The 72,089-nt window shown below is 45.2% G+C and overlaps 2 protein-coding genes and 1 long non-coding RNA gene across 3 annotated transcripts in view; 1 reads left to right on the plus strand and 2 right to left on the minus strand.

Annotated features, from left to right (window-relative positions):
* The first annotated feature begins 8,366 nt into the window (after window positions 1–8,366).
* LOC136752616 (uncharacterized) lies at window positions 8,367–16,221 on the plus strand. Its single transcript, XR_010817323.1, has 8 exons — window positions 8,367–8,460; window positions 9,500–9,636; window positions 10,939–11,073; window positions 11,757–11,778; window positions 12,784–12,843; window positions 13,877–13,944; window positions 14,339–14,393; window positions 15,223–16,221. It is a non-coding gene; the product is annotated as an uncharacterized LOC136752616 (long non-coding RNA).
* An 832-nt stretch (window positions 16,222–17,053) lies between these two features.
* On the minus strand, window positions 17,054–21,523 carry LOC136752615 (gap junction alpha-3 protein-like). The gene is made up of 2 exons (XM_066708098.1): window positions 21,373–21,523; window positions 17,054–18,217 (listed from the first exon to the last, which is right to left on the minus strand). The coding sequence occupies exon 2, from the start codon at window positions 18,192–18,194 to the stop codon at window positions 17,133–17,135; it is 1,062 nt and encodes a 353-aa protein (XP_066564195.1). The 5' UTR covers window positions 18,195–18,217; window positions 21,373–21,523; the 3' UTR covers window positions 17,054–17,132.
* Window positions 21,524–69,395: 47,872 nt separating this feature from the next.
* LOC136753801 (adhesion G protein-coupled receptor L1) overlaps window positions 69,396–72,089 on the minus strand; it is a 77,085-nt gene continuing 74,391 nt past the window's right edge. Inside the window, exons 19-20 of the mRNA XM_066710192.1 lie at window positions 70,807–70,824; window positions 69,396–70,318 (exon numbers count right to left, since the gene is read on the minus strand). Coding sequence (XP_066566289.1) covers window positions 69,396–70,318; window positions 70,807–70,824 — 941 coding nt within the window. The remainder of the gene's footprint in view (window positions 70,319–70,806; window positions 70,825–72,089) is intronic.

Genomic DNA, 72,089 nt, shown 5'->3' on the forward strand with positions numbered 1-72,089 from the left:
CCAGGATGCCTCGAGAAGGGGCAGACTATTTCAGTTCATTCCTAAACATCCTCACAGTAAATTAACACAACAAGCGTGTAAACATGACTAACACCTGTACCAAATGGGTCCTTAATTGTGGCCAGGTCATGCGAAAATAAAGTATAATTGAGATTGCGGTCTGTTACCCATGAATGCGGAGGGCTTTAAAATGAGGGTTTTAAAGCAGCCTTGTCACTGAAACAGGTCAAAGACTTGAGGTGTGTTAATGTCACACATAGACTGACTGAATTATCTGATCTGTTCTCTCTTTGCGGAGAGAAGATATTAGGATTTCTTTTCCTGATAACATCATGGGATCTGATCTGTATAACATGTCTGATTAGGAACGGTGTCTGCAGATTAGTTCTAATAACAGTAATATTTATTTCTGTATGAGAAGAGAGGCGCCTGTATATTTTCATTTCATTGAAGACAATTGAATGGTTATGCCGTCTGTCTTTAATTAAGTAACAGTATTTGTTTAGTGAAGGATTAGCTCTCCCTGTGTGCAGGAATCTGTTTCTCTTTTAGGGCAACTATTGAAAAGAAAAAAAATACAATACTGAGCTACAATGTTTATGAGGACTGTCAAATAGTAAGAGAAAAAAGCTTTCAATAAATTCCTCTGTGAGAATATGAATCATTTTGCAGTGTGCTCCCAAAATAGATTGTTTTGCCCGTATCTCTTTAGAAATCGTGTGTGTGTGTGTGTGTGTGGTGTGTGTGAGTTAGGGGGGGGCGCTCATAGTTTAAATTCCATAAAATGCATTGAAATCCCTAACCCCAGCGTCGCGTCAAGTCGGCGTTGGTGAAATTCAATAACCGGGTACAGACAGGCTGGAGCAAACCGCACGCATGGTCTGCTTACATGAACCCTTGCTCTGGGAATTGGGCTGGGGGGCTGACACTGATGTGCAGAGAGAGGCTTGGCTCTGTGCCCCTCCTTGGTGGTTACGGAGCAGTCAGGTACACACATGCCAACCCTGGCTCCATTTCAGCAAAAAAAAATCCCCTGCCCCAGAGCTGAAGGGCTCCTGTTAGGTCTTGTTGCCGCTGCTGATGTGCCCGGATGCACACCATGGTGTTTCTCAAGGCCTGCACACTTACGTAAGATAAGAGTCCCCCCCCTAGTGAGAGTGGATCTGAGAGAAATTTTTGGGGGACTAAACTTGTAAATACCATTGCTTAACATGTGTGTCCAGGTGGGGCTTGGATGGTTTTGCCTTGTTCTCAAGGTTTTTTTTTAAAGGTTGTGTAGGAAATGGCGATCCTCTCATTGTCCAACCCTGGGTGTTTCCAGCCCTGACACTAGTCTTCATGGCCCTCTCAGATACTTCATCAAAGCATTTAGTCTACGATTAAGTAGGTGACCAATTAACAAAGGGTTTTCTTAAAACAGACACTGGTGTCTCAGAAGTGTTGACATGGAAGTAACGTTGCTCTCTGTTGCTCAGAGTGTCATGCCGTGAAGATGGACTCGTAATGTGAGCCCTTGCTTTTTATTAAAAAAGAATTGTGCAGCCTTGTTTAATAAGGTATTTTCGGATCGCACTGAGATATGGTGTTTTTGGGTAGTTTAATTTATTCCAAAAGCACCAGGCAGGAGGCGGTGGAGGAGGAAGAAGAATAGAGGGTGTGGGGAAATGGGGAGTGAGGGGCATCGTGACCAGTTGGCAAGTAGAGCAGCAGCAGAGAGCACGTCGGGGGGGGGGGGGGTTATGGGGGGGGAGATAAGATACCAGTGATAGGAAAGAATGGCAGCAGAGCAGCAGAAAGAGTGCTTATCGAGAGCGCCTCCAATTAGCTGCGGTGTGGAAAAGGTATTTTATCTGAGCACGCGTCTGAAGGCAAGCCTGTGGTGCAGTTCTGAGAAAAGACGAGCGCGAGTGGCTGCTGTAGATAAGCCTCAGGCGGCGGCGGCGGTGCCTGTGACCCCTGCGCTGATTGCGCCCGGCTGTCGGACGCCGAGTCCCCTCCTGGCTGGTGTGTTTGACATCTGCTCCTGTCCCGCAAATCCCTGCTTGCCTTTCAGATCGCAGACATCATTCCGCACTTTTCCCCACAAGTGGGGTCCCTGCGTCACGGTCACGGTCTATTGGTATTCGTACATGTCTGCCATGTCACAGGTGACTAACACAGGCATCCCAGGGAGGTCAAAGTTGAAAAGCTGTGTGCTGTAAAGGTTAGATCCAGGGGGGATCCTGTCTCCTGGTTATCATCCCACCTGAGCTGTTGATCTCCGAGGCCAATGAAACCCTCTTATCTGAGCCATTTGCTTTGTATGTCCTTTATTAAAACCCATTTTACATCTTAATAAGGTGGCATCAGAACAACACACAGCTAGGTTTCAGAGCTCCTCTTATTTCAGTTAGCCATTTAAATGCCTAGGTGTGTGGAATCCAACCATTCTGAGCCCAAAAATAATTAACAGTGCTTATTAAGAGAGTGTTTGATTCAATATAATCACCCCCTGAGCCGGTGCCTCATTAACTGGTAACCCGTACAGAGCTGTTCAGACAGGTTCCTGAGCACAACAGTTCATTAAACAAAGTGAGTTCAGACAGAATAGGTTTTCTGTTTTTCTCAAAAATCTCATCAACACCACACCTGCTGTGTAGTAGATCTGAATCCAAGGACTGAGGGCAGAAAAATTAAGGACTAGATAGTTATAGAAAGTTAAGCATTGGAATGTTGGAACACAGAGCAGAAGACACTGTGGCCTCCTAGGGCTGAGAACCGAGGCGATCATTGCACACTCCACTTATTAAGACCCAAACTATCTGCTCAGGATTTATAATGCTTTCACAGACCTACAAGGCTAGTTCTACCACTGCTTCACTTCAGTTTTGGAGGTGCTTTGCTTTTGTCCCCTTTGTATTGCATAGTTAGCAATGGCGTTCTCTTGCTGTGGTTCCCCTGTGCTGTCGGAGAACACTCATTCCGGGGTGGGGGGCCAGCGAGCCCATGGAAACCAAACCAAGGCCAAAGGGCCTTTCTTCACCTCACTCGAGCAACATCTCTCAAGTTGAATTCAGACTCAGCCCTCCGCTCTGGCGGTGAGCCCGGTCCTCTGTGGCCCCGCTCCCCAGCGCTCTCAGCACCTCTGGTATAAATAGCCACGCATGGAAACTCCACCCTTGCTTTGTGTGCAGAGGTGCTCACTCCTATAACAAGCACAATGGCAGGTGTTGATTCAAAGAGAGAGATGTATTTTTAAACCATCCTGGTGACAACACCCGTGGCGTGGGTAACAGCAAGAATAAATCGCAGCGGGAGGTGATTGGTCAGCATCTTGGAGTCCTGAGACTTGGTGAGGGATATGGAATGTGTGGTGATGTTGGTTCTTCGCCAACCTGTGCGTGACCAGCTCATACTGGATTGTGCCGTGCGGAAAGAACTGGTGGACTGGTGTCTCCTGTAAAAGGATGTATTGGAGGATGCTTTTGGGGCATTGGCATCACACCCTTCGAGGAACACTGTCATATATGCAAATCCATTTGATTATAACAGTAGTCCATGCATCTTCAAGTCTCACTCTTCCCTGTTATCGAATCCAGTGGTCTGGATTCTAGCATTCTCTTGTGTGGTATGTGGTCATGATCTGATCTTAACCTCGGCTGCTCCTGTGTAGGTCTGCGGTCCTGCTTGTACCTGCCTGATTGGTTTAGTCTGTGGCTGCACCTGTGCCCTTCTGTCAGTGCCCTCCCCATGTTTTGAATGCCCACCGTGTTGACCCCTCAACGCCAGTGCAGAAGGGAGGATTGGTTGGGGTCCTCATGCTCCCACCGTCCAGAAAGGGGTTGTCTTCAGTCAGCAGGTGCTTGAGAGTTAGCCCTTCTCCTGGCCTGGCTTACTGCTCACGGCTCTCCAAAGAGAAGGAGGAATGTGCGAGAAGTGCTTATGTAAAGAGCTTTGTTGGGGCCTCTTAGGGCACAAATGTTGCAATCAAAGGAGGGCAAAATTGCCAAGCTCTCTGGAAACTACTTACACATTCCTTTAACATGTATTAACAAAATATTAGGTTATGTATCACTTTCTGATTTGTCTCCTTTACATGCAAATATCTTGTCTTCAGGGTATTGATGCAATATTGTTATATATATAAAATATATTTTGCTGCAGTGTTGGGATCTTCTGGCAATAACTTCTGACTTTGTACTTGATTGAATTGGCTGTTGTATTTAAAAAAAAAGCTAATGATGAGAAGGGTTACATCTTGCTGATATGGTTCCAGGTGCCGAACAGATCCCAGAATTTCATCCAGCTGCTTCCTGAAGGAGCGCTAAGTGAAATGACCTGCTACTTTTCTTTCACATCTTGTGGGTGTGGGTGATGGGGAGTGGTCAAACCGCCTGGTTGGGCTCGGCTGTAGCTTCAATGCCCTAAAACCAACAGTCACTTTTGCAGCACTTTTATTTGACTGAAAATCTCTGTCTTGTTTTTCACATAGATTTAGAAGAACAATAGGGTTGGTGTCAATATTAAAAACACAAAAATTTTTGAGCAACGGTATATGTTATTTTTCCTTTCTCTTATCTTCCCAAACAATTAGACGGCATTACTCTAATAATTATGATAGTCTGCCTTTTTATTATTATGTATCAGTCACAATTCCTCTTCATAATGAGAATTTCTCCCCTCTCTCGGGAGTTCATTTTCACTTGGGGGGCTCCATGCCAGCAATTGTTGTCTTTCAGATGGGACCGTGTTCCCTCTGTTTGAATTCCTTGTCAAATGAGGTCTTCATAGCCATGCAAAAATCAGCCCACTGCTAAACACAAATGTAGGTAGGTCTGAGAGATGCGTCCCACCTTTGTTGAGAGGCCGGTCTGGCCTCCCCACACAGAGCGGGTTACTGCTGCAACGCTGCCCTCTGCTGCTGGAGACTGCACTAGCTGAAAGGCCTCTCATGCATCCTTCACTGGAAAGTGGGCAATTGAATACAGTAGAATCCCTCAATCACACATCAGACCGCCACCAGCCTCCCAACGTTGGTCCCAGGAGGCGGAGAGTACCGCAGCTATCCACGGATGCTCCTGTCTCGCTGATTCATTGCTTCAGTTGCTCATGATCTCCGCTGTGCTGGAGGACACATGCCGTCATCCTGCCATGACAGGTGAGCGCAGGGAGATTGCACCCGTCACTGCAGCAAGCGTGGCCGTGGCATTCGGCTCACGTCCCTGTCTCCGGGCTCAGTGCAGCTCTCCTGACAAAACTATCCTCCCGCCGTGGTGGCGTGCACGCGGCGACAGCCACATTAGATCAGGACTGTGCACATGAAAGAAAAGCTGCTCCCAGATCCTTCCTGAGGGTGAAAAATGAAATCTGTGCCGCAGCTTTCCTCTTGGAGAACGTGTGTCGTGCGCGAGCGAGACAATGGCATCCTCTCAATTTTCTGGATATTTAGCACAAGGTTGCAGCCCCTTGTCTGCTGGTGACAAGCACTGCCGCGCTCCCAGCATTGGCTGTGTATAAATAGCACGCTCAGTTCATGCATAATTCTGCTCAAGTTTAAACTGTTGTTTTATTCAGCAGCTTGTGATTTGCAAAGTGATTTTTATTTTTATATTGCATGATGAGGCGAAGCAAATTAATATTAATTGGCAATATGCAGATGTCACCCCATTATACACTGAAATTGCCCCGTAGTTGTTGTTTTTTTTCTTTTTGCGGGGGGGGGGGGTTGTTTTTACCACATTTGTTATTGCTCATTTCAAATGGTCATGTTTGATCAAGCTGGCCTCTGAATCAATAAGGACAATTCATGACAAAACCTGATAGAATTAGCCTAGTGATTTTTAATTTCCAAAAAGCAGGAGGCTGAAATAAAAATATAACTTTGTAGAAAAGATATATGTGTTAAGTAGATATTAAAAGAACAAATAAGTATGTGTATTTATTTATAATTGTGTATGAATCGGTGTATTCTTCCACGTATGCATCTCGTTCTTGCGCTCTCTCTCTCCCCCTATATACAGTGAGGGAAAAAAGTATTTGATCCCCTGCTGATTTTGTAAGTTTGCCCACTGACAAAGAAATGATCAGTCTATAATTTTAATGGTAGGTGTATTTTAACAGTGAGATACAGAATAACAACAAAAAAATCCAGAAAAACGCATTTCAAAAAAGTTATAAATTGATTTGCATGTTAATGAGGGAAATAAGTATTTGACCCCTTCGACTTAGTACTTGGTGGCAAAACCCTTGTTGGCAATCACAGAGGTCAGACGTTTCTTGTAGTTGGCCACCAGGTTTGCACACATCTCAGGAGGGATTTTGTCCCACTCCTCTTTGCAGATCCTCTCCAAGTCATTAAGGTTTCGAGGCTGACGTTTGGCAACTCGAACCTTCAGCTCCCTCCACAGATTTTCTCTGGGATTAAGGTCTGGAGACTGGCTAGGCCACTCCAGGACCTTAATGTGCTTCTTCTTGAGCCACTCCTTTGTTGCCTTGGCTGTGTGTTTTGGGTCATTGTCATGCTGGAATACCATCCACGACCCATTTTCAATGCCCTGGCTGAGGGAAGGAGGTTCTCACTCAAGATTTGATGGTACATGGCCCCGTCCATCATCCCTTTGATGCGGTGCAGTTGTCCTGTCCCCTTAGCAGAAAAACACCCCAAAGCATAATGTTTCCACCTCCATGTTTGATGGTGGGGATGGTGTTCTTGGGGTCATTCCTCCTCCTCCAAACACGGCGAGTTGAGTTGATGCCAAAGAGCTCGATTTTGGTCTCATCTGACCACAACACTTTCACCCAGTTCTCCTCTGAATCATTCAGATGTTCATTGGCAAACTTCAGACGGGCCTGTACATGTGCTTTCTTGAGCAGGGGGACCTTGCGGGCGCTGCAGGATTTCAGTCCTTCGCGGCGTATTGTGTTACCAATTGTTTTCTTGGTGACTATGGTCCCAGCTGCCTTGAGATCGTTAACAAGATCCTCCCGTGTAGTTCTGGGCTGATTCCTCACCGTTCTCATGATCATTGAAACTCCACGAGGTGAGATCTTGCATGGAGCCCCAGACCGAGGGAGACTGACAGTTATTTTGTGTTTCTTCCATTTGCGAATAATCGCACCAGCTGTTGTCACCTTCTCACCAAGCTGCTTGGCGATGGTCTTGTAACCCATTCCAGCCTTGTGTAGGTCTACAATCTTGTCCCTGACATCCTTGGACAGCTCTTTGGTCTTGGCCATGGTGGAGAGTTTGGAATCTGATTGATTGATTGCTTCTATGGACAGGTGTCTTTTATACAGGTAACGAGCTGAGATTAGGAGCACTCCCTTTAAGAGAGTGTTCCTAATCTCAGCTTGTTACCTGTATAAAAGACACCTGGGAGCCAGAAATGTTGCTGATTGATAGGGGATCAAATACTTATTTCCCTCATTAACATGCAAATCAATGTATAACTTTTTTGAAATGCGTTTTTTTTTTGTAGTTATTCTGTCTCTTACTGTTAAAATACACCTACCATTCAAATTATAGACTGATCATTTCTTTGTCAGTGGGCAAACGTACAAAATCAGCAGGGGATCAAATACTTTTTTCCCTCACTGTATATATATATATATATATATATATATATATATATATATCCTGTCAATTAATAATTAATCAATCCATTCACTATGTTTGTTTTTAAGCAGTGGGGTTAACAGTTTCAATCAGTACTCACAGGTGCAATTACAGGTGCAGATTATTTATTAATGTTGTCCCACCATTTCTGTCGAACAATAAATATTCAATAGGCCATCTCTCATATGCTTACCGTAAAGACGCAGTTCATATAATTCCATTCTTCACTTGTTAATGCAGTTGAACTGGACCTCCTTGCTATCGCTGGCAGTTGGGAGAGATGGCCTTTACTCTGGGCAGGAAGGGTTTTTATCTGTAAGGGACCCCTGCCCCTGGTGCCCCCTTTACAACTGGTACTTCTGGATGTTTTGTGGTTTTCCACCTGCACAGAATCATTGTCATTCACAGAAGATATTTTGGCAAGCAAGCTGGGCTCTCTGGGCTCTGGGATGATATCTGTAATGTATTCATATTGAAGCAAAAAGATAATTGTACCTTTATGGATAGATATTTGTAACACATTGTGTTTGGGATCGTGACTTGGGTGCCTTGTGATGTGTGATGAAAACATCTGCAGGATATAGAGTGTGATGTTCACTCTAGTATTGTTGTTTTCAGCCGGTCACAAGGGCTACGTTACCTAAAGGTTCTTGGTCTGAAGACTCCCCTCAGATTGAACCCTTGTAACCACAGTCAGATGCAGATTATTTAAATCCCACACCCGGATTGGTTGAGAGCTCTGTGACGCTGTGTGGTGCTGTGTGTGCCTAAGAGTAGGAAGTGAGCAAATAAAATGGAGGCTGCAAAGCTTATTGCTAGCTGTATAAAATGTTATTTATTTATAATGATGTTAATGGATCTGTACGGTAAGACACTTAAGCTTTACTATTACTGCCTTTTACAACCTTAAACTACTTTCACTTTCTCTTCAGGCTTTGTTTGAACTTCAACACACATCTTTAATAAAGACAGTGGGGAGACCGGCATTACAAAACAAACATGCTCACACATGCCCACAGACTGTGGGAAAGATGTTTCTATTAAACTTTAAACTTTCTCTTCCTTCAAGTGCTTTTCTGTGATTTTGGCAAGCAAAAGGTTCCTATATAGCTTCAGATATAGCGTTTTCTTATCAACCATTCAGGCCTGGGGGATTTCCACTGATTTCCAGGAAAGAATGGGTTTAATCATTAGGTTGTGCCCATAAGTTGTATGTACACTTCCAAAATGGTGTCTGGGGTATAATTACAGATCTTAACGGCAAATTCACGAACCCACAATCGTCTGTTGAGGGTTTGATTTCCCATTTGTTCTTATGATTACTGTTATTACAAATAATCGTTTAGAAATCTGGTCATGTTATCGTATGGCTGAATCTCGTATGTCGATGTGACACAATCTCAGGCTGGAGGATTGTGTAAGGGGGACACGGGTCTATCCTTCAGGTTACCGTGATTAAATTCCTCATCAGAATCTTAAATAAAGCGACATCATGATATGTCAGACAAATTCCTAATTCCCCCAGCAGACGTGATTTAGCCTTTGTGTTCGACACATTTCCGATGGCACTGTTATAACATATGACATAACACTTCCTGTGTTGGGCAATGATGCCATTTGATGCTCATGCACAGGAATCAGACTTCCGGTGGGCAATTTTCAGCTTTCTCCTTCACAGAAGCACAGGCTCCCCTAGCCGCTCGACACTCTTCCTCACACAACTGTCACCCTACACAGCTGTCATAGCTCAAGCCTAGGACTCGATGTTTGTCGACACCTTGTTAAACCCCCCATAATGTTCATCTCCTAACCGAGAGGCTTTGTATTTACATTAGTATCTTCCAGTCTGAACACTGGGATTCACTGGAAAAACTTTGAAACTTGATCTGTCTTCTTACTTATCAGGTTGTAGCACTGTGGAAATCTCAACCGTTAAAGTAAATTGCACAGATGTGAAAGAAAATGAAAACTTTAAATATTCCGTGAAGGGATATGTGAAGTTAACTGAAGCAAGTATTACTGAAGAGAACTGGTATGAGGGGGTAAGTTTCTAAATCACTTGCCTGTCTTACATTTCTGTGTCCAAAATCCAGATTATGGTATAACTGATTGCACATCAATGCCCAGAATACCCATTCATAATTCGACTGATTGATAGTTTGATTGGTATCAGTCATGTGCTAGCCTAATGATGGCTAATCTAGACCACTGCCCTCATATTATGATGTTTGAATCACCATTTATTTTTCTTGAATGTTATATTGGCAAAAGTAGTTAGATATGTATTCAAAGCATAAGCACAAATAAAAATGGAAAATTGGAAATACATTTCAATGAAGGTTTGACCACAGATTTGAAGGACAGACTTCCTCCCATCATTGGACCAACATACACCGATCAGCCATAACATTATGACCACCTGCCTAATATTGTGTAGGTCCCCCTTTCGCCACCAAAACAGCCCTGACCCGTCGAGGCATGGACTCCACTAGACCTCTGAAGGTGTGCTGTGGTATCTGGCACCAAGACGTTAGCTGCAGATCCTTTAAGTCCTGTAAGTTGCGAGGTGGGGCCTCTATGGATCGGACTTGTTTGTCCAGCACATCCCACAGATGCTCGATTGGATTGAGATCTGGGGAATTTGGAGGGCAAGTAAACACGTTGAACTCATGATTCATCAGACCAGGCCACCTTCTTCAATTGCTCCGTGGTCCAGTTCTGATGCTCAGTTGCCCATTGTGTGTTCTGACACCTTTCTATCAGAACCAGTATTCAATTTTTTAGTAATCTGAGCTACAGTAGCTCATCTGTTGGATCTGACCACACGGGCCAGCCTTCGCTCCCCACGTGCATCAATGAGCCTTGGCCGCCCATGACCCTGTCGCTGGTTCACCGCTTTTCCTTCCTTGGACCACTTTTGATAGGTACTGACCACTGCAGACCGGGAACACCCCACAAGAGCTGCAGGTTTGGAGATGCTCTGACCCAGTCGTCTAGCCATCACAATTTGGCCCTTGTCAAAGTCGCTCAGATCCTTACGCTTGCCCATTTTTCCTGCTTCTAACACATCAACTTTGAGGACAAAACGTTCACTTGCTGCCTAATATATCCCACCCACTGACAGGTGCCATGATAACGAGATTATCACTGTTATTCACTTCACCTGTCAGTGGTCATAATGTTATGGCTGATCGGTGTATATAAAGTTTATAGTTATTAAGCAGTATTGTTTGTGAACTTCTTTCTGCATTGAAATTCACTTCAAGCAGTTTTGAATCTTTGTCACAGTGTTATTTGTAGAAATGTACTGTAGGAATTCACTCTGATTTCCTTTGCTTTCCCAGGATATCTCAATTGCTTATTATTATTACAATCCTATAGTAAAACAGTTCAGTAATGACACTGTAAAGGATATCGGCCCTGGCTATATCATTCTTCGCAACTGTCAGAATGTCAATTACACCATTTTTAATGGAAAGGTGAGTTCTATCATGAGGTCGACTTTGCAGTTGACCTGGATTGTGTTTTCATGAGCTTAATATCTGTCCTGTCTATCCTGATCAATACACAGGCCTCTTCAGATGAAGGCTGGTAATACCGATCTGTGTTCTGGTTTAGACAGTGTGTGTATGAACACAATTCATTAGCAAGCGGACTCTACAGACTGCTCAAGTGGCATTGTCGTGTCTCTCCCGATAGGTTCCTATGTCCTCACCCACACCCTGTTAGTGCCTCAGTCCAGCCCACTTATTGTGCTTTATTGCCCTGGGTAGTTTGCTTTGTGCTATAGTATAGGGCCCTCGGGTCAGTCATTTCACAGCTCTTAGGTGCTTTGATGGTTCTTCTGACCTCAGCCCTGCCCTAATGTGCTCACACTCAGTCTAGTTCTGCCGTGGCATTGCCCTACAGCCCCAGGGCGGTGGCTAGCCTACTGACCTGCTCTCTTGTATCTGGGAGACCCTAATGAGACCCTAGTAAGATCTGATAGCCCTGGTGCCCTTATTATTGCTCTAATGTGACTTCTGTGCTGTGCAGTATTGTGGTGAAGACCTGGGTCCTGCCCTCCCACCACTTTTCCTGCCGTAAGTGATGTACGCTGCTCCTAACAATACGTGTGCCTCTCTCCACACTGTTTTATTAACCCCTGTCTCCCTTGTTGCAGGAGCACAGAATTTACTTCATAGGTAAGATACTGCCAACAGTTCTGCAATCTTTCTATGTCCCGCACTGAGACAAGGTAGACGGCAGGGAGGGAAGGGTGACATTAGTGCACACAGCAAAAAAAAAAAAAAAAAGCTAAGAGAATCAATCATCAGTAAATATTTGGATGTGCCATCGCTCTCCCCGGTGCAGAACCATATGGAAGCTATAAGCCCGAGGGTAGCTTTAGGTCTTTCTCCTGTAAGCGGGTAAGCTGTGGGCTCTGAGAGATCCTGTGACGGAGATTGCTGAGATTTAGCTCAGGAATGTCTCATGATCATCTGTTTATTTTGCTGGAACAAATTGGGACTTCATTCCCTCAAACTCATAGGTGGGCTTGAAGAGTCTGAGGCTCAGGCACTGGTTTTCCATCAGATAATCAGGCACTCAGCACCCCGCGCCAAAATAAAAAGTATTTCTCCCACACACACTTACCCAAAAGCATTCAAAGATAAACAGTATTAATATGGTGGCACTGCAGTGGAATACAAAGCATTAAGAGGCTGTTTGGGGCTTTTTTGTCAATCTAGTGATTCATTACTGTGCAAGTCTGTTTATTGATCTGTAGCTCATACATATTTAGCTAAATTAATTGGTCCGATGGTGCGTTGGATTTTAAGCATATTTGCCATCAAAAGAAATATGACACACTTGAAGAATGTGGGGCTGTCTGAATCCACATAAAGGATGTGCCATTGAATCTGTTATCAGTAACGTCGATTCAGAAAAATAATATTCACAACAGATTCATCACACACAGCGTGAGGTGTTTTTCTGTTTAGTGACAGCGGTAGTTGTATGCAAAGCTTACGCAAATAGACTCGTCCATAAGGGATCCATACATCTCATGGGAAACATCAGAGGGGGACTAGCACTCAGTGTCAGCTAGGGAGATTTGTTTCCAGTGCTGATGGGCAGGGAACAATCATAGTAACACACTCAGATAAGCATTGGTCCTTAACTGCTGAAATGTATCTCTTTTAATGCAGCTTTTGACCCAGGAAATCAGGATGAGAGTCAGATATCACATACATACTGGATAATTGTTGGTGAGTGAGCCATTTATGATGCATGTCTTTATTTGTGTTTATTTACTGCAGTACTGCAATGTCAATCACAGTCATTAGGAACGTGGGGTCACTGTAGAAAACCACCCTGCTGGATGAGAATCGGACATGGTGCTCAGGGGAGGGCCTTCCTGCCGGGATGCAGAGATACTGGGGAACGCAACCTCGTTCTCTCTCACAGCACACCTGACAGAGCCAATTATGTGACAATGCCAAGCCCGACACAGAGCAGACATGAGCACAGCAGTGCACGGCAGCGTGGCACGCTGAGCTGAGCTGTGGCTGATAGGTACAGTGCTGACAGACCAGCTGTGAGATAACTGGCCTCTCTCATATATACACAAATTCCTATGTATGTACATAGTAAAGATTTAATAAACATATTTTAATCTTTAAATAAACATTTATCCTAAAGTCATAAATAACTTGTAAAGATCCAATTTGTGCATTACACAAGATCTGGATGTAGAAATGTTGATGCCATTGTCTTTCATTGAAGTCACTGGTATAAAGGCTTTGGCGAGATACATATTTTCGATGAAAGACCTCATTTTGGAAACTCCAATTGATGTGAAATAATCTCCCTAACAACCCAGCTGATTAGTAGCGTCGGTTTGAAATCAACACAGCTGTCACTTCACTCGAAAATACAGTAGTTATCTTCGCTGCATCTTTTGGCTTGAAAGTGGGCAGGAAAATGACAGGAGCGGGTCCCGCTGTGCCACATTTGATTCTGAAACGTCTCCCCGGGCACTCTGTATTCGGCGCCAACTGATCTGTTCTGCGGACCGGGGCGATAGGTGAGGGCCCCCTCCGGCCTGCTGAGCACAAGCTGTCACTTCCATTGGACACATCTGGGTGGCCAATCTGGGCACAGTGGATGAGCCGTTACCGTTAATATATTAGTCCAAGGGCGGGGGTTAGAGGTCTGTTTTTAAGGTTCGTAAGATATATTTACACTCAAATGCACTGAAATCTTTCACTCTATTTTTATTGTATTTATTTGTCTTTACAGTCTTAATCGCTCTCTGGATCGCCGGGTGCTTTATTTGGATATGTCGACGCAGATCTGTAAAGCTTGAGGTGGTGTTATAGTTATTCCATCACTGACTCGGTTGAATTTTTGTTTCGTTATTATTTATTGCCAGTTCAGTCTTTTAAATAGTTCTGCTGTGTAGTTACACTGATGGCTGTCAGAAATTGTAGGGTACAAAACAAAACACACACCAAAAAACATTTAAATAAATGCACTAGAAGTAGATGTCTACAAACTATCTTCAACTATAATTGGTATAATACAGACTGAAGTTCTGAATGCATCACACACACACACACTAATACTGACTAAAGAGCATGTAGTGCAAGTTAACCTTAGGAATATTGACAACCTTTTATAAAGAATTATTGATGTTTGAACACCATTTGAATTAAAAAGTTTAAGGCAGGACAGTAATGCACAATAAAAATGTGATTGCAGACCACGGATACAACTGATGAAGCCTCAATGGATCTGCAGGGACGCTGAGACCAAGGTGAGTATCTGCTGTTATTTCTGGTTTAGCCAGCACCCTGGAAAAAGAACTAGATCCACCTGGATTCTCTTATTTTTCAATACAAACAAAACTACAGGACGAGTGTTACCAAAGCACTCTACACAGACTCCATGTGACACTTCAATTGGACAGGGGGGGGGGATTGCAGTAGAAGGTTGTTGAAGGACATACACAGTGTCTCTGTGCAGATAATGCAACAGGTTCTTCACTTCATACGTGTGCCCCGTGCGGACACTTTCCACAATTTAAAACACTGTGATCAAGACACACACATATTAATTTTCCAGGTTTTGGTTTTCCATCAGATAAACTGCATTCATTGTTACTACCTGTCTGCTATTGACCTTTGACCCCTCGGCACTCAGCACTGATGGTCTATTAGCACCTTGCTGCTTTTGCCTGACTACCCCTTTATAGTGTTCTTTATCTGAGCTCAGTTCACTTCACTTAGACCTATATTTACATATTGCATTTTCTGGCTAATGTGTTGTGCAGTGAAATATGGATATTTTGGACCACTGTTGTGTTGCATATCCTCTCCAAAAAGAGCAAAATGGAAGTAGATACATATATTTGTTTCGCATTTTCCTTAGTACAAGCATTGCTGCAGGCTAGGAAGATAAACTCTCACACACGTCTCCTTCCTGTATTTATTTTGGTGCAGACAAACACTGCTACAGGTTTCAAAGTGGATACAAAATAGAAAAGCAAATTCAGATCTATAAAGTGTTCAGTTATAGTTGCACAGCAGCACAGGGAACGCTCCTGTGATGTGAACAATAACTGTAACTTTCTTCCCCTTTCACAGCATTTAACGAAAATGAGATCTCATCTGGGGAACACTTGTTTGATGATGCGTGGAGCTACAAACAAACCAAGAAACAACACGCTTTTTGTTTCTTGTATTATTATTATTATTATTATTATTATTATTATTATTATTATTATTATTATTATTATTATTATTTTATATAAAATACCACCAACAGTTTTAAGATTAATTATACTGTTGACCAAACTGGTTGAAATGCAAACATCACACTGGTTGGTAAAAGCCTTTCATTTGCTAGGAACATACTGCTAGTATGTCACTATGTCTCAGGGAACAGAAAATGTATTTTGAACACCAAAGCACATTCCTGTTGTATAAAATAGAATATATATGTATATAAAAAGATTTAAACAAGTGTAAACATCTTGCCGAGACCTTCATCCAGCAGTGCATGATATATATTTATATATTTTTTAAATAATGATGATGGTGGGGGTTGGTGTTTCCAGGAGGCCGCTCACACATTGAATACATATTATTTTAAAAAGATTATATTCATAAAGGAATACAAATGTATTCAGTATCTTCAGATAGTGTTCCATAGAAAAGCAGCATTCTGTAGCCAGGTGTCAGCACTCCTGCACTCGCTGCCAATCACAGTAGCCAGCAATAAACACTGCCAGGTCTGGACACATCTGAGGGGGGCACCAAAACCACACTTTGACCCACCTTCCAATCAGGCTTGGATGTGTAACTGGTATGAAGTGACTTCTTACTATAAATTAAACCACGTTCAGGTAAAGATGTGTACTTTGCGATTGGTGGGTCAGTCAGGGTGGTGATTTGGTCTCAGCCCATTGTTTTCTTGTGAAAGGGAAACGGGGCTGTCAGTGAGGGATAGCGTGTCTAAAATGCAGTTTGTGTTTGAAATAAAACCTTTTGTAATGTACTTGTAAAAAAACGTAGAAAGTCTTTGCACTGAAGTTCTGAAAAAATAAAACCGGTTGCAGAAATAAAGTCAAGGTAATTATTTAATTATAGAGTTTTCTTTTATTTGTATTTTACAACAGATTACTTTTTATTGCTTTGATCATATACACTGTATCAGCCTGTAGACAAACTCTAAAACACTGTTTTGTCCGTGGTGCTAGTTAGGGGGGCCACGGGGAGGGGCCACAGGGGGGGCCAAGCTTGCTGTCACGGGAGCACTGGCCCCCCCCGCACCCCCAATGTTCCCAACCCTGGTCCTGGGGACCCCCTACCCTGATGGTTTGTGTTCCAACTGAGCTCTCAATTACTTAATTGGACCTTAATTGAAGTAACAATCTGCTTAGATTTGACTTGTGTAATAAAAGAGTTGGTTCTTGAATAAGTTATTTATACATTTCAGTAGGGGTTTTAAGTTAAGCATAGGATTTTTTTTAAAAGGCTTTGATTTAGGAAATTATTAGTTCAATTAAGTAATTGAGAGCTCGGTTGGAACAAAAACCAGCAGGGTAGGGGCTTCTCCAGGACCAGGACTGGGAACCACTGGTCTAGCGCTGGTGAAGACTGTCAGGGGAATGTGATCAAAATGAAACAAACTGAGAAAACCTGCTAATCATGTTTACCAGATTTATCCTGTATTTCACACCTAAAAATAGTGTTCAGGTGTAAAAGCACTGCAGTAGATTCTAGGATGGCAACAGGACTGCCACTGAATTATAGTGTGATCCACTTCAGATTTCATAATAAACAGTAATAATCACTACTAATACAAGTACCAATCAGAAAACTCATATTTTAGATTATCTGTCAATGCAAAGTAACATCTTGTGCTCAAGCTGCTGGGACAGAGAAGCAGCTCAGCTGGCTGTGCGATGGGAGTGTGATGTCCATCCCCAGTACAGCAGCCTGTCTGCGCTGACCATTGAGCCCGTCACCGGCGGGTCCGGCCCGCTGCCCTCTCACACGAGGACCCTCTCGCGGCTGCCAGCACGGCTGCTTCTCAAGTGCCGGCCTTTGCCCAGCCGGGGTGAGTCCGCCTGGTCCGGCAGCACGGGGGCCAGCAGGTGCCCAGTGTGGTGAGCCCCGGCCGTGCTCCTCTCCGTTCTGCCCTGCTCCGTGGCCAGATTGACCCAGTTCTGCTCGCTGGCCAGCTTGTTGGTGAAGTGCTTGAGTTTGGGCGAGGGCTGGCAGCTGGAGGGTGAACTGGGTGCCACTGGCGCTTTCCAGCCAGCCAGGGTGACGTACCCCAGCTTGGGTGTGGCGGGCTGGTCCTGGGCGCTGGCCGCCTGGGACCTGAAGGTGCTGGTCAAGCCCTCTTTGAACTTCCTCCAGCCCAGGTGGTACATCTCGATGAGGTTCAGCAGCAAGGAGACGCAGGCCACCGTCAGCATGAAGACGATGAAGATGTTCTTCTCCGTGGGCCGGGACACGAAGCAGTCCACCACGTTGGGGCAGGGCCAGCGGCTGCACTTGTACATGCCCGTCAGGAAGATGCCGTAAATGAAGTACTGGCCCAGGATGAAGCCCACCTCAAAGACGGTCCTAAGCAGGATGCTGCACACGTAGGTCTGCAGCAGGGAGCCGCGCAGCCGGAAGCGGGAGACCTGCTCCTCCCGGGGCGGGGGGTCACAGTCCTTGCTGGCGATCAAGGAATCGTTCTCCCCCGGCTCAAGGGCCCCAAGCCCGGCGCGCTCCGCCTCCCTCCTCTTCTGCTCGGCGCGCACATGGTGCAGCGCGTGTCCCATGTAGACCAGCGAGGGTGTGGACACGAAGACGATCTGCAGCACCCAGTAGCGCACGTGGGAGATGGGGAAGACGCGGTCATAGCAGAGGTTCTGGCAGCCAGGCTGCTGCGTGTTGCAGGTGAAGCCCGACTGCTCGTCGCCCCACACGCTCTCCACCGCCGCGCCCAGCACCAGCATGCGGAAGATGAAGAGCACGGTGAGCCACACCTTGCCCACTACCGTGGAGTGCTCGTGCACCTGCTCCAGCACCTTCAGCAGGAAGGTCCAGTCCCCCATCTCCCGCGGGCCGCCACTCCGACCTGCACACACAGAGCGCCTCGGCTTGAGTCACAGTCTGTAGTTTATCTGTGGCCTGAGACATTGCTAGTCAAGTCAGATGAGCAGATGTACAGTGTCTATACACAATCAAGGCACTGGAAAGAGTATCTACACAACAAAAACTGCAACTAATGCAAAAAAGGATCGATGTGTCCACTAGAAACACACTGGTTTGAAATTAATAAGATCTACAGCACATAAGGTAAATGGTTAGTACTGAAATGTTACCAGTATTGCTGTGATCAGGAACAGAAAGCAGGTGTTATTTATAATCCAGTAAGTTTAACTTAAGAAAACCTTGAGTCTCAATGCAAACCTTAGTCTGATTATTGCTGTTTTTGTATTAGAAAGCTACAGCCTATTCTTCTGTATTCAGGGAGAGTGCTACTAGGTAGACTGTGGAGGGGTGGTGTAGGGTTTCAGATAGAGGGTCTGTAGTCATTGCCAGAAATAGATGACAATAGCCTTCTCTGGTCAACTCCTGAAAGCTGCAAGACAAAGGCATCTAAAAATGCAGTCTGAGGGAAGAGCTTCCAGGAACTACATTCCTGACAATCATAAAACACCTCATCCTGTGATTTCAGGGTTTAATTTTGAGGGGCAGACAAATCTGACTTCCCTTCCCTTTGTAAAGATACGCTTTGGTACAAGATCCTTCTCCAGTGTGACCTTGTTCATTTACACAGATAACAGAAACAATATAACAGGCATTGAGCTGTCAAACCTGTGAAAAGCACAGCTTGGCATTTATTCAAACACGCACATGAAAACCAGTACAAGTTTTGAAAGGACCAACAGACAAAAAGACTTATTCTCTGAAAAATCACACCCTTCCAGAGCCATTCATCAGTTTTCTTATTTCTTACAATTTGTTTCTTCATTGCTCGATGCCAGCAGGGAACAACTGTTTCACCACAGAAGGAATAAATCCTTTTGCAGCACTTCTTTTGTTGGCCTGTCTATCAATCTGTCGGTGACATGCGCTGGGTTTTTCAACACAATTCCTTTGAAGCTGTCAGGACATACCCACCGAGAAGCAGGACAATAAAATAGAGATCAGTGACAACAAAAACTAAAAACAAATAAGACAGACAGATAAATAAATCAATCAATCCAATCAATCAATCAAACCTGAAGCAGATGTGGGTGAAAGAAGGGACACATGGAACTATCCTTGTCATTTTAAAGAAAGTCCCCTGAATGTGAGTTCTTCCTTGTCCATGTATTGTTTCTTGCTCTTGCTCTTAGAAGTGTCTGAAGGCGTGGTGATGGTTGGATTAGTCTATACTTGGTGTTTCTCTCTCTAATTGCAACTGCTGTATATTTTGCAGACAAGCATCCTCTCCAGCAGAGACAACCCCCTGGGTCTCGGACAGCCGCTCAATTGTCTGGGTGTCGATCCACCTGAACTCGAGTGCGCAAGACTCCTGAACCCTTAATTACACCATCATGTTAATTAGATATTGTTTCACCATTGACAGTCTCAAGCAGACCCTGCTTTAGTCGTACCCTCGCAGATAAAGTTTTTTCCCTTTCCTTCTTTCTTTTACAAACAACACTTCCCTGTTTCAATAGCTCTTAATAGAATTCCAATTAGCGATGTAAAGAGACGGAGTAAATACACTATGGGCACAAGTTGTGGTTTAATCCATGTTATTTTAGGTGGGGAGGGTGGTCCGAGAAATTCTAAACGAAGCCCGTGAAACCAGCTGTACAGCACTCTTATAAATCAACATTCCTGGAGCTGCGTGGGCCGAAGCGCCTGTATTCTGGACACCTGGTCAATGAGACAATACACTGAAATAAGAGTTCAGAAAGCCAGTGAGGGGATCAGGGTTGATGCCAATTTCTAAACCCCTCCACGTTTCTGAGAGTTGAATATATATATATATAATGTGTGTGTAAATAAATATTCAAACCAATAGTGAAGGTTTTGACTACTCTAAGCACTAAAGGATCTTGTTGTAATAAAAACCAGAAGACAAAGGGTCCTAACCAGACCTGAGAAACAGCCCCAATGTGTCTCTCCATACAGGACTAGGAGTGAGTTTCACTGGGCCACACTGTGAAACAGGCAGGCAGATTTATTTGGACATGGGCTCTTTCCCACCAACAATAACTGTGTTCCCTCAAGACACAGAATCCCAGCCGAGAGAAAAGCACTTAACGAGACACAGCCAACAGTAAAACCCCCACACTCTCTGACTACCACTCACTGAACACATAGTCATGGCTTAGGTTATGAACTCTAGTTTTACTCAATGTAGGGATGGTCACCCAGTCAGAGATTAACAGGGTCATAAAATCTGTGAAATCAGCAGAGTCTCTCAGCCCCTGGGTCGGGTCACACACAAACACGTTTGTACCAATAAACGTCTTCAAAAAATTGCTTTGAAACAGTAAAACATTACCTGCACACACACACAAATATGTATTCATTTCAGCCCAATTGATTCCCTTCCGTTTGACCCTCTGTTGCCATGGAGCTACAGCCGTTTATTTGATTGTGAAATGTATTACTAGCTTTAGTTATTGTTAATTTGTGCATCTATTCACCCACTCTGTTTAACTATAAACAAGATAAATAAAATGCATGAAATCTCTGCACTGGCACCCGCCTGGGTTTACAGACAACTGTGGAAGGATGGTTATTAAACTATAAAACAGACGACACGCAAGACGCCTGCTTTTATTGTGTCTTCCTGTCTACATATATATCAATATCTCTCCATGTGAGTGGCTATATATCTGTCAGGGTTACTCTCACAGTCTGTCATGATGTGTTCATATAAACCGTTCGAGATCACCCAGTCGAAATCTGTGCTAGACGTGATCTTGCTACTTTGGGTAAATCTATGCTGTTTTCCGATTATAAATGATAATTCCAATTATAAACTACATACCATGAGAACTGCAATGGTTAGTAACCCAGCGGATGTATTTCAACATGAGAAGAGAGCAGGAAAAAAGGATACAGGCTTTGATAGACGGCTTTGTTCTCCGCACAGATCTCACAGTGGTACCCTTCCTTCAAATCTAGCTGACAACTTACGTATCAACCTTTCACAGGCCTTTCCAACAGGTATAGCTATGAACATGAGCACTTCAATGAAAAGGTTGTTCAATTTGGACTTACCTTCAAAAATAAAAAATGCCAAACGATACAAATAAAAAGTGAAGGAAAAAAACTGAAGCTTGGCTGTTCTAGAACGCAGATGACCAGAGCTGAGAGATAGAGAGAGAGAAGAAGAGAGACAGCAAGAGCGACCAAGGGGAATAAACGTCTAACAAAACCTCGGCCACTCACACTTGACGCATTGCTGACAGGGGGACGTGCACAGTGGCATTCTGGGCGCTGTGTTCAGAGACATCCCTCACCTCAAATACCTTCCATTGTTCATCTGCCTATTTTGGACTCCACATCCACTCCCCTTCGGACTCCAGAGAGAGGCAGCTGCTGAGCTTCTGGATCAACAAAGCGTTTCTCATTGTCAGACGCCCCCCTCCCCCTGCGCTGGGCGAATGACTGACGGGGCCAGATCTCCGGCAGCCCAGTCTAGCCCAGCGCCGAGCTCTGAGGGGCCAGATTATTAATAGAGCAGCAGATCCAGGCTTACATAACCCCTGTGACCCTGTGGCCCGCACCAAAGCCGACAGAACAATCCCGCCCGGGATCACTGGCATGCCGAGGCGCTAGAGGAAATGACTCGCAGGGTTTGGGAGTCGAATGCAACGCCATCCCCATAGTGAACACAAATAAGGCTCTGCAGAATCACACACTGAAGGGCCTGAGTTCAAAGGACCCAGGTTGTGGCTTTACAGGGCCACACAGGATACAACAATCTGGATGGGCAGCTCACAAGGTGCACTGTGGGTAGCCAAGAGCCACTATAACACAGCTCAGGTGAAGATGCTTCTGCATATCCCTGGGTAGGATGCTCTGAACCTTTTCCTGCTGCCAGTTGTACTAATTTTATTTGGCGTTTTATGTCTATTTATTTTACAGGAATGGTCCTAATGGAGGGGAGTGTTGTAGGTTACTGCTTCGGATGTTTTGTGACAGCTGACAGATCTGACAAGGCCGGCAAGGACACAAGGTCTGATTAAGCCCCACCCCTCTGTGGATCAGCCACCACAGCCCGCCCCTTTTCGCATTTCCTCTCTCACCGGCAAGATCAAAGAGCACAACCACACAGCAGTTTATGTGTATTATTATTATTATTATTATTATTATTTTCTTTCTGAAGTCTGATTATAGCACAGTGTTTCTAATCTCAATTCAGTTATGAGGATTTCCAAGAAGAGGGAGAGATATCCCAGTCCAAACAAAGCTTTAAACTAAGATGTTTTTTGAGTTCTTCACCATAAGAAAACCAAAAAACAGACAAACATTAAACAGGAGTGATATGCATAGATATCCTCCCTGAGTCAGAAAATAGAGAATTGGACAGATACACAAAAACAGGCTACGTGCTTCACGCCAACCAGGGTTGTCTTCACGCCCCACACACAACTCCAGACCCGGTACTCACCCATTGTATTATCCCACTGCTGTCACACCCCCCCCCCGTAGGCATCTCCAGTGTGGGGGCCATGGGAACTTCTCTGAGAGAGAGCCAGGACACTCATAAAGGGAAGAGACAAGCTGCAGGGGGAGACTGGCTCTGGACCAAACCCTCTCTCTCTCTGCCCACATTTCCTGGTAGAAGGCAAGGATACAGTTAGCCAAAGAGACACCAAACTAACTTATCTGCACAAACTCACAGGGCCCCAGAACAGAGCGTACATATTGAAGGTACATACTACCTCCTAAGAGGTGACATCGACACAAACAAGAACATTTTATGAGACGCTCTCTCTCTGACCATCTGTTTATACATCTTTAATTACTGTTCAGAACTGAAATTGTACATATGTTACTGAAATTATACATGTATTTCAACCTGGCTTAAATTCGACAGGCCGCGAAATGAGGAACACGTGAAGTCAGCAAGCCGAGAGAAATAAAACAACATTCATCCGTCTCTCATTTGAATAAAGTATCAAATCAATCCCACCAACTCTAGTACAATAAACCCATCAAATCAAGACCAAAATAGTAATAATCAATAGTTGTAATAGTGGCAGCAGTAGTAGTCACAGAGTATTTTATGGTTGAACTAGTGTTCACTAGTGTTAGAAATAAACTACACTCCCTCCCCACACTGCCCCCCTGGAGAGAAATGGATTGACATGCTTACTGTGCACAACACTATGACTGGTATATGTTTCACTAATATTTCATGTTATGGATGGCAAGCATTTCTTGATGTAGCCCATTATTTGTTGGTGACATTTTTTAAGCTGAATATGAATTGGCAAAATCTATGACAAAATCACTCATGAAGTTAAAGAGCATTAGAACGTGCAGATATATTGCCAATTAGGTAGAGAGAGAGCGTTCCAGAGAGTTGGAGAGGACAGTCCTGCGATTTCCAGAGACAGACCAGGTTGTAAATAGTGTGATCTTATACACGGCTGTCAAGATGTTTCAGGGCCTAGCCGTAAAAAATGACATCTCCACAGTGAGAGCAAATTACAATTTATAGACAAATTACACAATTCAACTCACTGCAGCCGACCTCCAGCCCCTGCAGGTGGTTAAGCTGATACTACAACCTCATCACAGACGGACGGGATTTGACACAATTTGGTCAAGAGTCTTGAGCAGTGCCGTGGGAGGCCAACACCGGGGCTTCTTTAAAAGTAGCAAAACTAGAAGGGGGTTTTGGCAGGAAACAAAAGTCTGAAAATGAAAAGCGGTTTCATAACAAGCTGCCTTTCAAACTCCCAACGCCACCAAAACCGCAGAGCTACAAGACAGGCTGGAGGGGCGCCAGTAGGCCTTTGCTAAGACTGTAAGTGGAAATGTGTTTCTGTACATGCTGGGCTACACCATGAGGCGGGACTCCAAACAAAACTAACGAGGAGATCTGGAGTCTGAACGTAGGAGCTGTAACCAGATCAAACTCTCCACGCTGCCAAAAATGTATTTTTGTACTGAACAAGTTGATGCGGACTTATGATTGCCATGGTTTCTGTTTAAGACTAGTGATTTACATAAAACAGACAATCCTGTTCTCTAACCAGCTTTTGTATGAGTCCATTAGGACATTGTGGGTTTCTTCCCTTCAAGAGAATTATGGACCTCCTGGGACAATCCTTTGGTCACCTGAAGGTAAATAAGTGAATGACTACTGGAGGTGGGCGAGGTCTACATGCAAGATGACAGAACAAACAAATAACGACCTGAAATACATTACCAACATTAAGGGAGTTATAATTGAGAGTTTGGGAATGGATTGCCACTGATCTGGCCCCCCACCGACCGCCAGCCCACCTAATGCGGGTAACGCATTCATGCCCCCCAGTCGGCCGCGCAGCATCCTCGGTCTCCACCGCCGGCAGCAGGCCCTAGTTAACTATAATTACTAGTAAGCATTACTGAAACGCACAAGCTCATCCCTTTTTTCAATTTCATTTCCTTATACACAGGATATGAAAAAAACAACAGAATAAATACATAAATAAAGGTTTAATACGGACTGAGATGGCATTAATGTGGCGTCCCATGGCATTCATATTACAAAAATAATCAGCAACTGAAATGGAGAAAATGCTAATTAACGTGGGGGATTGAAAATGCAGCTATAACTTATGAAATATAATGTGTGTGTGTGCGTGTTTGTTTATTAAAACTGAACCGGTGTGCCAGACGGAGTGGGGTAAAAAAACTCCACCAAGGCCATGGGGAGACTGTCAAAATCTGCGGTCAACAGACTGACGGCAAAAACGCTGCACAGGCCGCAGGGAACCGGGTGTCTTACAGCAGGACAGATGTCCCCGAGTGTGTCACGCTCCTTCGGTTCCCCGTCACTCAGGTAGCGTTACGAAGTGACAGCGCAGTCGCCCGCCGTGGCTCCGAGCAAACCCCTGGACTCCTGACGATGGCGATGCTGACAACTGCAGGAGAAAACAAGCGAGCGACATGAATCACACACCTTTAGTGGCTGTAAAGTACTACAATGACAAACATGTGTCACATAATCAGGGGGGCACAGAAACCTGCATATTAAAAACGTGAGGGGAAGACATTGCCCTGCGGTGTAGCATTTTACTCAAAACAAAGAGCCCGAGACACAAAGCAAACACTTGCATCAAAGAAAAAAAGAAAAGGAATATATAGTTTCTGCCGTTTTTTATTTTATTTTTGTACGTATTTCTAATATTCCTTCCTCTTTTTGGTTATTGCATTCATCTCCACTTACTGTCTCCTATATTTCAGCTGTTTTATCCTGTGCCATTGGAAGCTTTGTGGAAATACTCCACACTTGCAGGTTTTCACACCTGTAGGATCCAGTTTTGTGGCTGATTAGATTAGATTGTATCCTGTATCAGTTTTTCAGTTCGCAATTGTATCACCCCCCCACCCCCACCCACTCATTTCTCATTCTCTCCATCCATTGCTCTCGATTACCCTACTGCAGCCTTCTGCGCTCATTCAGACATTAATGCATTCCAGCCTCACAAATATTCATGTATTCAATTTTCACAAAACATTTGTTAAATAAATAAACATAAGTGAACAGCGAGCTTCTCTGCCCCGAAACATAATGATCCGTACACATCATTAAACTGCAACACAGCGCATTATTAATAGCATCCCCCTCAACCACTTACTTTAATATTTGGGAATGAGCCCGTCACCCCTGGCTTGAGGCATGCACAGCTAAAGATATCATTTTAATTAATGTCCTGAAAACTTTTACAGAATGTGTTTTTTTTTTTGTTTAGGCGAGGACTGGGATAAATATCACAGAAACAGTGGGAAAATAGATTAGCACCATATCTGCCCTCAAACGTTTAACAGGGCAATAATAATAACAACTATTATTAGTAGTGCTAGTAAAGCAGGGACTAGTAGCTGTAGTTGAGGTAACAGTCATAACGATCCCCCCGGTCCCTCCACCGTTTAAAAGGCGGTGTAAATCCATATTGAGGAAATAAGCCGAGCCCATGCAATGCAGTGGAAACAATGTGTTGCATGTGAAAGACTACATCCAGGGGACGCCTCCCTTGGAAGAGTTGCCGGTCCACAGGCGGTGTGGAGGCGGGCTCGTGACCCAAGTCGCTGTTCCGACGTGCCAAACCGGAGAGGCGAGAGAGAGCTAGCGCTGCCCTGACACCCCGCAGCATCCAGCATCCCGACAGTTCGGCAGTGAGCAAATTCACCATCTCACACACACACACACACACACAATCTCATCCTGAAAGGCCTACTGGAGTTTTCTACAGCTTTGTCATCATACTATCCTGGCCCTCCCATGTTAATAGCTACATATAATCACGACACTGTTGACATGCCGGTTAATCCTTTGCAGTTCCACTTCCACATCCCCGGTACCAGCCATTGTGTTGGTCTTCACAGCGGAGGGGTGGTACATGTCCTATCATGGACTGTTTGCATGATTTGAAAGTTCACACGTGTTCAGGGCAATGCTGTCACGGCAGATTTTTACCTACATTGTGACGGAGGTAGGAGGCAAAATGCTCCTCTGATGATGATTGCAGATGATGGCTGAACATTGTGGCGAAAGGAGCCGCTGTAGAATACACTGTATGCACTTTTGTCGGAAAATCACCTCCAAGCACTGTGCAGAAGCAACACAAACAAACACACAGAGATGGTGAAAACAGGCCCAGGGTCTGTCTGAACAGCTATTACAGTGAAGCGGATAGACTTTGAAACATCAGTCAGTTAAGGAGGATTTCTGGAGGTCAACATATAAGGAGCCTTGTTTGTAAAGGCTCTGTTATTATAATGAGATAATTACTAATCTTACTATAATCATCACTATTCCATATTACAGCAGCACAGTCACAAACTGGACACTGCTCAGCCTGGACTACAGCACTGAGTTACAGAGGGAATCACAAACACAGTGAAAAGCCACAGCGTGGGCAGCTACAGCAAAAACAAGGATTCCAATGCAGCTCGCTCGAAAACTGAAACAGATAGACAGACGAAGCAACACTGTGCTGATCACGCGTTGGGGGGGGGGGGGGGGATTTGTCATCGGATTTGGCGTAAACGAGTTTGGGATTGTGCAAATTGTAAAATTAGCAATGCACAACATTCAGTCTTAGCTGGGTTAAGTACATGCATCTCTTGTACTGAAGTAAGCGACAGTCTTACCAAGAACCAGGAGGATAAGTTTGCTTACATATTTGATGCTCATATTTATATATATCTTTTTTCATTCTTGGCCTGATGTGCAATTTAATGGGTTCTTTAATTTGAGGCAGTTAAGCCAGCTCATTAGCCCCAGTGCAATTAGGCAGCTTTCAAAAAATGCAATAAAAGAAGCTGACGTGGCTGTTTTTCACACTTGGGACCTCACAAATGATGTCTTTGCTGCCATTAAGGCTCCTTAAGTGGCTCTTGCACTCTCCTCGCTCAACCGCAGTGACACTTCCAGCACCAGTCTGCCCCGCGCAGGCTCACGTTGCCTCTCTGCCTGGTGGCGGCCCGCGGGTGGCTCTGGGTTTTAGCTCTGTTGTAAAAGGGAAACATAAAGCAGCCACGTCCGTCCACAGCCCTGTGTGTGAGAGAGAGACATGGTGATCCCTTGGAATGAAAGGCGCTATATAAATGCAAGGAATTATTATTTATCATCATCTCATCTACTGATATGAGCATTGCAGCAGCAAAACCAAAAATGGAACAACATGCCACTCCAAAATTGTGTTGTTTAAAAAGAGAATGGAAGTTTACAAAATGTATATAAAAATAACAAGAGCAATACAAGATACTTTGTATATATAAATAAATATTTGTTTCAAGAGGAAGTTGCCGTTTCAACCCCTTCTAAACTTTTTTCCAGTGATGTTCTTGGCGTGGTTGTAAACACAGGTTAGAAACAGTTTTAACTTGGCCTGTGCACTTTAGGAAAAATACCTACTGAAAATAGATAAGTGGAAAAACAAGGGGGGGGGGGAAGCCAAGGAGGAGGAGGAAGGCAGCTGGAGTGAGCAAAACACAGACAGACAAACAAACAAACAAGACCGAGGAGGAGGGGGGTGGGGGGAGGAAGACAGCTCCTATTAATTAGAAAAATCACAGTGGAGCGCGAAGAGAGAGGATGCCTTCTTCACACTTGGATGGGAACAAAGCCTTTTAACGAGACTTTTAATTAGTGGCTTCGTGCACAAGAGCGGAGGGGGGGGCCCACACCGAAGCCAGGTGCCATCTGTGCCCCTTCCCTCCCTCCCTCTCTCTCCTTCCCTCCTCTGCCCCTGGGAGGCGGTACACTATGTCGTTGGCTCTACAGCCAGTCTACCCAACCTGGAACGCAGACGCGCACATGGATATCATCTGACCCGATCACTCCAGACACACACAGACACAGAGCTTAACACTCCTACACAAACACCAGCCAGGGGACAGGACTGGACTGGACAGGAACACACTCCCTCCGATTAACATTTGGATACATTTCGGTGTCACAAACAATGGGTTTTACGATGTGCTAGCCTTATTCGACGATTGACCTTATTTTGATCAGTAATTCAAGTCTACACAACAGGATAGGAGCCCTCTGGAGTCATGTCTTCTGGGGGAGAGAAGGAAAACAAAAAAATTATTTAAATCTGACAAGGAGTAGCTGATGCCAAATGACAAGCTGGCCCAAAATCTGATAGATGGATGGAATCAAGAGAAGAGTAGGAATCACTGCGAACAATGTTTGTCACGTACTTCAGGGAAGACATTTTCGACATGGCCTGATCCAGAGGGTCACTGAGGGACAGCTCTGATCTACAGGACAACATCGATGACCTCCCTTTGTACAGAGAGACGTGTGCAGGTGAAGGAAACATATTGCTGCTCTTCCTCGCTTCCCCAGTACTGTTTTTAAAAGCACCTTCAACTTCCTAAAATAATACAAAAATGAACCTTGATAGGACTTCCAAAATTTGAGTCCAACTGCTTGCACACTACTTACACACCAGTCTGAACAACCAATGGACGCAAAGCCACATAACCTCCCACAACCAAACACACCCTAACACAACCTTTATTGTTTTATTATTACAGAAACTTACATACAGTGTCCACGTAAAGAACAGACAACATGTGCCTCATTCTATATGTCTGATGGAAGACAGTGCTTCCAAAGAGAGTCCGGAAAGCGTCAGCAGTTTTAAAATCTAAAATTTAAAATCTTCAAAGTCTTTCAAACGCTACTGAGAAACTTACCTAGGTCAATGACCACACACAGTCCAAATCAGAGACCCTTTTTCAGAGGAAAGATGGGGTGTAGGAAGTTAAAAGGGAACGACTGCGTACAATGCAGAGCGCTAGTGCGTACTAATGGCTCGGGCAGACCAAGAACCTGCTGCGATGAAACTTGGTAAAAGCCTTTCATGACGAGCAAAGGCCAATCTGGATCACATTCTTCTCATTTCTGTTTGGATTACACTTGCGCTGAGTGGGAAGTGATTAAACCTCTTCAGGGAATGTACCAGTTGATTTTAAAAGCTGCCACTTCAATTGCCAAGTACCCTTAGAGAGCATTACACTGCATCCTTGCGAGAGGGTTAACTCTTTGCAAAAGGTAGAGAGAGGAAAAAAATAAATAAAAAAAAAGAAAGAAAAGGATCAAAATAAGGCTGGCTCTAGTGTGCAAACCCTTGGTTGGTCGTCTAAATGGGACCGTACACTAGAGGGCAACATAACACTCAGAAAACACAACCGAGCCAGGCTGAATCACAGGAGAGAGGGAGAGAGAGACAGTGGGGGAGAGAGGAAGAGAAATGCCTGAATCAACAGCCAAAGCATGGGGTGGATTGAAGGAACAGTTCATTAAAGCACTGCCTGGCATCTGTTCTCATTCCCTGTTGTCAATAGAATCAATACAGAGAGAAGGAGGCTCTAACTCTCACTCTCTCGCTTCTCCACTCTCCCGATCCTTCAGGGAGCCTGCCTTTAGCTCGTTTCCACAGCAACCCTAGCCCGCCAACTCAGCGACGCTAAATGAACAATAAAGAGACAAGCTGTTGCTGGGCATGTGGGAGAACGCTGCGACGAAGAAGGCTCGTCACCCCCCTACCCCCCCCACATCAGCGCCTGTAGTTCGGTCCTGGACGGGGCGATGGGGACGCCAAGATTACGCTGAGAAACAGAAGGAAGCCATTGTACTCGTGTTCTGGTCTGCTCTTGAACGGTCCCAAGGAGCTGACAACAACATGGCTGGAGAGTTCGATCAGAACACCGCCACTCTTGGTGTGTGCAGAAACCCCCATTTTCTGTCACGAATGCCTTTAAACTCAGTTTCCATCTGTGTCCCTCTGGTCCTGGTGACAGTCCTTGTTGAAGCATTGCATTGGCCTGGTCGATATACAGGAAATAAGGGAACTGGAATCAGAGAACTGGAATCCCCTCATCCCTGGGATCCTCCATCCAAAGAGCTGATGGCGACAGTTGTGAAGACACTTTGCCCATAAGCATGTTTGTGGCAGAAAACGCAGGAGTTATGAGCCAAGATGGCCTCTTGGGCCCAAATTCATTCACACCATGGATCCATTCACTAAATCGCCGCCACCACAGCCAGAACTTGACGGCGGCCAGGTCTGTGCCAAGTCTAGCAGTTCCAGGTCATTCTCCTTTAAGTTCTTCTCTGTGCCGCAAAACGTCAACTGCATGCGTTTCTGCTCCTAGATCGCACCATTAGGGCGTGGGATTTTATTTTGCTTTCACCTCACCTCTCACTCATCATGTCAATTCACTGAACATCTTGAAACCCCAGCAGAAAGAGATCATGTGTAGTAACCATGAAGGGGAACAGTAAGGAACATGTTTTTTTTATGGATTTCATTTTTAAACCTCCCCAGTGAAGCATTTACACACTATTGTTTTGCCTGTGTTATTTTGTTAAGAAATGTGACGAGCACCTGTCGATCAGAAGCAAACATTTATCCATTTATGTATTTATTTGATACACCAGGCTGAACCTCTCTATGTGACCTAAATATTCAACTATCAATCAACTGGAATGTGGCTGGGTACAGAGAAAAGACTCCCTCTACACAGCTGGACTCAGGACAGGCCTAATGGTGGCTTTTCTGGCCCGAAGGCTTCTTCTTACTTGCACACAATGAACAGCTGGCCTGCCGAGTACTGGGTTGTGAACTGCCAACTGGCGGGCTGGTGTGAAGCCGGGACCGTCTCCAGACCGGTGTCAAGAGCCAAGGAGCCGAGTCCTAAACCGAGAGTGCGGCAGCCCTTGGCCTCGGAAAGACGCTGTCTGATTAAAGAGCAAAAGAGCAAGAGGTGGCTGTGAAGTGAGGGAGGTGGGGGAAGGCTGTAAGGCAACCTGCTGCCTGTCACAGGCTGAGGAGCAGGGGATGTGGAAAGGGTCTGTCTGAGCCGTGCAGCTGGAGCCTGGTGGGGGTGAGCTTAGGCACAGTGAAATGAGCTTCAATTAGGGGTATTAGACAGAATTACAGAGGGAGGGACAGAGGGCTTCTCCTGGCTGGGGATCAGAGACTCAGGAAGCAGAGAGGAGAGGAGACGGGAGCAGGCGGCAGAGTGGGGCTATAGTCGCCACCACGCGTTGCTGACGAGATGCAGGCAGGAACGGGGAGAAGAGAAAAGGGGCATGCTGGGAGAAAGACAGAGATGGGGATGGAGGTAGTGGAGAGTGATGGAGAGAGATAGAGAGGAGGGAAGGGGGAAAGATGACAGGGTTAGACAGGGGACCAGAGAAAGAGCTGGAGAGAGAGAGAGAGACAGAGAGAGAGAGAGAGAGAGAGAGAGAGAGAGAGAGAGAGAAGGGATATGGGAAGGCCAAGACATTGCCAGAGTGGGAGGGTAGGGAGGGAATATTTCTGAGGACACTGAAGGTTAACACATTCTGGCTGACTGAACCTACGGAGAGCGGTCTCCTCACAGCACGCCTGCTCTTCTTACACTCCGAATGTTTAAACCTGGGGGGAGTCTAAACAGCAGCTGGGGAATTGCGAATGCGTGTGAACACCTCTTGAGTAAGGGGGGGTGCACGCCAAGAAAACATGGCTGCCCCCCCGGGAAGAGTGAGAGCAGTGAGAACAGAGGGGGCTCTGGCAGTAACTCCAGGTGGCGGAGTTCGATGATGCTCATTTTGGTGCTTGACGCTGAGAGAGAGGGGGATGGGGGTGGGTGTCATTATGCATGTGGCCAAGGGTAGGGGGGGTGGCGGGGTCATACAGCGGTCTAGGGCACTGTGCCACTGCAGAGGGACTGGCATCAGCAGGGCAGCCCTCCACGTGTTGGCACCGACACACTCCAGTGACAGTGCGGGACTGGGCACAACTCCGGAGATCTTTTATTTCACAGAAGCCAAAATAAACACAGAAAAACCGAACAGCTAAATGTCACTGAGCTGGGATAATAAGGATAATTATGGTTTGAAATTATACATAGATGCCAATACAAGCAACATGCGGTTTTACAGGCTTGTTATGGCATTAACATAGTGGACTTCAGACACTGGCCATAACATACATGCCTGAACCGCAATGATACTATGTGGCAGGAAAGAACACCAGAGATTAATCCTTGTTTTACATACAATAGCCTCATGAATCCTGAACTACTAGTTGTTTCATATCTTGCTACTGTGCCACAAACAAATATTAAAATTAGTTTATTAAGACTTTCCATTCATGTTTAATGCTAGTTCTCACAACAAAACGGAAAGCAAAACTACCAAAGGCATTCCTAGCTCAAAGGTTTCATTGTAATATCTCCTGGTGTTTTGGTTTACACTATTTTGTATCGATACAGGTTCAATAAAACAACCTTTTTCTTCATGAGCAGAATTTGCAATCAATGCCAAAAATGGTGTAAGGGGAAATGCAGTTTCTCAAATTCACCTCAACATTTTCAATATTTGAATTACTCATGTCAACAGAGAACAAATTATTAATTTTATAAAGCAATAATATTACATATATTCCACCGGGTGTTAATTTATTTAAAACAATGCAGAAAATCCATCAAAATATCACACCTATCACCCGCTCAATGTGGGGGAACCCCAAACATACATCAACATGAAAGGAAATCCCCTTTTTCCTTTTACAAATCGCATCATAATTATCAACGTCTATTCAACCAATCAGAGAACGGCAGCAAGGGACACCAGGCATAGACAGTTTTGAGTGGCCATATCTCTGGGATGGATTCGGTCAGAAATGTTTTATACATCATTTTCAAGCTCACACTCTCCTCTCGGATTTCAACTGTGACTCATTTTCCGCTGTCCTGGGTCACAGATTATGCCTTCAATGTGTGCATTATCATCATAATTTTCTACAACATTGGGGGCCAAATAGTGTTGAACAGATTGCGTGTCTATGTCCAGTCTTCATTTATTTGTGTATCTATCCACAGGGATGGGTCAATTCTCTCCAAGGTCTGAATCTCTATCCAAACAGCAAGTCAAGTATGGCTCAACCAGCCACACAGCATTCTTCCAAAACTTCATGAGACTTGGCACATCTTCTCAGCTGAACTTCAGTTAACTTGTAATTCCTTTTTGGGGCACACACTTGCACACATGGAAAATAAAACGTTTTAAAATGTACCCAATGGTATAAATCATTTTTATTTTCATTTAGTCATTGTTATTTTATTAATAAATAGAGATCTCAAATTACAGCGATCGACTTAACAGCGCAAAAGAGGACCGTGGCGAGCCAATCTACCTTCAAAAAATCCAATTACCAGGAAAAGTACCACAGCTTGACTGGGCTTAGTTACAGTAACTAAAGCAGGAAATTGCCTCAGGGGGCTCCTTTAAATTTACCAACAGAAGTGCGAACGGCAGCCGGAAACTAAAAATCTAGAGGAAAGAGGGTGAAGAGAGAAAGCAAGAGAGAGAAAAAAAAAAAAAAAAAGGGTTGGCCACTTGAATTTTAAACAGCATTTAATCAGACAGACGGAGAGACCGAAGCCAGATATCACACTTGGGGAGTGTGGTCAGCTTTCTAATCTAAAACAGACAGACAGCAACTCAAAAATAGTCCCAGTTCTACAGCTCACAATCTCAAAAGAGCTTCTCTCTCCTGCACTGAGCTTTCTTCTTCTCAGTCTGAGACAATTCCCTGTTAAAGACATACACTGCCTGGCTTCATTCATATTGTTCATCGTCAGGTCTTAACCTATGGACGGTGATCTTCTGATGTTGTCTACCTAATGTCCTCCTGCTGCACCAAATGCTTGGACCATCCCACCTAAAGAAACCCATGTATTGAGCACAGCACGTTCCTGGAGTGATGTCATCTCTGTGACAGGGAGAGGAATTTGACTGCAGTATAAATGGATTGGGTGGGGCCTACCAATCTACTGTTTTGAGGGAGGAAGACAATTCTTCAATCCCTCCCGGCACAGTCTCCCCTGTCGCCTACTCACTCCCGCCCCTCCATTTCCCCCTCCTCAAAGGAAGCAGACAATGTGTTCGAAGTACAACCGTCAGGATCCAATCCCATCACCATGGAGAAAGCGTGACTCATCCAGATCTCCCATATGTGCAACACTTATACTCCTCACAGGGTGTGGATGTGCCCTACTTTCTTGACGTGGCATACTTTAAAGGTGGTGGGGACCATGTGGGCCATGTCTCAGACCCTCTGCCTCTCTCAGATCACTTTGGGGTTGCCCTTACAAAACTGCTGGGTTTCTGAAAGTAACCTGCACAAATAAATGCTTAATAATATGTATATTTTAATGCCATTAACTGAAACTAGACCATGAGTTTACAATCAGTGAAGTTGTCTCCCCTTTTCCTGCGCAGGTCGCTGTTAGTTCCAGCTGGGAGAGCAACATGCACCACAAGGCAAACTATACAAGGTTACTATTATTCTTAGGCAACCATCTGTACAGCGTACCAGGCTAGCGCTTTGTAATTGTAATTCTCCTGCAGTAACGTCAATGCAGGGTCTGTGAAGTGGGAGTCTGAGATGTATGAAGAGAGAGCTGAGAATAAACTAGACAGACGGCCTTCTGAAACCTGCTGGAGTGTCAGACGAAGAAAAGCACAGCCGGCCTACAATCGATAGGGCTCTGTGCCGGACGCGCGGATCTCTTCACACGCGGCGCAGGGAGCACTCTGACGGAGCTGCCGGGCCCCGCTCTCCCCCTAGCTCAAAGTAGCCGGGTCTCTGCAGGGCCTGGACTGACAGGAAATCGGTGGGAGGGCAGGCAGGCTCCTCAGTGGTGGAAAGGAAGGGGGGGTGGGGCAAAGCCAGCTAGGCGAGTCCGGTGCTTCTCTCCGGCAGCGTGAAGGGCAGGCCGCTGGGACTGCTATCTGGCTACGTCACGACTGGCTGGGGCCGGAAGGGCTGCCTTTTGGCCTCTGAGTTCAAACAACACAGCAAAACACAAAGCCATCTCTCCCTTTCTCCCTCTCTCCGTCAGTCAGTCCGTCGAGTTATATGCCTTAGGAGCCCTGCAGAGCTGGACTCATCAGCAAATGAAAATTAGCTGCTCTTTGGTTGTGCCTGGGAGTATGTGTATGTGTGTGTGTGTGTGTGTACGTGTGTATGCAATTGTTTAGTTTAATGTCTGATAATCTACAACCACAAGTTATAAAACTCTGTGAAGCAGCCGTTTCAGAACTTCTAATCCCGGTAGCCACCTGGTCAGGATCGCAAAATCGTCCAGTAGAATCCTGCTCTGGTTTCCGTCCTCACAGGGATCAATCAATTCCAGCCGAACACGACAAAATGAACGGCTCAGCGGTGCTGCGTACGGGAGAGTTCACAACAGTCCAGTCACAGATCAAATATGAGTCTTCGCACACGCATCTCGTTGGAATAACCTTGTCAACACAGCTGGGTCGAGTCCTTGTGCCACCACTACCACGCATCCACCATCAGATGTAAATTCCTGAAGTGTGCTGCCCGAGCCCTTGGCAGTGGGGATCGTACTGCTACAGGAGCCGCTAAGGAAAGGATTTGAAGGACAGGGCCAAACCCCAACAGACCACAATTAATGCATCGTGCCTTCAGTAAACCAGTAATTTGCTTAATTACAGCTTTTGAAATGTTGAGCTTCCAAGAAGTAGGAGAATTCAAGTGCCAAATGCTTTATATCATAATATTAATATTATAATGATTAGGCACATTTATAGTTCAATAAAGTAATGGAGATCTCAGGACATGGAGCCCCTGCACCTGGGAGGAGAACCGCAGGCTGACAGGAAGAAAGGTGAACTGACAGCCCCCAAAAGCGCCATGAAATATTGATATTAACACTGGGAACAACTATTTGTACTCATCGCGTGTTTTCAGAAACAGCACAGGGAGAAAACTTTGCTTCATATGCCACAAGCATTTACTTCAATAATAATAAAAAAAAACATACACCTAGTTAAAAGCTTGAAGTTAAGTTAAAGACCTCAATTAGCACTAGACTAATACCACTCTACCTAAAATAACATTGGTAGCCCAAGACTAGTGCAAACTTGAGTGTAACCAGCCCTATGTGTTGCATAATCATGTAAAACCATTATTTCAGCTTGAAATAGCACATTTAACATTTAGGACATAAAACAAAGCAGCTCCAAACTGGTAGTGAACAGAGCAGAGAAAAACTATATGTATTTTCAGTCACCGCCATGTTACTCAGAAAAAGGTAACAAGCATGAAATATTGGACATGTGAGGATCCTGTAGTTGAGGATGCTGCAAGTAAATTGAGTTTTATCTCCATCTCCATGATGACAAAGTAGAAACACCCAGAAATGCTGACGCAGGATGCACAGCCAGCGAGAGACAGGCGTACGGACAGACAGGTAAAATGATTCGCCACCATGTAAACAGCAGAAGATAACCAATCCCTGCTCGAGATCTGCAATTCTATCTTGCACTTACGCCGATCGCATACATTCAGCCACATATGAAAAGAAAAGCCCACACACATATGCACACACAGAGACACTCAAACAGACACACACACACGTGCACACACGCAGACTCTCACACACACACACACACACACACACATAGCAGGATCTCAGCTCAGAAAATAATTGGATGAGAGGAGATGAGGGAGGACTGAGACCTTTCAAAAAAAGAGAGGGGGGTAATGCGAGAGATTTGAAGCATGTTGGGCGAACAGGTGCTTTTGGGGAAGCAGGCAGACCTGGGGGGGTCAGACAGTATCACAGCACTGGGGGACAGACTGTCTCCACACTCTCTTAACACAGACCTGACCCTCGCCCCCCAGGGCACTGCTCTACACGCGGCTCTTTAACTAATACCCCCCCCCCCGCCCCATCTCAGAAAGCCTGGATCGGATACTCTTAAGAGCACCAAACCACCCCCCACCTCCCCGTCCCCATCACTGAGGGCTGATTGAATTTAGTGTGTCACTCCTGTGCAGAGAAACAGTGTGGGTGGGCAATTAGGCAATATGTAATGTTGTCCCTGTGGAAATGGGGGGGGGGAAAAGATACAAATTTAAATAACTACAATGTGTTTAGTTTTTTCCACTTCAAAACATAATGCTGTGTATTTAAGCATTTAGTAGAGAAAAAAAAAACACTTTCCTGATTCCCTAACACTGAGCCACTCTGGTTCCCATTAATACTGCGTCTCAAAGGACTATCTCTGTATTTGTGGATATACATTTGAGACGTTGGCCTGGTCACGCATCTGCACACGTGTAATCTTTCTGCCTTTGTTTGGAGTGCTGCATTAGACCAAGGTCTTCATTAAGCAACCCCCCTCCGCCCCATTTCCAACCCTGCATTAACCGGAGACTTACGAACGCTTCATTTAAATTATTATTATTATTACAATAATTATCATCATCAGAGTGCATAAGAATGCTAATCAGGTATGCAAATAATTTGAATGTAAGGAGACAGGGAGACAGTGAGACAGTAAGAGAGAGAGGAGAGGGAAAGAGAGAGGAGAGAAAGGGATAGGGAAAGGAAGAAAAAGGAAAGAGGAGAGGGGGGTGGAGAGGGAGAGGAAGAGAGGAGAGTGAAAAAAATGGAGAGAGAGGAAAGGCAGATAGAAAGGGAGAGAGGGAGATGGAGAGAGGAGGGGGCAAGGAAAGAAAGGGTGAGCAAGAGATGGGAAAGAAAGATAGATTTTTATGGTACTCCTAAACATGGAATTGAGAGGGTGTAATTCTCTCTGAATGTGAACTTTCTACATTGGAGAGAAGGGGGGTGCGTTACAACCTATGAAAGGTGTATCACGGTTGATTTAATTTAATTTCTATTTTATTTTCTCTCTCCTCTGGCTTTACAGAAGTGTTTATTATATCATATCTTGTAAGGAGCTATGCTACTGGCAAGGCTCACGTCATGCCAAACAAAGCGGATTTAGAATTGAATCCGGGAGAGAGTAAGAAAGAGACGTTCCTTGCCTAGAGAGAGTGCCTTGTGTACATTAATAAAGGCAAACCACACTAGCAGAAGGGATGAGAGCAAGGAAGAGACAGAAATAAGCTACGTACCCTGTTAATATTCAGCTGGAGTGACGCGGCTCCTACAATAAAACGGCATTCTTTTCACTTCATCTCGAATGATAACCTGGCCTCTTTCTTTTAATAAGAGACCGACTGAGTGACATTTGAAAGCGTAAAGGACTTTTCTTCCCGTTTTTTTTTTTTTTTTTTACTATTGTTCAATCCAATGAACAAGAAACACATTAATTCAAGGTCAATGCAACATGTTTATGAAGTCCCGAAAGGCTACAGGAAGCCAGCTGAAAAGTTCACAGTGAATCGCTCTAACCTTGTTTAGTTGAAAACCCTGTTAGCTAGACAACAGGTTTATCCACAGAGGACTGATGTTGATCTATCACAACCAAACTCCTGCCAGAACCACAATTACATTTTATTGGGGAAGGAAGTTATTTGAGGTATAGGCAATGTCAAATGTTTTACAATGTATTCATTATCTATGGAATACAATATTTATTGATATATTGTTAAAAAGATACAATAAAATAACGGTCAATTACTTTGAATTTAATCCACTTGATAATTTCTTTCCAACAGCTCAGAAAATTGTTTAATCTCTAAGATCTGGGCAATTTGTGCCCATTGGAGGGGCAAAGAAAAAAATGTTTGTTACAAAATGTATTAAATATATAAATGCATATTTATTTAGTCCATAAACCAACTGTGAGAATGACACAGCTGGCTACTTACTAATCAGTATAAAGTCAAGCGAGGAAGTTTGTGTGTGCGTGTCCTTGTGCGTCTGTGTGTGTGTGGTGGGAGGTATTGGTTGCAGTCAAAATTTAAGATGCAGAGAAAAACGGTTCAAAAAGTCCTTTCCTTAAAAGCTTTCCAGAGTAAATTAAATCAATCAATAAATGTCTTTACTTTCAATGGTAGTCAGATGCAACAATTTGCACCGATTGATCTAAGCTCAAGCTCAGCCTTAGGGTATTTACTGAGATGGCATGAAAAGTGTCTGATAAGATAATATTACAGGTTTAAGGCAATAAAAACCTAAATGTAGTTTTTTGTGGGGGTTAAAGGGGACGATTTGGGAATGAGATTCTGCAAATGCTCTTGAGCAAACCACAGCTATTGCCAGAACACCATGCAGACGTCTAAAAAGAACACTTCGATATTTAAATGTGCGTTTCATTCCACCTGTGGGTGCAGGACTGCAGGATGAACGAGGGGTGGGTGTAGTCAGTGGGCAGCCCTGGTCCTGGAGGGGCTTTTGAAGGTCTCTTGAAAATCTTCATTGGTTCAATTTAGTAAATATTGGGTATTTGAGTCTTAAAGCAAAAAACTGAACATACAGAAAAACAGTACACACTGGGGCCTGGCCCACCAAACTTGTAGCAGGTTATGTCAATCGCCTCTCAGGTTTAATCTCCTGTAGGCCCACAATGAAACCTCTGTTTGCCAGCGTCATTATTTCTCGCTGTCCAGTGGAGCTGCAGACAGACCTAGAAACAAAGCAGGTTGGATGGAGGGGGAGTACTCGCTGGTATGTCTCAGGCTGATCCCTCTGCACTCTACTGCCCCCCCACTGCATGCCCCATCCATCTCAGTAGATGTGTATTAGCTTTAGGGTCATGTTAGGCTTTAGGCAAGAGTTATGTGTAAATTAGTGTGAAGATGTTTTTATATGGTTGTTAAATGACTGGCGTGACACAAACACAACAGGGCACATAATATAGGATCAGGTACTATAAACTACTGTATGGAACTGCCCTTTCACACGGCACATTTACAGGTAGTCCCAGGGCAGTCTACAATGGTCAAAAACTAAAGCTGATAAAACCCTTTTTTCCTCATTTAATATATATTTATTTTTACTGGCCAGGGACTGTTAAGCGCCGGCTTCCAATCCCCCTTCTGTGCTGACACTCGGTAATGACAGCCGACTGTAAATCGTAATTGCTTCAGAGCGCAGGAGCATTTCGGCTCGGCCATCAATACTTTGATCTGTGAAAGAGGGTTTTATGGGTAATTATGAGCCGTTCATTATAAAGTCATGAAACAATCAATGGCTGGTGGTTTTTACTGCCCGGCAGAGGAAGGGGGCAGAGATATTCGAGCAGTAAAGCGTGAGACCTAGAGGAAAGCTCTGCGGTGCCGGAAAGGAGACTCAGCACAAGACTTCTGTGATGCAAATCAGCCGTGATTAAATCTACATTGTGAAATTATTTCCCCCATCTTTTTCAACCCTAATCTGAAATGGCCAATTACTAAACTAGGCTCTGTGTTATGACCCCTGTGTACAAACTTACACTGACACACCCTACCCTTCAGTGATGCTCAGCCAACTGGGTGCTGCCTTCTGGAACTCCCAGCCAATCACAGGCAGGATTGGAGACATGCTCACTCTTGCCTTCACTCTGGGCTGAGGCCTTTACTGCTCTGCCACTCGGGAGCCCCCAACTTCGAAGTTTGTTAAGTGTGATCCTTTTAAAATGGCACACAATGTGGAACTGGAGAAATATAGTACAAAAGACTGGGATTGAATGCTTTGCCCAAAGCGTCCCACACTATTATTGGGGATTATTACAGGTCAAGGGCTGGATAAGAGTCTTCATTTATCAAAGTCCAGGTAGATGATCTTTTCAGTTCAACCACAGAACAGGCCCAGTCTCACCCAAGAGCTCTGTGCCCAGAAGTGCAGCAGGGGACGCGATTTACATTCTTTGATACCATCTCTGCAGTACGCCACCAGCTCCTGTAAATTAGATAATTATTCAATTGGTGGGAAATAAGGAACTTTAACTATTGATTTTTAATTCTCTCTTCAGTTCTAGTTCACTGTGGGGAAGTAAAGGATGAGTTACTTTGTTACTTTGGTTGTTTATTTAATTATTTTTTGAAATTTTGTTTTTCCCCAAAGAAATCAAATTCCAGAAATGATAATCACATCACAGCTCAAGATTTGCTAGTTGTCATTTCAGCAACAGCAAAAACAAGACCAACTAGTGCTTGGGTGACAATCATTTATGGCACTGATGTTCGTTTAATGAAGTCTGCATCAGAGTAAAATCCCTAATTTGTTTCTAATGTTTTTAATAGTCTTGTCTACGACTTCAGTTTTGTTGTAATGTTCTGGCTTTCACCTTGGTATACTTCTTCCTATATGGTTAAAGGCATCTCAACACTTTTAATAGTAGTTTGTGGTTGTTGTTTTTAACCATTACTTTATTTATTTATTTATAATCAGTGTATATTATGAATCTCTTGATAAATATAAAATAAAAACTTTCATATAGGTCATTTTAATTTAAAATTATTTTTCCAATTAACAAGTTGGTGTTTTCATAATTAACCGTTTTATATTACCTCTAAATGTTCCTGTAGATGCTTTCAGTGATTATTTTTTAATATTAAGTCCCCTGATTGGTAATTTTCTTGTGTACTTAATTGAATTACATCTAATGGTTTATTTAAAGCCTGGGATGTTTATCATTGGAGTGATAACACTGAACAGGTTTATCTAATTAACTTTGGTTTAATTTAATCACCATATTCTGTGTCTTGTTACATAATTTTGGCATTAAAAGTATGGAAATGGGAGACCGCGTGTTTGCACCATTACCCTGATGAAAGTAACTTAGTGCTACCCCAATGTTGGTAGTTTGACTAATTACACCCGCTGGAGTGTGAGCTTTAACGAGGTATTGCATGTCTCCCATCCGATTTCCTTCATTCATCCTGGAGGAATTTGTTCAGAATAATAAAACGCAAGAGAAAAATGAACAGGTGAAGGCATAAAATCACACAGAAGAGTTAGATAATAGGACAGATGTACATTTTGATTGATTTAGATTAAGTTTGCTTGGAAACACTCATGCCTGGAGCGCTAAAGACACACTACTCACGCCTGCTCTGACATGTCCGCCATCGGGACCCTGGCTTCTGTGGCACACCGCCATCTCTGGCTGACAGCACTGCAGAGCTTATTAGCATCTGCCCAGCTGTAGGGGGCGCCATTGCACGGTACAGTGACGAAACCCAAGTTCAACCCCATCCAACCCTGTGTCTGTGCCCCCCGTTGACACTGTCAGTAATGACTCCACCCCAGACTAGACTACAACTGTGCTCCAAGCAGAGGCCTTCAACAACTACTAAGTAAAGGCTTACAGATCCACAAAACAACCCTGTAAAAACCCCACCCCGCTTCTCTCAAGTCTCCAAAGGCAGCGTATTTAAAGGTTGACGGGGCACACAATCTGAACGCTGTGAAACTCGGCCGAGTCCTCGGTGATGGAACGGGTTGGCTGGGATCCCATCTCTGTTGGGCCCCCCGTGTCAGGGGTCAGCCAGGCCTCTGTGAGAGATCCTCAGCCCCCGCATTGTAATGAGCCCTGCTTCTGAAGTGCACACAGCCTGTGGGCTTAACAACCCGCTTCCCAGGGCTAAAGGTTGGCAGCACTGACTTAAGCCGGCGCTGCCGAGATGGAGAGCTACAGTGAGCAAAAAAGGGAGAAAAGAAAAATGAAGACAAACAAAAACTCTTGGGCTTCATCGCAAGTGGTTTATTTTTTTTATTAAAAAATAAACAGACAGGCCATATCTGCTTCAAAACAAAAGGCCTTGGTAATTAATTGCGACAGAATAAAATAAAACATATGACGGCTTAATTAATGCTCAAGTCTTTCTTTTGCGCGCTGTTAATTGGGGCTTGAGGGCTCTGTTGCGTGGAGAGTGAAAGGGTGATGCCAGAGTTCATTAAAAGGTAGAAAACACAACAATTATAACTACAAAAACACAGCCCTGATGGCATTGCTTGCTGTACTGTGGTGTGTGCTGCAATGTTTGACTGTGTGCAGATGAGTTGCTACACCAAAGTGAAAACCTGAAAGTCTTCAGGGCTGGAGCAGTCAGGTGGGGAAGAACATTATGGAGACACAGGCTGTAGTGCACAATGTCCCATCAAAGAGAGCTGCTGGATACGAAACCTGGTCTCTCATCGTAAACATGTTGCAGAAACTGCAGACGGCATGAAGCAGGGAAGACGTATGCTTGGAATGTCAAACAGAGATAGAGAAAAATCAATGCATCCGAAAACAAACAAACATATGTGGCATCATTGAAAGAGTGAAAACGTTACAATGGCAATGGGCCAGACAGATTGCATGAAGAATAGATCAAAGACGGACAAAAGGAAGCGATTGAATGGATTCTTTGCTAGCGTGACATGGAATAGGGACGCTATAGATCGAAGTAAGTGGAAATAACTTGGGGAGGCTTTGAATCCATATACACCTCCACATATATAGGGCTGTCAGCATTGTTTAAAACTAATAACATTCTTTTTTAACACAATTATCCACGTTTCTCTATTCTGAGCGCTCTGTGCACCCGTAGTTGAACTACAGATGGAGAAGAAAGGTGGATTAATGAGTACCACAACAGTACCTTGCGAGAGACTGTTCTCATTCTCAGGTCATGTGATACAGGAGAGAGCAGCATTATCTTCTGAAAATGTTAACAGACAAGTTTGTCCGAGCAACTGGTTCAGTAAGAAGAAACAGCTGACCTGCGGTACTGTGGCTTTAGTTCCTATACTGAGCTTATGCCTTTAAAAGTCTAGTGCAGTGCAGATTTTCTTTGAACTTTATTCACTTTTTCAGTTTAGTTAAATTAATCTGATGATTAACTGCATTTACAGGGGACCTCTTTCAGTACAATTATAATGAAGCAGCAGAAAACTCTTGAGACCACGGCAACCTCTTGTGAAATTTTTCTGTGTGACAATTTTGTACTGGATTGCGGGAATTGTTATTATAACAAGATTTAATTGAAGGATTTCCTTGGGATGATTGTAGACCCATTCTGTTGGAATTACACTCATATATAATGTAAATGTTTTATATCATTTCAACATGTGATTAAATATGCAATTAGTTAAAATTTGTGATTAATCCCATTTAATTTAAGTTTGACAGCCCTAATATATATATATATATATATATATATATATATATATATATATATATATATATATTCATATCCATCTCTCTCTATATATAGAAAGTGACCATTACATTATAACATATAAATAATACATTTTTCAAAATATTAATTTTTTTAAATAACAGTTAAAAGATCAAGAAAAAATATGATTGCTAGTTTTTTTTTTTTTAAATGTATATATAGACAAAATCAATTCCACATTCTGAGTGGTTGTTGCCAAGACTGGTCAAAGAGATGATTCATTTTTGGAAAGCCTATAAAAAGATGGACTGACTGGCACTGATTGTGTTTCTTGTCGAGTTATTTCAGAACTGCGGGTCTTTCTTGACCCACGAATGCTTGAAAGCTACATTCCAGTGTTGTGATTGCATTTCTGAACTGTGAAATGCGCCTGTCCTCCACTTCCAACTTCTATTGCTGGGATACAGACAGACAGACACATGAAAGTGCCGATACTGACAGATGTAGCAACATGTCACACAGTCACTTGCTTTTTTAAATATGTAAAAAGATAGAAAACCAAAAATAAAAATGTAAATTTGAGTATTACAAATATTAAAAATCATCCCTTTAAAAAGATTCCAGGATGTCACAATGAACTAGGGTTCACATTGGTAACAGAAACAGCAGTTTTAAAGGATTCATATAAATACCTTTACTTGCTTGTAACTGAATTTCCAAATTATGACTTCTTAAAACCAAAAACAAAACAAAACATGGGCCAGTAAATCTGAGTCTATTAAACCTTGCTTATTCCAAGTTCAGTAATCGTGTGAAGCCCAATACATTCAGATTGGTTTTGAATATCCAATTGCTTTCAATTTCAATAATAGCAATAACCGAGTATATCATCTATGTATATTTTCTCAAAGGGTGGAATAATTAGAATGGTTAGGTAATATCAAGTTCGAGCAAAACGATAACCTCCTTCTGCCCCCACTTGACGGCTGGGGTTGCTTTTTGGTTATTTTTATGTCAAAGTCGGTTTTCATCTCCCAGTACGCTTAAAAGATATCGCATGTGACACGACAACAAAAATGTATCCGGGTGCCGGATTTGGAGGCCTCTGCGTAAAGAGGAGATTGCCAGGGGGTCTGGGGAGTAGGAGAGCGCCTGGGGTTGGCATCATCCCACTGAGACTTGCACCAAACTGACAGCTGGAGAGGCCAGGAGAGCTGTAGTGAGGTGGGAAGGAGCCTTTTGGAGTCTTCCCCTCCTTCCTTCTCCTACAACGTCACTTTCAGCTCCTATTGTGCCGTAGCGTGTTTCCCACTGACTTGCAGCCCACTCGGAGAGGAGACATTAGAGATGAGCGCCGTCATGAATATTCACAGCCTGTCTGCCTGCCTGCTTTCTGTGGGCAACGCAGGGGAATGTTTTGCCTACCTGCCTGCCAGCCTTCATACACTGACCCCCGTTTTCTCTCCCTCCTCCATCTCTCTCCGGCCCTCACTCTCACCCGTTACCCTCTGACTACCCCCGTATTTGTCTCAATCTCTCTCTCCTTTCAATCTCTCCTTCCCTGTCACACCACTCCATTCAATTCACACTTTTTATTCACTCTCCCTCACCTCCGTTTCACCCTCTCTCCCCTGCCTGTGTTTCCATTCTCTCCCCACACTCCTTCTTCCTGTCAGTCACTCTTCACCCTTGATCTCCTGCTCTACCTTCCACAGTTGCTCGTATCCCATCTGCCTCAGTCTCCCTCCATGCACGCCTCTCCCTCCATCTGTTCCTCTCTCTCAACTTCCTCTCTCCCGGGAGATGGCGGATTGGGCTGTGTGTGGCTCTCACCCCTGCCTCCTCAAACTCTGTAAACTCTCCGTCTCCAGCTGCCTCTCCACAGCTTCTCTCCCACCAGGGAAACCCACACACTCAGCCACAGACATCTCATGCGCACAGCTGAGGCAAGGCAAGCTCGGTGTCTCCAGCCCCGGTTAATTTAAGAGGACTTTTTTAGGAGATCACTAGACCCCCTCCTCCTGGATGCATTCACCCCTCTCAACTCTCTCATTTGATTCCTGCAGTAACAGCATCTCTGTTCATACCAGAGGGAAACGGGGAAAATATATGTATATAACTTTAAATATCACAATCGAGTCAGTTAGTTATTTTACATTTGTTAAACAGCAACGACATCGTATATTAAGAAAAAAATAAGATTGAACACTGGGTGGAAACCACACAAAATAAATGTTTATTACAGTTAAATAACTATTATTTACATCTCTAACCAACACAGACGAGATGTTATGTTTTTCCCCATGTTATAGATCTATGTAGGATGTAGATAAAATACTTCTAAATCTATCTCCTTATTTATCATTATCTTGCAGTAGGAAACGCAATCCCTGCATATTGCAACCAGTAAGCACCGTGACTCACGTTCTTGTTATAGTTTTAGTTTTATCTTTTGAGCATGTACATCCGTGAGGAGTCAGTCTTTGTCGAGGCCGCCCCAAAAGGTTTCCAATCATGTTGATCCACAGCATTTCATTTCCAGGTTTACTCCAGCAAAGCTCCCGCACTCTCATCTTCCCATCTTCTGTGAGGTCTTCTTATTGGGCATTGTTCGTTTCTTGGATAGTACCACTGTGACCAGTTTGACTGTTTTATGCTTCAGTACTGCTGGGAGGTTCCAGAACTGGTCATCTGAAATATTTGTAGAATACCGTTTTATTTGGTGAAGTATTTTACATTTCAAATTAAAAAACATTCATACAAATTTTAATACTTGTGATTAAATTTTTTTAAAATCAATTCTTAAAATCACTTAAAATTTTAAAAATCTTTGTGATTTAACAAAAACAAAATACTAAACTTCAAATAAACAAGTGCACAAAACAACAAAACAAACGTGATTAAAGCAAACTGCTACCAACATAAAAGTCAAATACATTGAAAATAACTGAAAATGCACTGGACAAAATAAAGAAACAATTAAAAACAGTCCAATGCATTTAAAATTAAATCCAAAACGGTCAATGTATTTGACAACAGAATAAAACTAAACTAAACCAAAAAAAACCTAAACAATTAGTGTTTTAAAAACAACTAAATCTTTAAAAACAGTTAAAATTCATTTTTAAAAGTCATTTTAAAAAGCAATCATTCATTAAAGGGTTAAAAGATCTTGGACTCGGGCTCCAGCAGGGGGAACTGACCGTCCCCGGAGGTGGGTCCCATCATGGGATCCTGAGCTCCCCCAGATCTTGTATATGCCAGTTCCTAAAGGCTTCCTCCTTGCCCCTCTGATGGACCTCCAGATTGACGTAGTCCCTCACGAGCACCATGCCCCTCCGCGCGATGACAATCGGGTTCAGCTCCTGCTTATTGAATAGACAGATATTCCGTCCCTCCCACAGGGCCTGCTTCACTGCGCAGACGACACGCCACCAGCACCTCAGGGTGGAAGATGTTAATCCCCTAGCTGGACCATATAAGATCTGCTGGGCGGTCGCCCGCGCAGGAACGGCAAACCTGTGGAGGAACGGAGAAAACAGGAGCCAGACCCTGTAGGCGGAGGGGCAATCTCTAAAGATGTGAGCCTCCGTCTCCTTCCCCAGGCAACCCTTATAGGGGCAGATGTCATAAGGGGCTAGGCCCCTTCTGTGCATGAACACTCGGGTGGGGAGACACCGACTCACAGCCATCCAGGAGACATATTTCTGCGTATTTGTGAGGCAAACGTGCGTAGTGTTAGCCCAGATAAACCGGCAGGTTTCGGGAGGGAAATCTTCTATCCGGCTGGTCTCCTGGGTAGATCTCATCTGGCTACAGATGGTTTTATAATCCCAGGAGGCCAGCACGACTTTATGGAGGCCTACTTCGAGCGCAAAGGCTCGGAGCGCCCTGTAGAACGGCGGGGGATCCCACGAGTGCGGCCCGGTGTTGTCCATGGCGCAGAGGCCGAATGGTCTCAGGCTGCTGGCAAAGTAGAAGCGGTTCATAAAACTCACTTTCTTGCCAGCAGCCTGGATGTTCTTGACCATGTAGGCCAGCCCCTGCGCCTTTATCAGCCGCACAACGTCCGGGACCCCCCTGCCTCCATCCAGGGTACCCTTCACCATTTGCACTCTCTTCAGCCTCTCCATTTTGCTCCCCCAGACAAACCGAAATATAATCCTGGTCACTAGTTTTGTGACGTCCTTGTCTGGGGGGAAGATCATTCCTACGTAGAGGAGTATCGGGAAGAGGATGGCCTTTACGACCAGCACCTTACCGGCCATCGTCAAGGTCCTTGTGCTCCAGCCGTGGATGTTTCTTTGGACTTTAGATAAAGCCTCCTCCCAGCTCCGGGTGCCCGTGTTGGTCCCGTCGATCGTGATCCCCAGAACCTTGATGGACGGCTTCACAGGGAACACGGTCGGCGGGCCCCGGCCGACAGGCCATGCTCTGGAGAGGTAGACCTCGCTCTTGGCCCTATTGACAGCGGCCCCCGTCGCCCTGCAGAAGCCGTCCAGCAGTTCCTCAACCCTGGCCATGGACGGCGTGTCCGGCTTTCAGTTGCTCTCCGCCGGAACCCGGGAGATGGAATCCTGTCACCCGGACGTCCCGGCGGATCGCCTGCATGAACGGCTCCAGACAGAGGACGTACAGCAGGGCCGACAGGGGACAACCCTGCCGGACCCCCGACCTGACCGGAAATGGTTCGGTCAGGTGGCGGTTCACAAGGACCCTGCTGCTTAGACCGCTGTAGATGATCTTAACCCACTTCCTCAGGCCAAGAGCAAGACCCATCCTCTCCATAACGAGCTGCAGGTATTCGTGGCCCACTCTGTCGAAGGCTTTCTCCTGGTCCAGGCTGATTAGGACCAGGGGAAGCCCTCTCTCGTTCGAGTAGGCCACGACATCCCTGAGCAGCATGGCGTTGTCGGCCACCGATCTCCCCCGGGCACCGCAGACCTGGTCGGGACCCACGACTTGAGGGAGTGGCCGCTGCAGACGGAGCGTCAGTGCTTTGGCCAGTATCTTGTAGTCGGTGCACAGGAGGATGACCGGCCACCAGTTCCTCAGATCCTTTGGATCTCCCTTCTTATGAAGAAGAGAGAGGATACTCCTCTTCATAGAAGGGGCCAGTCTACCCTCTCTGTACATCGACCCCATGACCTGAGCCAGATCTTCCTTAAGCACCTCCCAAAAGATCTTATAGAATTCAGCAGGGATCCCATCGGGACCCGGTGTCCTTCCAGAGTTAAGACTCTTCATCACCTGGGAGAGTTCAGTGGTGGTGATCTCTGGATCCTCCTCCGCCTCCTCGTCCCCCTCGTTGCGGGACTCCAACAGGGACAGAAAGTGATGGATCAGATTTTGATCCACCACCTTCTGATCGTACAACTCCCTGTAGAAGTCCCGCACCACTGTCTCAACAGCCTCTCTGCCCTCCACCTCCTGCCCCGAGGAGTCGATCATGGAGGACATTGCAGGGCGCCTCTCCTTCGTTTTCTTGAAGAAGAAGCGGCTGCACTTCTCGTCATCCTCCATGATGCGGACCCTGGAAAGGACCTTGATCTTTTCTTGCTCCTCCCGATAGAGGGCGGAGAGACTAATTTTGACCCGGGCCACCTCCTCAGCTAGGTCGAAGCCTCTGAGCTGTAAAAGACTCAGGCGCTGGAGGCGGGCATTTAGATGGGAATATCTCGCCCGCCTCTCGCGAGCTTTCCGTTTCCCCAGCTGAATGAAGTAGCCCTTGGTCCTTTTCTTCACCATCTCCCACCACTCTATGGGAGAATCAAAAAGGTCCTTCAGGGTCCTCCACTCCTCGAGGCGTCTGCTAAAGGTCTTAATAACACGAGCGTCATCGAGCAGAGAGGTGTTGAGCTTCCAGACCCCAGGCCCCGACTCCCGTGTGCTCGGAATGAGCACCTCTGTCGTCAGGAGCCTGTGGTCTGAAAAGAAGACCGCCTCCGAAGACATGGTGGTCCTCTCCAGTGGCTTACTGAGGAGGACGAGATCTATCCTGGAGAAGGAGGAGACAGAAGAACTCACCCAGGTGAACAAGGGGACCAGGTCCCGACCTGCGTCACAGAGTTCAAAGTCCTCCACGAACGCAGCCAGGTCCCTGCTGGATCTATCGTTGCGGGGCTTACTCCGGTCTACATCCCTCAGAGCACAGTTGAAATCACCTGAAATGATAACCGGTAAGGTGCCGATCAGGAGCGGGCGTAGCTCTCTCTGGCTGGTGGGGGCATAGACATTGACCAGCCTCAATACAGCCCCCTTGTATTTAAGGTCGAGGCTGGCCAACCTGCCCGCCTCTATCACCCTAAATTTTTTAACTTCTACGAATGGGTTTTTCAGGAGTACGGCAATCCCGTCCGCTCGGGACACATTGGACCCTGACCAGAAGAAATCACCTAGGGTCCAAGTGTCCCGGAGATCTTTATATTCTTTTTGGAACGGGATGCCGCACTCCTGTAAACAGATGATGTCTGCTTTCATTCCAGCCAGAGAGCTTAAAACATCGGCCCTCTTTTTCACCTCAGCAATGCTCCTCACGTTTATAGATATAATTGTTAAAGCCATAATGGCAGTGAGGGCAATTATCCGCTCCGTAACAATCATGTAAAAAACCCTCCTCTTCCCCACTTCTCTCTTCTCCCTCACCTAGCTTAGTGCTCGCACCCATCATTTCAACCATTTGCCTCACCGCTTGATCCTCTAGGAAGACTATGTGGGGGGCTCGGCTCCCACCACCCGGTAAGGCTGGCGAAACTCCACTGGGCTCAGGGCCCGCAGTGCTGGAGGTTCTCCCTGGTTCCCTTGTAGCCGAGGCCCGACGAGCAGATGGCAGGGCAGAGGCCTTGTGTGCGACTGAGGAGAGGACTGGATAGACCCCGCTAGTCGTTCTTTTAACTAAGGGTGGGGGAGGGGGTGGTTTCTCCCTTCCCGGCTGTCTGTTGCCGCAGGCCTCCTCCCTCAGCGCCAGTGACTCTGCCATTGCGGCCCTGAGGTCTTCTTGGCAGAAGACACTGGCGCTGACTCTCCTCTCCTGAGGACCCGCGGCTCTCCCACTACTGCCGGGAGGGCATACCTGTCCCCTCCCCTGAGAGGGTCTCGGTCGTGGGGCTGGAGGGATGTTACTATTTTGGGGCCTGTCCTCCACCAGGCTGCCCACTGGGGGGAGTGGAGAAGGCCCACAACTCTACGCTCGGAGTGGGGCGTGTAAAACTGAGAGGGGGAGGTCTCTGCAGCGGGGGGAAAGCTGGCAGGGGGGGAGAGCCAGCAGAATTGAACCTCTTGCTCTTCGCACCCCCCCCACCCATGCTCCTCTTCTCCATCCTTCTCCTCTTCCCCGCCACAACTGTCCACTCCCCCTCTGCCTCCACTTCCGACCCAGAGTCGGAGAGGGAGCCTATGAGACTCCTGAGGACTGTTTCCTCTCTACCCCTGTCTAGGGGAATCTGCGTTAAAGGAGCCTCCACTTGGTTTTCTGTCTCTCCACCACCCCCGAGGGCCCGCGCCCTATTTGCATAGGAGGAGGGGCAATTCCTAAAAAGGTGCCCTCCCCCACCGCACAGGTTGCAGGCCCTCTCCTGCTTGCAGGCCCTGGTCAGATGTTCTCCGCCGCAGACCTTGCACTTCATAACAGTGCAGACTGCGGCTAAATGACCCAGGGCCCCGCAGTTCCTACACAATTTGGGCATGCCATGGTAAAAGACAAGCCCCCTATTTGCACCTAAAACTACGGTGCTCGGCAGGTGGCGTACTCCGCCGATGGCGGCCACTTCCACCTGCAGGCGCACCTGCCACCGTCGAGCACCGGTCCAAACCCCATCCTCGTCATTGACTCTCTTGCTTTCTGACAGGATCTCACAGTGTCTCCTCAGCCATACCTCTACATCGTACTCTGCCACTGCTTCGTTATAAAACTGAATAGTAACAATTTTAATTTCTCTATCAGTCAGGGCGTCGACCACAAAGTCACTCAGGGGCATACATTCTTTTTTCTCTCTATAGATATTCCAAAAACACTCCAGCACTTGAGGGTTCTTAAAACTCACCTCAAACACGTCCCTAGGTCCAGGCAGTTTCACCACGCAGTTCAGCTCAGAAGGGGTGAAGCCCAGGCCCCTCTGCAGCACGGACCTGCTGAACTCCAGCCGGGTGAGGGCCGCGGTCTCGGCTCCAGCCTCACGGCTGAAGCGCACCGCATTGTGGCGCCTCACACCGGCGGTTCGCTGGGCCATGCTGCACTTTCCTACCTGGGAAAGGGTCCAGAGGCTCTCAATCCGGAGGTCGGGGCAAGTCCACCTGGCTGGGGAGCAGCTTCCACCTCCGGGGCTCTTGCAGGGAGCGGGCCTTGCGGGGAGAAGTCCAGGCCCTGGCTGCAGGAGGCCTCCCTCAGGGACGTTCGCCGATCGGCCTGGTCGGTCCCTGGAATCCGAGGCCTCTCCTGGATCCTGGCTGGTGACGTCAGCGGGGAACAGTCCTGGTCAGGCCGGGCTCTGGGTAGATGGTCGGCCGGGCTTCTGGATGGGACCCACTCCGTGAGGAGTCCACCGACTCCTCTGGCTAGGTCCCCTGTCGCTCCCGGTCCTTCCCAATCTCCGCTTGCCTCGGCCTCCGGACCGCTCCAAGGACCCAGGACTCTACAGCTCGGTCAAATATTTGTAGAAGCTGAAAACCTTTTGTTTTCTTTGGTCCGTAAAAGGCCTGATTAAGTGAAAATCAAGAACCCGAGAGTGCAGCTGGAGCAAAAGCCGGAAGACCTCTAGCCCGGGCAATCCCGAGTGCACCAAACTCCAGTCAGATCTGAATCCGGAGGAGGGAATATATTGTGTTAATACGGCACGCCAGCATGCCCTTCCAAACACGGCAACACAAAGATGCCAACAGGACACCTGGCGCTGCCTCCTCCTCTGCTGCGTTTATGCGCCACATCCCAGATCCCCCTTCCTCATGCTGATTCAGCCTGACTGCAGCACTGGCGGATGAGAAGCGCATCTCCGTGCCCTGCTCTGTAGGCCCCTCCGCAGCACACGTCTCTTTAGCTCAGGCTGTGATAGCCCCCGGCGGCCCATTCTGAGGAGGTCTGACTGAAGGCCACACTCCCCTCCCCTCTCCACAACCTCCACCACTGCATCCCCTATCCCCTCATCCTGCAAACCAAGCTCCGACAACTGACTGCTTCGCAATGTTGCCAAGATTCCTAATCCAAAGTGGCAGGGCCTGGGGGATTGTGGGAGCCACACTCTATAAACTCTGCCCTGTATTCCCTTCTCCACATCTCCCACAGAAACCTTGCTGCAGTGTTCCCCTTCGTCCCCAGTTCATTTTACGGAGGGAGTTTGGATCACTTGCTTCTGGCCAGTTTGCTGTTGGTCAGCTACCCACTGCTGCTTTGGCGAAAAACACAGAGTGGCAAGCTGGTTTCACAAACAAGACAGGAGAAGACTTCTAGAGCAATGACAAAATACCCCTTGTTATCATGGGAGAGAGGGAGGGTTTTCAAAAGCCACATGCCATGCAACTTAGCCGAGATCTCGCATCCTACACCAAACTTTTTAAAGGTCCTAATTGACTCAGCTTAATTGTTTTCACCTGAAAAGGTTGCAGTTGTAACAACTGTGCAAGTCACCGAAAACGTTTCAGTGTTTTAAGACTACTTACCAACTAATTAAACTCATTAAATGGACTAAACCTTGGTTTACACGACATCGGAGGAAGCCTGTAGGCCACACACAATGGGGAAACAACTCAGAAATAACCCTCCAGGTGCAGGCATATAGGCTATATATAAGAGTACTGATGCAAACACCACTTTGAGCCATTTCACATTTTGTTGATAAGCCAAGCCCAGCTGCTGCATGATTTTTCCACTCTAAGTTTGAATACTTGTGCATTTACAGACGGGTGACAAATTAAAGGAAAAACCTGAATAAATGAGTGGGGGAACATAACGAAAGCAGATGCCTGCAAACAGGTGTACTGCATGATACAATTAAGCAATTAACATCCTTTCATGCTCTGTGGCATGTATAAAAAGGCTGAGCAGGCCCAGCTGACCTCGATTTTGGATCAAGATGGCAAGAGGAAAGGATCTAAGTGACTTTGAAAGAGGGGTCATTATTGGGGCACCATAGGCACTGGTCTACAGAGATGTGGAAAAAAGTGATCTGGTCAAATGAGTCATCCTTCACCATATTCTCGACAAGTGGGTGAGTGAAAGTGTGGCGACACCAAGAGAACGGTACAGGCCTGATATGAATGATATGAAATAGATCAGTTTGGTACAAAATGACTGCAAATCTTTAAACATAGGATGGACTGAACTAGAACTACCTCCACACCACTGAGTAGAAGGCATGGTATTAGTGCTTTGTATTTACTGTTATTTAAAAAATAATAAGAAATAAGAATCACTATGACAGATAGGTGATTACACTTTGTGATTTTATTGACTAGTTCTCCCTGTAACCAAGTCATTTTGTTTGTTGTTAGTATTGATATCAAATGGAAAAAAAAAAATTGGTACAGGGTTGCAAGATGGCCGACAGCAGTCTTCCGGTGACTTCTCTTCTCAGCCACAGCCTGACACTGAGGGAGCGCTATACAGAAGATACAGACGAGCCTTTCCTTCCCTAGCACGGTCTAAATTTATCCTGCACTTTACGTCCACGCGTGTGAAGATCCGCGACAGGAGAGAAGCGATTAGAATCGAGCGAGTCAGCACAGTCAGAGACGAGAGGTAAGGTGCTAATTGCTGATAGGGGAGACGTCAGGTGTGAAGTTTCTCCAGACTACGAGTGTGGAAGGATTGGCAGCTTGTGCCGACTTCACTTTATTTATTCATTCGGCTTTCTTAGGTAGAAAATAAATCCACAAATAAATCACTCTCCTCGCCTGCCTCACAAAGACTGGAAGCAGAAGGAAGGGGATAAAACGTGACGCTCTTCCATCACGACACCACATCATTTTCAGCAGACGCACACACACTGAAGCAAGGTCTCCATACTGCCTGCTCAATGGGCTCGACAGCTGTCTCAGGACGCTGGGTCTGCATTTCGTACTGAAGCAACCCTCAAAGGCTCACGATTCAGCATTTCCCACGGGCTCCGAGAAGTAAAACACGAGCATTGAGAGTTTCTGCCACGACAGCGCCCTAGAGCCCGAACAACGGCCCAAAAACCTTCTACGAGACGGCACAACGGGGTGCGTACAAAGAGCCTGTAAAAATGTGACGGTGCCACTGCAATGAGACCGGAGAGCCGCAGAATTTCCATTGTTCCTTGAGCTCTTAATGATTGACTCAATTAGGTGACCTGACGCATAAATTAGCCCTCTTTCCCAGCCGCTGTGGATTGCAAATGACCCATAAAGCCTGCGAGCTCGTGCCTCTCAATGATCGGGAGTGAGGTTCATTGCATTAGGCATTTATTTTCCGTCTCTCTCCCTCCTTCCCTCTCTCATCCTACACCCCCCCCCCCCCCGTTTTGTTTCAGCCTCCTCCGTAACTGCATGTTTCAGAAATAGCATTGAAAACGCGTGCCGTGGTAGGTCTTGGAAAGTGTCCCTGAACAGCACGTCTGTTCCTCAATGCAAGACAAACTCCTGTCAATTCTCTTCACTCCAGAGCTGACACTGTCTACACAACAAGCAGCTGACAGCACTGTTTATGGGATGCTTGGCTGCTGATGCCAGAACGCTCTTCTCCAGATTGCCTCGTCTCTGACAGTTGCTCATTACTACTCCATTGAACTGGGAACATCTTGCCTCTTTTATTTATTTATTTTGCTTTTGGTTGTGTTTTTTCACACCATTTGTTTTTCTTACAGTTTTAAAGGTGTACCGTGGGGGGTGGGGTGGGGGGATAGTTTACACAACTGAAACAAAACCGCAATCTTTTTCCACACACGGGTTTAGGTTCATGTTTACTGGCCAGGGGGCTCTGGTTTAAAACTGGGCTGATGCAAAAGCGATTACTGTAAGAAGCCAGAAGTATTCAGCTCCGCTATGCATACATGGCAGCCTTCAGTGCACAGGACACGGCGGATCAGATGTGCGATGTAAAATGTCTCTGTGCTAGGCTGTTACCATATTCTGTTATTTATTGTAGCCCGGTTAATATCACCTCAGATAATTTCACAGCCCTTTTACGGTCAACGTTTTTCAAAAACCACATGCCGTGCAACTTAGATTCCACGTGGAATTAACTCTTTTAATATGAAACTTCTTTGAAAAAGTTTCATGGTAAAGCAAGACCGACTGCTAAGAAATAAATATTAATAAGCATGTGGAAACCCTCTGCATATCACATTTGTGAATGCCAGTCAAAGCTGCTTGTTGGGATTTACAGTTTAAAATGAACCAATGACACTTTTTTTGATGAAGCACCATTTTGTACAGCCTGTCAAATGCCATGTGGGAGCTTTGAACGATGGATTTTTCCAGACCGTCCCCCACCTGTGAATAAACATCACAGAGAATACAGTACCTGCCCTTTCCAGGATGTCAAAATATTGGGTCACAAGAGAATCAGTCTAACACAGAGGCTGGGGATCTTACATCTGTGTGCAGCCAAGCTAAACCTTTAATTTATCAACACTGACAATCCTGCATCAGTCAAGCAACAGTGAACAAAATCTACAAAAATCAAAACTATGTATTGCAGAGGAATCGTTACAGTGGTTTGAGATGTCAGTGTGACAGTAAACAGCAGGGCTGGCTTTGTTTTTATCTTTCCTCACCTGAGGGGTTGTAATATCTACAATAACTACTGTGGAGGTCCTTTCAGTTAATTACATCACCATACATCGAAAAAGTAATGCAATAATTTCACCATTAATCATAGATATTTTTTTAACAGTGGCATTGTTTTTTTTTTTTTGTTCTATTTTCATGTGAACAAAGGCAGGGTGACATAAACTATTTATGTCACCACCCTTGTAATGTCAACAGTTGTGTCTGCACAGTAAGGGTGATACTAACCAGGCTGCTCAGTATTCTCCCCAGTTTTCTGGCGTTTTTACTTTTCTGTTTCGATTTTTGATTTTACAGTTCTAGGTAATAAAACGAGATGGGGTAGTTAGGGGGTTCCTGAAGGGCTACAGGGCCCTCTTGGTTTTTGTTCGTGCCAAACGCTCAATTGCACAGATGACTCAATTATGGGATTAATTACCCTGGATTATCGTGGTCTTTAACCACATAAAAATGGAATCTGCTCTCTTCAAACCCCATTAAGGAAATGCTTTTCTTGAATTTGAGTAGAACTAAAATAAAAACAATGCATTCTCAAATTATTACTACTGGACCCTTGTGTACCATATAAACTACATTGGTACTATAGCTAGCATTGCTCCAAGATCTCTGAAACCAGAATTGAAATGTTAATGCAGCCGCTTTGTATTTTAATGATCCCAGAACACCGAGACGTTGCCTGAATGTCCCCCAGTGACTCCAAATTAAGAGTGTTTTTGTTTTTTCCTTTTCTTAATTTATCCACAGCCCCTGTGTGATGATAAGTGCTTCCTGATCTCTGTCTTGAATTTAGGCCATTGTCTGCATTGCTGATTTACTGCTAACCTGAAAAAACATTTGCTAAAATCAACAAATTAGTCTTCTGGATTAGGGTCCACAAGAGGATATATTCCACAACATGACACTAGAGATTGACATGAAATCAGGACTGTGGGAAAGTAATATTGTTCATTTTTATGGTATGGTGTAGGATGGTACAGGAGTGAAGGGAGTCAGATCGACTGGGACGGCCATACAAAAATGCGAAGATTTGTATTTTTGTTTTTGCTCTTTAAAGCCATTAAAGACCCCAGAACTTAACCCTTGATGCATAGATTTATATCTACACTGTTTGTTCTTTTAGCCAACCAATGCTAGATGTTTTAAAATTGTCCAAGTGTCACTGATCAGACATTTTAGATTTTCAACTGCACTGAAGTTCGTTATCGTAAATTGTTATGGTGTATGTCAGCTACTGTGTTTGAGAAAAGAAGGAGGGATCTGACCAATCAGAACTTGTGTTGGTCACATCTGACACATTTCCATTGTAACAGATGTATAAAATAGAACCACTGTAAAGCTAAACTTGTTTAAGACTCTTTTGCACAAGCTAGGTGGCGTACAATTGCTATGATGCATGATACACGTGGGAATATGATAGAGGACAGCTACAGTTATTCAAATGATATTTTAACACATTTCAGTTTCAATGTAGACTAAACTGACATATCCTATCCTATTTTTTCCATGTGTATCTATTCTTGGCTAAAAAATATATATATTTTTAAGAGATTTTATAATACCCTATACACACAATTTTTAACTACAAATTCTAAAACATCTGTACAAATAATAGTTGATCTCTACATTTACCAGAGTGGATAGGAATTCAATAGGAACACAACAAAAACATAGCATGTGGCAGGACATTTTGGACAGAATTGAAAATGACTTTCTTCAGGAGGCATGGGATAGGAACATTTTCTAACCGGACAAGATAGGACAAATATGAAGTTGCATTTCCATGTCATTCTCTACAGGTGACTATACAGCCAGCTATTTGCAATTAACACGACATTTTACTCAATAAGTAATCACTTCCAGTTGGTAGACACTGGGACAGAGGTACCCAACTCCTGGTATCCAGTGTTAATGTACATTTCCTCATCTAACTGATTGCTTCATTGAATCGGCTGAACATGTTCCCAAGTCTTAATCTGCTGGTGATATAAATGCACCAATAAATCCTACTGACCGTGGCCCTTCGGGGTCAGATGTGGGCGCCACTTCAATTTAACCAAGTATTTGTTTTTTTAAGACAAGTTGTAAAAAGTAAATTGTTAATAGGGTTTGGCTGTGATTACTGCAGCACTTCATTTTATTTTTTGGCACATGCAGTTATGTTAAAATCACAGTGCAATACAATATTTGATTCGGTTGGATAGAAAAACAGTAATTACATTGCACTTAATTTGAAAGAGTTTGTTCACACAGATATCGTAACTGATTATTGGATCCATATATTACACATGCTGGCACAATGGCAAAGTGCTTAAATTGTGATAAGTAATGTATTACTAACAAAGTCATTTTGTATTACCTAATGATTAAAAAAAATATTAAACCGGCTTACCAAACGTTTCCTATAGACAGGGACTCTGCGTCGCCGTGTTTATGCTTAATCCAGCCATTTCCTCCACCTGAACAACAACGTCACCTTTTACTTCCGTCTTTGAGCCGCGGTGCATTGTGGGATTGCACGGAGTTGTTTACATGATTGTGCGGTTCCGTTCTGACCACATGGACCACAAAACCTCTGCCCGTCTAGTACAGTTCATCAGTGTCTGTGTTTTGAGACAAAATAAAGAAAGACTCTCAGAGAAGCGCTTATACTATTAGTGGGCAATTATACCGTGTTGAGCTACCAGACATTGCTTGAATAAACACAACGTTTCGCTTCAGTTGTTTCTAAATTAGCTATCAGTGTCTGTGTGCGGAAAAACAATCGCATGCTTTTCGAGGTATGTCAACATATGCCAATAGCTCCCATTACACTGGGAGCACAAACACCACTAATCATACAAAATAAAAAAAAACACGAACGATTTTGCGATTCGCACGCCGCCTACTTTAATGTAACCTAATGTAAACAGCCGGCTGATTTCAATACTTACTTTCTTAAAGTACTTCTACATTATGAGTTCGCTACATGAAGTAATTAATTCATGCAGCCCTTTTGTTGTGCCTTAACACAAGCTGTGCATTAAGACATCGCTTATAAAGTTTATGCTAAAAGGTTCAAACGCACCCGCTGCTGCCGCTTGGTGGAGGTGAGTGGGAGGTTGGCCAACTGGAAGCTAACCCTGTGTGGGAGTGCTGCGCTACTGTAAAACGCACAAAAATTAAAACGTGGGAGTTTACAGTTTCTAACAAGTTAGTCTTTATTATTATTATTATTGTTATTATTATTATTAAACATTTGCATTGTTAAATATGTATACATAATCTTAAGCAATAAAAGAAAATATTGTTTTCCCTTAAATGCTTATAATTTGTTTAATGTTGGCCTTTATTCCTTTCAGGGACCTGTTATGTAACCATTTTGAAATTGAAACAATTCGATTTAGAATAGCTTCTGAATTTATAATAACTTAGTATTTACTTAAAACAAGTTAAATGCTGTGTCTTAATTGGGGATAACTGTACTTAGCTGTCAACAAGTCACCATTATTTTAGAATAACATTCATAAAAAAACCCAACTAATATTCTTTTGTAGCACACCGCTTCTATCAAACTATCCTTTCTGCCTTTTTTTTAAACATTTTAAATGTAATTTAGTAGATAATCCGTTTTCTTTTCCTCCTGCCTAATGTAATGGTAATGACTTAATGTACATTAAACCTAGCTATTATGCAAATCAGTTTTGGAGTGCACAAATTCCAAATAACCTCATTTGTGTCTCTTTCCCCTGCTGAGAATGAGGGTCTTTTACGTGGCTTCCAAACGAGGGTCCTGTGACTTCAGCTGGCCTTCAGCGTGCGATACAGTGACAGCTGATAATAGAGAGGTGTTTACTGCACTCCAGACATTCTAGGCTATAACACACAGTCAACACATTATTAAAGATTTACAAGGAAAATCCTCTTAACACTATAAATGGCATGTAGCATCAGTCTCATGTAATGTTTAAGATTCAGATACCAATTTTTATTACTTTATTGCCACGAACGCAAAGAATAGACACATCCTGTGTCTCCAACAGTAAAGAACAATATCAACACCACCAATCTTCCAGGTGGCTCACAGTAAAGAAACAGACACAGATGGCCTTGATTTTATGACTTTTTTATTAATATGTGCTGATATAGAGGTGATACACACCTGCGATCACGCCAACGCTCGGTAAAACAACCCCTTTGGCCCAAAGAGCTGGCAAATCAATAAAAAAGGTCTTAAATAAATAAATAAATAATAGATCAATAAATACATAAATAAATCAATAACTTAAATCGATTGTAGAAAATGGCACGTGCGGTGCCCAACCCCCTGTGGCACAAAATCACTCGCAAAACAGATGCCCAGAATCCCTGCCAACTGACGCCCTTTTCTCCCAAGTCTGCCCCTGCATCTGGCCCTACCCTCTTCCTGCAGGACAATGCTTTTTTTTTCCCTTTTCTGTGCCACCTTCACTGCTATATTAACATTGTCACCATTGTCACTGTTCTCTTCCTGCCCCACTTATGCCGCCCCGGTACCCCACCCCCCCACCCCCACCCCCACCCCAACCCCCACCCCCTGCCCAGCAGAAACAGTGTACACCAGCGGCTTTCAAACTGGGGGGCTGGGAATCCCTTTGGGTGTCTGCAGAAAGAAATAAAGAAAAAAAGTCTGGTTGACAACACGCCACCAGAGAAAAATAAGCGTCTCTAGAACATTCTCCATCCCTGCAACCATGGCAGCTAGTGTAAAAACTCCCTGAATAGGACCCTGGAGATTGAATGTACAGACAAGTGGGCCTACTCTTTGAGTTTGCTCCCATTTAACTGAAACGCCAGTGTTCCACTGTATGCACTGAAGGCATGGAACTGGTCGAACTGTATTAGTGTGTTGGATTGTTCTGTTTAGTGGTGGATCATTGCCTGTTTTTTTTTTTTTTTTTTTTTTTTATAAGGGCACCTCCGCCAAAAACATTTGAGAACCGCTGGTTTAGACTGAAAGACAACTATGTACAGACAGACAGACAGCAATATCTGACACAGGGTCACTTCAACATTCCAGGCACAGCACCCATAGATATATCTTTATATTTATATATGTATATAGCATTTTGACAAATAACCAGAAGCCAAAAAAAAGAAAAAGTTATTTCATTAGAAATCTATAGCAAGTCAATTGAAATGGAACTTCTTTTTTTAAAAAGAAACAAAAAACATCCCCAACCCAACCACCCACCCCCCAAATCCCTTATATGTCATTATTTGAATTCAGATTTTGTTCCTGTTCTGACAGAGCAGTTGCAGTTTGGTCATTGGCCCTTTGACAGAGAATGCTCATTCCAGATGTTGTCTCCAAATAAACACGTTAATAAGTAAATTAATACACAAACATACACAGACTTAAATACACAAGTTTCCAGTCTCCCAAGTAAAATTCAAAGGATGAGCAGTGCCACCTTGCTGTATTTTGTTTGTGTGTTGGTTTGTATGGCGTTTGAGGTTTGCCCTGCCTTCCTAACTAGCTGCTGGTTGAGCCGCGAGACAGGAACCTCGGAGAGGAAGGATAACAATACCGCACTCCAGCGATTTGGAGCCTAGAGGCCACACTGAAACTCTTCTCCAACTCGTCTCCCCGCTTTGATGAGTATTTTCTCATTTGTTTGCTTTCCTTTTTCCTTGGTGGGTTCAAAAGGTATTAATAACGCAAGAGGACAGAGTAGCACATTAAACACAACATTCGGATATGTCACATTTTATCAACCGATATAGCAGGGTCATGGGGGTGACATAGATTACATCTTTTTAATGGTTTTGTAACAATTGAATTGGCCAGGGGGCTCTATCAGACTTGTCTCTATTGGTTTAACTTACAGACAATGCAGTTGCGGTCTTAATCTTTTTGGGTCCAACGAGGGCAAACTATAAAGTTAGTTATAGAATACAGAATATAGAAAATTAATATTTTTTCAGTTCTGTGGGTTAAAAACGAAAGGGAACACTTTTGTTACTCTTTTTTGTAATTGTTTTTTACTTTTCCCCCTCTCACACATGGGGTCCTTATCGGCTTCTGTCTATCTAGCAAACTTCTTAAGTACCCGTAGCGGGAGGGACAAATGCACATCGCTTGAACATGCTTCAGACCCGTGTTTCTGGACTCTCCTGAGCGCTCCCCTGTGGAGTGGAAGTGAAGGGACTTACTGTTTTGTAAGATAATTACTTCTCTATGTTTTTTTAATGATGACAACTTTTATTTATTGAATTGCTTGCAATCTGGTTCCCCCACTCCACTGCTTCTACCAGCTCCAGATTACGGGTTATTGAATGCCGTTGAAAGCAAGCACCACCACCACTACCACTATAACAAAACTGTAACTGCAATGCTGGCTGCTGCTGTGTGGATCTCATGCAGAAGCACTCTGATTCTCCAGAGAGAGGCTGCCAATGACTGCTGCAAATCAGATACTGGGGGGGAGGGAGAGACGGAGAGAGAGAGAGCGAGAGAGAGAGAAATAAATATGGACTGCAGTCTGGGATGGGATGTGGGCTAGTGAAGTCTTTTAGCAGACACCTTTTACTGATGGCAAGGTAAGCAAAGTTTAATTTTCAAAAGCTTCTCAACCCAGGATCAGGGCTGGTCTTTCCATCAGTCCCACAGGGGCATCAGGGCAGAGGTGGCTTGTGGTTTGTGTTCCAAAGGAAGCTCCGAATTCCTAAATTACTTGACATATCTTCTCATTTTGGCTTATTTAGGATATTCCTATACATATCTATATACATATACACATATCTATATATATATAACTGTGTGTTTGTGTGAAAAACAAACAAGAAGATTGCATAGCAGATGGAAAAGATAGACATCTGTGGATTGAGATGAGTGGAAGCCATTTGGGGAGGCCTTCATCCAGCAGTGGTTCAGCAAATGCTGATGCTGATGATGTCTATATATGTGTGTGTGTGTGTTATTATTATTATTGTTTTATTGTATTAGGTTTTACAGCTAATAGCTTAATATATGCTGTTTCCAGAGACTGCCTTTAACGATCAGTCACCTATCATTTTGCCTGCTCAGATAACTGGCTCAGTATTTCTGAATCTCTCTTTACCAAAGCACAAACATCTGGGAACACATTTGCCTCCACCCCATTAATTTTGAGCCAGTGAAGTCTATTTAAAGCTGATTCAGTACCGCGGTGCAGTGAGCAATAGCATCTAATGAACTGACCCAGAATCCGGGTCCCTTCAGCACTGCTTTAAACTTCAGTGCTGAGGGGATGGGGATGGGGATGGGGGGGGTCTATCCGAAGCAGCCTGGAAAGCAAGAAGTCAGGTAGGTATGGTGGGGTGATTAAAAGGAGAGTGGCAGGAAATTATGAAAGAGACGGGCCACTGCGGACAGCCTGATCAAGACTTGAATTACTTAAACATAGCATGGGGATCAAACAGACCGGAGCGCTCTTGGTACAGCCAAGCCCGCCAGTTAACAAGGACGGATGTTTTCATTAAAAGTCCCATTGCCTGCGAGAGCGATGGCAGTTCCAAAGTGCTGAGAGCCTGAACAGCTTGAATATGACACTCTGAGTTCCCTTAAGCTAAAATAAACCGCATTCTCGGGAGCAACGTTCTTTCAAGAGGCCTTAAACTTCAGTCGTACCGTTAGTCATTATTGAAAAGGACAAAGCATTGCACAGTAGATTGCAGTGGGGGGGGAAATATATTTTCCTGATGGAGATTATATTAGTTTTTCTGTAAAGCATTCTGTATTCACAACAGAAAAGTGATAGTTACTGACTGAATAACTCAGGAGAGCTTGCTATTTAGGGATTTTCTTTCCCAGGGTGAGAGACTGTTTGCCAATTGCTGCTGAAGCCAGTGCATTGAAGTGGTTTGATTTAAGAACTTGACACAGAAGAGGGAAATTGTACTATAGTGATAATATAGTGCTAGTCAGTCTAACTGCAGCTAATTTAGAGAATGCTGAGAGTCTTTTCGGCAGGGCTTTAAAACGGTGCCACCCTGACGTGAGTCCTAAGTGCGCTCGAGAAATAAAGGCAGAACAGCCAGGATGGCGGTCCTTTTGCTTTTATAAGACCCTTCCCCCTGGCTGAGGGTGGAAACAACACTGATCCGAAGGTTTAATTAAAGGCAGAATCGCTTCAGTCAAGCGCCTCCTCTGATCCTTGCATTTGCTATCAGCACAGGAACAGCCGAGGGGGGAGAGGAAGTCCACAGTTAATACAACCCCATCCCCAAGTCAGTTCTATCCTCGCATCTCGTCAGCCGCACTGTGGGGTGGCGGACAAACGTCTATATAATATACACAGAAACACTGCCCGACCTCCTTTATTGCACATACGCCCTGGCCAAGACCCACCTGAAAATCCCACCTCTTTCCTGTCACCATCAGGGTCAACACAAACCTCACTTAAAAATGACAGCTGTTTAACGTGGCCAAGTCACAAGCTGAAGGGCCCACTTTCTATTTGAATCATCACCCGAATGTCGTCTGGAGAAAGGGTACTGGTCAAATAGAAGAAGAAGAATTTAGGAGGAATGCTGATCCTCTGTGTGACTATTGGTCCTGATGACCCTGTGTAGATTGGGCTAAAAACCCCTTCAGAGACAGACTTGGCATTTGTACCTTATAGAAGTGGTGTACACAGACGTACACAGACATACACACAATAAATCAATTAAGATAAATAAAGCACTGCGTTATGGACTGAGGTGTGCATCCTTCATGAAGAGCAGAACCTCCCCAGCAATAATCGCCTCAGCCCTTTCTAATACCTGCCCCTGGATCAACAGCTGCAAAGCTGGACCCCGGTCAGACTCAGCCTCAGACCTGGTGAGGCGTGGATTAGCTATAGCGCCCCCTGGAGACTTTGAAGCCAACCAGCACCACAGCCCAGATTCGAACCTGCGAAGCTCTAGGCTGTAGGATTCGTAACACCAGTTTTGTGATTTTATTTGTTGCCTGTGGCCGCTTTGACGGGACCACTTTGGCCCATACAGCGTTTCTGCCAGGGTCTTTCCTCAGAGAACCGACAATCAGCCTCACGAGAAATCCCCTCGTGTCAGCAAACATGGAACATGTTGAGAGAAATACATACAGTTCGAAAATGTATTGATAGCCGCTATCACAAGTAATTGAGGATAAGAGACTTTGTACGGACCCATAGAGAGCTTCCTTCATTTTGACCCTCCGTACAACTAGGTTAACAATAAAATAAACAAATTAATTAATTAATTAAACACATAGACATACATAAAAGGCATTTCTCGGACCCCTACGTATCACGAGTTTTGGGAGAGCCCCCTGATCATCTCTGAACCTCCCTAGCACAGCCCAGTCCAGTCCGGTGCCTCCACACCAGAGTTGGCCAACCCTGGGCCCAGAGAGCCGCAGTATCTTGTGTGTTATTTTGTGTGTTTTTTTGCAAACTGTAAACTACTTCATTGATTCAATTGTTGGGCTTAATGAGTCCAAATTACTTCAAGCGATTGATGATTTCCAGAGCCACGGCCGCCTACAACAGGAACGTGCTACGGCTCGGCCCTTTGGTAATTGGCAGGAATATGGGTGATATCTTTTGTTGGCTCAACGTGCCTCTTTTTCCTTTTGTTAGGTTATCATCCTATAATTTCTCCAAACTCTGGCACAATGATTTCCCCTCTTCAAGACAGGGTTAGTGCGTGCACCTATGTTACAATGGGTGACAGCTTTTTGATAAGATTACCAGAATAGTTCCCTCTTATTAGGCAAATGACTTAAACGTAACAACTGCACTGTCACACAAGACTGATTCTGGTATAACAGGCAATCTGAGTGTGAGGGAGACAGGGTTAATGATCACAGGGAAAGCTGGCCGGGGTAAGGACCAGGTTCCTATGACTCCCCCAAAAGTGGAACGTAATTTGTAACTACGATTAAAATCGGTTGCGACTATAGTTATGGTTGGGCTGTTTCTCTGGGAAGAACACAGACTGGCACAGATCGTCTCCATTTTGGGATCTGTCTTTTTCATACTGGGAACAAAACCAGCCTGTCGCTCTGATATGGGTTTGAAAGTGGGCAGAGACCGAATACAAATGTTCAAGGACAAGAAGGGGCACTCCAGGTTTACTCCCCACCCCCCCAAACACCAACACCTAGACTAGGCCTCCTGCAGCTCCACACAACCCTCTTGATTGGCAGTGAGAACAACCCTCCCCTTCCTCTTCCTCTTACCAAGCACTTCCTGTTCGGGAATGTCAAAGGTCAAACATTAACAACATGTAATGGAATATATTACATAAAAACTTGTGCCAGGAAGTTATTTTGTTGTTCGTTTGATGGATTTTTTTTTTAGTTTTAAGTTGGTTTTTGTTTTGTTTTGTATGTAAAATCATTCACCTTCTTCCTCCCCCCTCCCCCTCTTCTTCCTCCCTCTATCTTTCTCTCCTCCACACACATTGTACAGGGTTGGGGATAGAGCGAGAGAGAGGGAGGGAGACAGAGGGAGAGAGAGAGAGAAGGAGAGGTGTCATTCAGGTCACAGACTCTACATCCTGTTGTTTTTTTTTGTGCGATACAAGAAATTTGTTCAATTTTTTTTTAGTTTTTTTTTTCTTTCGGTTTTCTTTTGATCTTCTATTTACACATTTGATTAGAATAATAATCAGAGTAGTAATAACAATTAGAATCCCCTCATGATGATGAATTGTCCAGCTTGGTCCATCGCTGACCTGTTTATTTTTTCTTTTGTTTTCCCCCATACATGTAAAAGGGGTCAGTCTGTTTTTTTATGGGGTGGGGGGCAGGTGGGGGCAGAGCAGAGGTGTTGGGCGGAACAGGAATTACTCCAGCGATACCAGTTAGTAATCCATAGGTCCTTGAAAATGGGCAGTTGGAGAATCCTCTGGTGGGACTGATTGCTGCAAAGCCCCCCGTGTCACCCTCCAGTCCAAACTCGATCCTGAAAGTTTGCCTTCCCCCATCCCAGATTTGTCCCCCTACCCAGGTTTGAGAGTCCCGACGTCTCCTTTAGGATCCCTCAAGGCAAAGATAAGCAGCTCAGTTTTCCTCTGTGTTTAGCACTGAGTCTGTCCGGAAATAATTTTTTGGCAACGTTTAAGAGCTTTTGGAAATTCTATGGTATCGATGCGTCCCATCTCCAAAGAAAAAACAAAACAAGCAACGTAAGAAACGACAACGAGGAAAATCAGGGGAAATTAAATAAACAAATTAAACACATCAAGGAGGGAAACTTGTATTTCAGTTATCTCTGTTCCTCCTCTGACCCCCACCCCACTGGAAAAGAAGACACAGCCCCAGTCAAGAGTGGGGGGGCGGGGGGGTTAACTGAGGGGTGAGGAGGGCTCTGTGGGGGGTAATGTCTGTGTGGGTTGTGTGTGTGTCTGTGCTTGTGGCTCAGTGGTTTCAGGGCCAAGAAAAAAACAAAGAGGGAGGGCGGGGAGACAGTGTGGCAGGGCCGGGAGGAGGGGACAGTCGCTAGAGGTGCAGGAGTGGGGGTGTCGGCTGAGGCGAGGGACCGGAGAGATGCCGACAGGTGCGGTCCGGTGTCGCCGTTCTTTGCTCGGGGAACGGAGGAAAAAGAAAGGAAAGAAATGAGAACATAATCCTACAGAGGACCCTGGAAACACAACCCACACCAGGAATAATAAGGCAGTGCCAACCCAGTTAAACCCCGCCCCATCCTGTGACCCCACCCCCCGTAGTGGAGAGGGCTGGGGTAGGGAGGGGGGGGTGGGGCTTGGGGCAAGGCAAGTGGCATCGTTGTCCAGAGCTAGCAGGGGAGAGTAGGGTCGGGTGGCAGGAGAGGAGAGGAGAGGCAACGGGGAGTGTCATGGGGGGCTGAAGTGGGGTGTGTGTGCGTCTGTGTGTTTGTGTGTGTGTGTGGACTCGGGGAAGGGGAGGAGGAAGTGGGGGTAATATTCCTTAGAGAATCTTTATCTCTTTCTGGACAGGGGGCATCAGAGACTCGTGACCAACTGCATCTGCCCGTCCCCTTCGCTCATGCCCGCCTCCATGCCCACCTGCACCAGGTAGCCCTCCCCGCTGGGCCGACGGGCCTGGGGCTGGTAGAAGGTCTGCATCTGCCCCCGGGCTCCCAGGGCCGGCCGCCCCGAGCCGTAGTACAGCTCCTCGGGGGGCTGGGCCGAGCGGGGCACCACCTCCAGGGGCTCGGGGCTGCTGTCGGGGTAGGGCGAATCCCGCAGGTTGGTCATGCTCGTGTAGAGGGAGTCTCTGTTGGGCGACTGCAGCTGGCCGTCCAGGCCCTCGGTCAGCTCGCCGGTGTAGCTCTCGGACTCCTCGGGGTCGCTCTGGTACAGGATGGACTGTGCTCTCTGTAGCAGCAGGGGCTCCTCCAAGGCTTTGTACATCAACTCGATGTCGATGTTCTCCTGGGGCGCGTCGGCCGCCATGCCGTCGTCCTCCCCCGAGCCCCCGCCCTGCCCGGGCTCCCCCAGACCCGGCACCCCGCCGTGCCCCTTGGCCAGGCTGCCCACTCTCTCCCCGCCGCCGCCCCCGCGCAGGTTGTTGTGCACCAGCTCAGAGATGATCATCTTCTCGAAGGCAGCCGCGTCGCTGAGGTTGCGCCGGCCGCCCAGGCTCTCGGTGCCGCGCGGGTTCAGGAGAGGAGGCGGGCCCCCGGGGCTATCCGAGCCACTCCCCCCTCCTCCGCCGCCTCCTCCTCCTCCTCCGCCACCTCCTCCACCGACGCCGCCTCCGCCTCCTCCTCCTCCTCCTCCTCCTCCACCACCCCCGCCCAGGAAGTCGCAGGCCCCCGCGCCCCCCGGGCCCATGCTGCGCAAAGAGTAGCTGTTATTGAAGTTGCCGTTGAGGGGCAGCGTCTCCATTCCACAGGTGTCCCGGCTCTTGGACAGGGTGCTCTCTGGACGCACACAGGGAACAGAAGGGGGTTGGAGGGGGAGCAGAAGAGAGGGAAAGAAAAAAAAAAAAAAACATAAGAAGTAAATTTAGGATTTCTCTAGCACATCTGTTGGTTGCAGTCTTATTTGCTTATGCTTGACCCTCAGGAGCCCAGTGTGAGTGAGGGACATGTGTGGCCTATACAGGGGTCTGCTAAATTGAGATAATACATTTTTGGTCAATGTTGGGAACACGTCCATCACACTGGGTTCTGAAGCTTAATGTCCTATTCTGTGGTGCGTTTTGTTCTGGCCAACACATATCTTCTGATGTTACAACAATGTCTCATCCCTTGTATGTTAATGAAAGGGCAATATGATTCAAAACAAGCTTGTTGTGATTCTTTGCAAACTGAAGACATGCTTCCTATATGGTGTTAGTATATGAGCCTTTAGGTTGAAAAAGATCAGAAAAACAAAAAGCAAAAGAGAAAAAGTGGAGATGACGTACTCGGGTCTCGGAATGTGCCTGCACGATCCGGGAACAGCGCCGGGAGAAAAAGAGAGAGAGAGAGAGAGAGAGAGAGAGTCAAGTCAGTAAGACAAGCAGGCAGGCAAATCAAAGCTGGCACTGGAGAGATTAATAAGTAATCACATGGTAGAATAACAAATGCGCCGTGGCAGCCCAGCCAACCCAACTGCCAGTTCAGCACAAAACAGCCAGGAGACCACGAGGAGAGAGAGCCTGAGAGCCACACGTCGACTCCAGACACGCTGGATCGCGGCGTCTGCACACTCCTCTCCCCTTTCCCATCTATCCATCTTGGTTTACAAGGGTGTCTCTTCCTTTTTGTAAAATAAAGAAATGGTGATTCTACCATGTACATAACGAGTACCTACAATATTGATGAAGAACAAAACACAGCATAAGAAAGAAAGCACAAAATACACTGCATACATGCACACAAAATAATGTATCTGAGCTTGATGCGTGTTGAAGTCCCAGAGAGATGCAGAAATGTGCACACGACGTTACTGTGCAACAATCACAGAACATTAACAGCTGAGGGGTAACACGTTATGTCACCTCGGTTTGCATTTCTCCTTAGTCACAACCGCAACGCAACCAAAACTACAACCTCACACCACACTGCCAGAGACTGTGTGTCAGCTGCGATGCTCATTTGCAAAATAAAAACATGACGCCTGCTTTTATTTTGCAACTGTAATTAAAATGACTGTAAAGCGCACGGTGGCTACCTTGCAAAGAGCGTTATACTAAATGAAAACTGATTGATTGATTTATTTAGGGAAGCAACAGGCAACGGACTTAATAATTACTGTTAATCATTTCATATCAGACTACAAACAAAGTCATCAAAAATGTATGAAAATGGACAGTTAACCGACCTGACAGAACGCACTTTATTATTGGTTGAAGTGGACATGGACTCAACATGTGAGGAAAACCTGACCCAGCCAGCCACTCTGAACCACAGAAAGTGGGACCAACATTAAGTGAACCGTGCTCTTCCCCTCCTGGTAGCTCCCAGTCCTACTGTCCATTGGGTAAAGAGAGCCACCTGAATACAAACCAGCTATTGCTGGAATGTAATACACAACTGGCGCTGTGAGCAGATGCTTTCACCAGTTGCGATTGCCTGATTTGGCTGTTTTGACCCTCACTCCGTTATACCCTGGCTATCCAAAAAAACAGAGATCTCAGCTGGCACAGGGATGCTGGGATCTACGTACACAGCTTTTCACATTGAGATCGGCATTGACACACAGACA

This window comes from Amia ocellicauda, chromosome 7 (assembly GCF_036373705.1).
Source record: "Amia ocellicauda isolate fAmiCal2 chromosome 7, fAmiCal2.hap1, whole genome shotgun sequence".
NCBI classification, from domain to species: domain Eukaryota; kingdom Metazoa; phylum Chordata; class Actinopteri; order Amiiformes; family Amiidae; genus Amia; species Amia ocellicauda.

Coding starts and splice junctions, on each gene's coding strand:
- LOC136752615 (XM_066708098.1), bottom strand. CDS start 18,194: ATGGGGGACTGGACCTTCCTGCTGAAGGTGCTGGAGCAGGTGCACGAG.